Here is a 70812-nt window from a genome sequence, read left to right on the forward strand (position 1 = left end):
TCAGAGTCCCAGCTGTGGAAATCAGCTAGCCCCATTCCCACCTAACTATGCCACCTGTTTGTCTGCCACCTCTGTTCTGTCCCCCAGTCAACAGCAGGTAGTCTCCTTGGTTGCAGGGGCTGTGGCTTTATGAGCTGTGGAACCTTCCTTTGTGAGGCATTCCATATCTGCTGTGTACACGAAGAGGTTCCTCCATGGTTTAATGTGTCAGCACTGAGCAAGAAGTGTCTGACTTTTACAGCTCAACCTGATGAGAGAGGTGAGAAGTCAGAAGTAGACAATGGCCACGGGAATTGGGGTTTCACCCCATAGGTCCCTGGGCCAGGGCCTCACAGGTGGAGACTCAGCCCATCGGAGACCCCAGTTATCATGTGACCTGTTTGATTTCTTGGAGCTGGCAGGGTCTTTGTCTGATGAACCTCTCCATGGGGCATACAATGAGATGCCAAGATTGGGAAAGCTCCTCCTGAGAAATGAGGGTACTGATGGGAGATCATGAGTGGAATGGGTAGATAACAGCAGTGTTGGACAGTTCAAAGAGAATTATGGGAGGCACCTAAGGCTAGATATCAGGACAGAATTCATGGCTGTGAGTAGCACATGCAGGAAGCTCTGGGAAAGGTTGGCTGTGGCTGTGTTAGTAGTCATGGCAGAGTCCCACAATGAAACCTACGATGAAGGTGGGGAGTATAGAAGCAAGAGACCTCAATCAAAATAGTCAAAGATGCTAGAAGCTCCCAGCACCACTGATTCTTGAATCTGAAATCAGAGCTCACTAGTGACTTTACAGCTCACAGCTTACCAGAGTCACAGACAACCCTTAGTCCTCAAATTTTGAGAGGACCAATTATGCTCTTATGAAATGAGTGAATGAAGGGACTCCAGTCCAGATGATGGGGTGTGACTTTGAGGGAGGCAAGCTGCAGTATTGACAAGTATCACAGGCAAAATATGGACAGATGACTGACAGAGGATGGGCTTGGTATGGGCATGCCAGGTAGCAAGAGGAGGAGGAGTCTGGAGGTCCTAAGAACTGTGTGATGCACACATTTGATGTGGGGAGTACTGTCCTGTGTGTGTTGAGCAGTATGTTCTGTATGGTGTGTAGCTTTGTGTGGTATGTATGGTGCAAGAGTGTGTTCTCACACAGCGACAATACCAGAGCTGAACTTTGGGCCTGTTAGGAATGTGAGGACTCACCTTGTTGGGTTCACTGCCAGGGCCCTTTCCTGTGAATCAGTCTACTGTGCTTTTCTCTTTGTCCCAGGCCCCTCTCTAATGCTGGCCCTTCACAGCAGCACTTTTAAGAGGGAGTGTCCTGGGTGGTAAGATCCTAGGGAAATGGATGAATTTGGGTTCTTATGTAGGATGGCCTCTTTATGTATTTTCTGGTATTTGTCACTTGAACATTCAGGACAGAATTGTGTCAAGGAGAAATGTGGTACTTAAGTAGATCTGGCCCAACCAGGGGTCTTTTCATGGGTAGCTGTATCCACAGAGGTGGGATAGCTATACCTAGCCTTGTGGCCACTATTTGAGGGGTTGCAAACCTACCTGTCATGATAGGAACCTCCTGCCAAGCCTAGTCAGCCATACCAACCTGCCATATAGATATTAGCTTTTGGCCCAGGTCCTGGTGACCCCCCTGACAATGTCAAGCAGTATCGTAGGCCACTCATTCTATGCCCAGCGACAGACAGCTTTGTGCCCTTTCTATCTCTCAGATGAACATCTGTGGTATGAACCGGAACCGGGTCCTCCCAGAAGCCCAAGCCAATAATGTGAAGAAGATCCTACCACGCCCTTTGTCCAGGGTGAATGGCTGGTCACCACCCCTCCACTCCTTCCAGGCAATATCCTGGACCACCTGTCTGGCCATGTCCATTGCCACCTTTGGGATCTTCATCCCCTTTCTACCAACTAGCTGGAAACATGCTGCCTATTTTGTATCCTTTGTGCTAGTGGGGTGGGGCCCTGGGCTGCCTGTCTCTTGGAGGTGGAGGGGTTTCTGAATGTCTTCAAGAGAACTGGCCCTGAACCCCATCATGCCTTTGCAATGGGCTCTGTCTCTGCCTAGTGGCCCTGAAGTTAGTCCCGTGACTGCACATTGCCTGATAGAAGGTGATCTTGCTACTGTGAAGGTAGAATCTGCTAGATTCCAGGTGACAGTAGCAGTCCTGGAGGTGGTGACCCAAGGAAAGGGAAGTACCAGTCACAGATTCCAATCACATTATCTTTCTTACAGGGCACAGACAGATCCCTCTCTGTTGACTGACACAGTAGCTAGACCAATAAGGAAGGACTTCAGAAGCACATGTTTGGCTGCCTCCAACTGGCATCCTGCCAATGTGCTTGTTCGGCACTACAGAGCCTAGACCTAAGGAGTGGCCAGGCCTTTAGAGATGATTCCACAGGACCATGGGGAGACATGCCCATGTGGTATGGTGTATATCAGGGTGGGTACCTGGGATCTAACATTACACTTAGCATCTGATTAGAGAAACCAGGTCTTTAGGCATGGATCCACATTAGAGCCAGTGCCAAGTTGCTGCAAAGTGGGCCTGGGCCCAGAAAATTACATCCATAAGCCCAGGGTGAGCCCATTTTAGTGAGAACGTAACCTGGCCATAGGCTCTATGAGGCACATTGCTTTGTCTGACATTCTGCAGGTCCTGGAGTTGAGAGAACCAGACATAGGTTAGGAAGGAGGAGGTACAACACACAGGATCAAGCGACTGTTAAAAGAGCAGGGGCCCATACTGTGATTTCTTGGGGGCTGCTTTGTTGAGACTGGGTATGGTAGTGTCTCACAGTCACCCACTTCAGCAGTCAGGGCTGACCAGTTTTCCATTTTTCACATGCATATTCAGGGGATCATCTTTAAAAACCTCAGATGTCATAAACTATTACCTGTAAATGCTGTGGTTTATATTGGAGCCTGGCTTTTATGCTCATAACCACTATGCTACCATCTTCCTGGAAAAGCGCACAGCAAACTCCATCACTCAGTTTCCCAAAATCCCTATTGCCAGCATCCCAATTTTCTTTAATTTTGCAACAAATGCCAGGGATTGAACCCAGAGCACTCGCTGTACCACAGCTTGTGGTTGCAGCACCCTGAAACTTCCCATAGTGTGGCACCTCTAGGCCTTTGGTTGAAGACCATGGGTAGAATATGTCCTAGTTTAGCTGTGGCTGATTCTTTTCATCTCAGTGGTAGAGACTCATTTGTGGGAAGGCTTTTGATAGTGAATTCAATGTAACAGGAAAACAGCTATTCAGGCTTTCTGTTTCAGCTTATGCTCATTCTAGTAAGTTGTATTTTTCATGAAATTTGAATATTTCTTCTAAAATGTCAAATTTCTTGAATAAATAAAGTTATTCATAATATTTCCTATGCTTTTTTTATTTCATCTCTGAAGGATACGGATTTTTTTATTTGGATAGGATTTTCTGTGTAGCCCCGTCAGGCGGTGAACTTGTTATCCTCCAGACTCAGCCTCTCAGCTGTTAGAATTAGAGGTGTACCCACACCACTACACCTGGCTTCAGGCCATATAGAACATATCTTCTTTGTCTCCCTCCCTCCCTCCCTCCCTCTCTCCCTCCCTCCCTCCCTCCCTTCCTCCTTCCCTCCCTTCCTCCCCTCCCTTCTTCCCTCCCTCTCTTTTTACCTGAAATTGGATCTCCCATGCAGCCCAAGCTCACTGTGATCTCCCACTCTCCCTGCCTCAGCCTCTCAAATGTTGGGACTGCGGGTGTTCGTCACTACCCTGACTTTCTTGTAAATAATCACCTTTATAATTTATTACTTTTCTCTTACTGTTGGCCTCTTTCAAATTATAATTTTTCAGCTTTTATTTTTTTTTATTCCTGCTTTCAACTAACTTCAAGATTTCTGTGATGGTCTTTTTCTACCACCTTTTAGTGGAAATGCAGGTCATTGGCTGCCTCCCCAGAAATTTGAGTTCAAACTCTGGGTCTTGTAAATGCCTTTTGCTACTGTGCTTCCCCCGAAAGGTTGGACCCTGTGCTGTCCAGTTTACAAGCTAGAGTCATTTTGGAAGAGGGAAGCTTAATTGAGAAAATGCCTCCATAGTATTGGCCCATAGACAAGTCTGTGGGTCATTTTCTTGATTGATAATTGATATGGGAGAGCCCAGATCACTGTATTCAGCACTTCCCCTGGGCCAGGTGGACCTGGATGGCATAAGACAGCAAGCTGAGCAAGCCATAGTAAGACAGTGAGTACTGTCTTCTTACGTGGCTTCTGCTTCAGTTCCTTCTTCCAGGTTCCTGTCCTGTTCGAGTTCCTGCCCTGACTTCCCTCAGTGATGGACTGTTACCTGGAAGTATACAATGAAATAAACCCTTTGTTCCCCAAGTTGCTTTTGGTCATGATGTCTTTATCACAGCAATAGAAATCATAACTAAGACAGGCCCTATTTCCTGCACTCCTGGAGTAGGCCAACACTAGCTGACCATGCAGTCTTGCTAGTGACTGAAGACTTATTTTTAGGGAGAAACTAATGCTGTCATTGGCAGGCACACTGTGAGCACACACACATCCTGGCAACATGCACCCCTGGGACACACATCATGGGCATATATACTTTTGGTACTTAAATTTCAGGTACATTCACCCTGAGCATATGTACATCCCAGTACACACATCATGGGCACACATGCATCCTGGGTGCATGCATATATGTGAGCACACACACGCTTCTCACATATAAGAATCCTACATACACATATCTCAGGCACACATACTTCCTGGGAAGACTTCTTCTATCCTGAACACACATCCTGGGTTCACATATGCTAGACACATATGCACATATACCAGATACACATACCCTGGTCATATGTGCACCCCAAACACAGTTGCATCCTTGGGAGAACCCCACCCTCAGCAATGCACCCACCCTGAATATGCACACATCCAGGGCACATACATCCCAGACATGTGGATCCTGGACACACTTTTACTCAGTCCATCTTGCAACGTGAGGTCCTGTTTGGGGGAGATAGAATGAGGATGGCCTGTAGGTATCAACTACAAGTATGGTGAATAGCTTCAGATCCCTGTCTGCCTTATGCCCTGGATCCAAAGAGGCATCAGCACCCTCTTCTAAGAGGAGCCTTTGCTAAATCCCATGTTCTATGTTCTATCCAGTTATCAGGATAGGGTGGGCATCTGAGCTATGCAAGACTAAACCATGTAGAAGTTCAAGTATCCGTGAGGGAGGGGCCAGGAAGATATAGCTGCCTGAGTCATGCTCTTCAAACACATAGCACTCCCAACAGTCTTGTTCTCTTCTTCTCAACAGGGTGACAAGTGCCAACTCTTAAGTTACCTAGTATGTATCCCACAACTCCTCTGTACCCTCCTTGGTCCTCCAGAATCTACAGACCTTGTTGTTGGCCTAATGAGCCTCCATTGTGTCCTGAAACCCAGACCCTCTGTCCTCCAATAGCATCTGCCTTGTGTAGTCTCCTCTTACTAAAAGCCTCCTAATACCCCAGGTCTGCAGAGTGGAAAAGCAATGCTAGTGTCCTGTGTACTCTTCAGTGTAGCCTGTGGGCCTCCTGAGCCCCAGACCATGATGAGGGTTAAGAAATGATACTGAAATTATCAGTTCCATAGCTTAATCCCCTGCTTCTGTCCATGCAATGCCAGACAGGGCAGCCTCACTAGATGTTGTTAGCATGAGTTAAAAAACAGGCATCAATTCAGCAATGTCTAATGTCTCCTAAATGTCCTTTATAAGGGTCTTTAAACCCAGAATCTAGTCAGCTCCGGGTCTTGAACATGAGGGTATAGCCTCTGTCTCTTTAGTGGAGGATGGCAGCTGCCAGTCTGAGCTTGGCTGAGCATTTCTGAGACGTCAGGTAACCTGTGGACTGTCAGGTTGACAAGTGTTGGCACAACACACTGTCATTAGGGTGTAGTACCTGTGGGGGCATAGCTACAGTCAGTGCTAAATCTCTAGATCTGCCACTGAACTTGCCCACCTATGACCTATAAAGAAGGGATTTCCTTCCTACTCTCTACCTTCCTTCTTGCTTCCTTTGTTTTGTATTTCTCCATCAGTTTTGTGGAATAATGTGTGTGAGACCTATGGTTGTCTTAACAGAGCTACTCAAGGTGTCTTAGGTGAGAGATGAGGTTTTTCTCTTAGTTCTGGGGTAGCAGTCTAAAATGAAAGTGACACAGGGCTACAGTCCCCTGAAAGGCACTGGAGAGTAGTACTAGGTCACTTTGTCCTTGGCCTGGGGATGCAGTCTTCTCCCTGTGTTCACCCATCTTCTGTCCCAGCAATTCAATCTGTTGTGTTTCCTGTGAAAATGTTTAGTAGTCTCTCTCTCTCTCTCTCTCTCTCTCTCTCTCTCTCTCTCTCTCTGTGTGTGTGTGTGTGTGTATGTGTGCATGTGTGTGCCTGTATGCATGTGTGCATGTATGTGTGTGTGTGTGTGTGTGTGTGTGTTGCTTGCACCATAGCATGTTTGTGTGCACATGTGTGCATGTGTGTGATGCTTACAGTGTAGCATGTGTGTGCATGCATGTTTGTTGCTTGCACCATAGCGTGTGTGTGTGTGTGTGTGTGTGTGTGTGTGAGAGAGAGAGAGAGAGAGAGAGAGAGAGAGAGAGAGAGAGAGAGAGAGAGAGAGGAGAGAGGTACGGTAGCATGTGTGTGGAATTCAGAGGACAATTTTCAGGTCGGTTCTCTCCTTCTACCACAGGACCCAGATTGTCAGGCTGACAATGAAAACTCTTTCAACCACTGAACCACTTTGTCAGTCTATAGTTCCCATTTTCATAAGGTCTGTGATCACAATGATCTGATTGTTCCCATTGGCCTCATTTACCTGATGTGTGATAACTCTATTTTGCAAGGGAGGTGTGCCAATTTTGGTGTCAGGACATGAATATGTTTAGGAGACATGTACTGCCTTATAATCACTGCTTTCATTCTTATTTTTATTCCTAACATGGCCATGTTTGGCCCTGCATCTTGTCAGGTGGTTCTGTGTTTACTGCAGAGGGCCTGAGCTTTACATGCTCTCTGCCCTATTCCCGCACACCCAAATGCCAGACCTTCATTCCTTCCCAGAGCCCTATGCCCACTTGGTAGCTCAGTCCCCAGCAAGTGTCCAGAAAGACTGCAACCCCAGCCGCTTACTTGGCTTTTCAGGTTAGGCTGTTATCTCTGGAATCCTTTTGCTAGTCTGTCCCCAGCCTAGCTGCACTGGCATTATGCTCAAACCAGCAGCACTTAGTGCTAGTTTATAGCCACTAGGGGGCGCCAGCATCATTTGGCACCTGCTAGACACCATGAGGGGCTGGGACATGAGGGTCTGGGTTAGGAGAAGAGGGAAGGGCTTTATGTGGAGGGGACCTGAGGGAACTAGAGGCAGAGAAAAGCCTGAAGATCCTTCTTGTGGTGCAGAAGAGAAAGAGGCCACCATTCTGGTGGCCCATGAGGATCCTGCCACCAGGGGAACTCCCACCTTGCAGACAAGAGAACAGATACACAGCTTAGACAACAATGCCCACTGTGCAGCACCAATTTTTAACCACAGCAATCTCTTTTAGAGTCCTGGGTTTGGAAGAAATGTGAACTAGGAGAGGGGGCACCAAGCAAGGTGTTTTAGGCTGCTGTTGTAGCTCAGCCACGGAATTTGCCCCAGAGGAATCATGAGCCCAGACAGTACCAGAATGCTGGCTTCTCCTGGGCCTCCCCTCTTCCTGCGGAAACAGGACAAGGGAGAGGTCACTAGTTCGAGGAGACTGAGGAGGGTGGTGTCCTGAGCTGGCGCCCTTCCTTTGTTTGTTTACTAAACACAGATTGTTGCTAGGGAATGTTCCAGCCAGCTGTGGTTCTCATAGGCTCCCACATGGAAACTTCCAGAGGGAGTTGGAGGGAGGCCTCCATGGACGATGCCTCACCCTGCTTCTTTCACATTTAGCTATCCACTGAGACAAGGCTTATTATGTGAAGGCAGGGCAGATCATGAAGTTTTTCTTCTGGGCTCCCCCTTGGGAATGTCACCTCGGTGTGTGGTAGGGAGTGGCCAGCCAGGTCATTTGGGACAAAATATAGTACAGCAAAGTCACCAGCATGATTCTTATGGGTGACAGGGATATCCTTGAATGGTACAAAATTTGCTGGCAAAGTGCTACTAGACAAGCTTTGCACAGGAAAACGTGATAAAGATGTGCCGTAACTTAGCCTTTATAGGAGAGCTCCATGTCCTAGAGGGACAGGTGACCTTGTGTCTAACTTCTGAGTCCCCATGGGACCAGAGTCTTTCTGTGCCATGTTGGTGCTTCTAGGGTGGTCTCTTGGCATTCCACATGAAGACTGGGTACTGGCTGTCCTTAAGGGTCTGTGTGAGCAGGTTCAGGTTTAAAGGAACCTGGCTCAGTTGCACCCTGAGAACATAGCTTCCCTATGATCAGCCTGTGTCCCAGGAGTCTCCAACAGTGGGACTCATATGTGTGTGAACAGAGTATGAATACTGGTGGTTTAGAAAATATGTGAGGGTATCACAAGTTGTGGTCACGGAGGGCCTGGGCAGTTTTCCTCAGCCTTATCTCATTTGGACTTCCTCTTGGACTTCCTACCTAGGCTTCCTACCTACTGGTTTCCTTTAGAACAGGTCTGCTTTAGTGTTACAGGGAAAGAGACAGTACTCAAGCCGTGTGAGACTTTCTGTGTCTTCAGCCCTCACCCGTCAACATCCCAGGCTCTGAACATGCTCTCCACTACCCATCATCATGAGGGCAGCCCATCAGCCCTCAACTCAACCTCAAAGGGTGGGAGTAGCTGCTGGACCATGCTCAACAGCTGTGAGTGACCTTGTGCCAAGCCCCACTGGCCTATACTATAGCTGCAATCTGTTCTGCAATAGACCAGGTGGTACTATCTGGGGTCAGAGTGGCTGTAGGAAGGGCTTTGGGTGTCTGTCATGCCTCCCTGACATGGCATATTTGAGTCCACTTGGGCTCATATGGCACTTTTCCATCGCCACGCATACTGCCTAGCCACTTCTGCCACACATTCACCCAGCCCTGTACCAGCTCCTACTCTGGTCCTCCTGGAATATAGCTTTTTGTCTTCCTCACAGTTACTTCTCTGTCTCTTGAACCTGCTTTTCAGTCCTGTGCCCATGCCTAGAATTCCGGGCACTGGCCAGCTCATGCTGGAGGATGGGGTGAGGAAGACAGGATCTGCACCAAGTTGTATCAATATCTGGGCCTCTTACAGGCTTGTCCTACATCACTGATTTTTTTTGGAACCCTTGTTAGGGCTCCCTTATGCCTATGCTGTCTATGCTTTTGGTCTTTGCCTTGCCTGGACACAATGGAGCCTGACTGCTGGCAGAAACTTAGGCTGTGGTGCATGGGACCCTCTTGGATCCCTCTAGAGATGCTGTAAATACTGACCCACCAAGCCAGAAGACAGAGCAAGAGAGGATAGTCCTTATGATCATTATCTCCTTTTGTATATTATGATAGAGACAGGAGGAGGGGTGGAAGGGACAAAGACCTTCTTCTCAAGGTCATATAGGCTTAGATGGACAAAGTCCAAAGGTGCCTGAGAGTCTGGTGGCCCCAAAAGTTCTAACTCAGGCTGAGGTTGGGGGGGTACTCTCCAACTGCTGCCTAGTCTTCCCGTCTCTGGTGAATATAGCTTTCTTTTGTGTTGTGGCCCACAGTTACTCTACTGGCAATGTGATCCACATATCCTGCATGAGCTGGCATGTCCTGGTCCCACTCATAGCCTAGGCCTTTCCTACGTATGAAACACCCACCACCAGGTGAACTACTTTGAGTCTCTGAAGCCGTCATCCCAAGGTAGAGACGGCTCGCTTTCATACCTATTCCTTTTACTTTGCCGCATGAGGTATTTCAGGGCTTGTTCACACTGTGGTCAGTAGTGGGGCTGCTTGGCTGGGTCTCTGAAGTGTCTATCTCTATGGGATTGGTGCTCAGGTGCTGCAGACAGCAGTGACTTGTTAGGAGCTCCAGGGTCTTTCCTTGGTCTCTGACACTATATCTGTCCCCCTGGGAGATACCTTACATCATGTCAGCCAGGCCCAGGGCCGTGTGTTCCTTGACAGCCCAGGTGATGGGTGGGTTGTCCATCTTCCACCTCATCGTGCACTTGATCACAACTACCATCGATCCAGCCGACACCAATGTCCGACTCAAAAAGGACTATTCGGAGCCTGTGCCGATCTTCGACCGGTCCAAACATGCGCATGTGATCCAGAACCAGTATTGCCACCTGTGTGAGGTTACTGTGTGAGTGGGGGTATCTGCTGAGCAGTGGGTCAGGGGCACTTTTAGGAGTCTGGGTGTAGAGTACTGCTGACCCATGGTACCACAGTAGGCCAGATGAGCCTGCTATTATTGGGCACTGGCCCTTTGTGGCACTCCATGGAGGGTTCAGTCATGTGCTCACAGCCTCCCAGGAGGCCACACTTATATCGCCCTACCCTTTAGGCTGACAGTTCTGCCTTCTGGTTCCCAATACCTCTCTCCCTCAGTATGAAGTCTGAGGCCCTGCTGTGCCATTTTCATGTCCTCTTGTATACACATGCCCTTTTTGGTGGTGGTGGTGATTGGGCAGGGGCAAGTGTACCACTTCCTTGTGATTTTTCTAATAAAACTTGCATCCCCAACTGGGAAGGAGGGTAGGCAGTTCCAGCTGATACATGATGGGGTCCAAGGTCTCCAGGACTTGAGGAGGGCAGCACACTGACTTAGCTATTGGAAGGCTCTGTGGGTACTCAGTGAGATCCCAGCCTTCAACTCCTAGATTTTTCAGGCTCCCATCTAGCAAACAAGTCTACCTATGGGGAAGTCCAGAATCCGTCTTCCAAAAACAATGCCCATGGGCACAAACTCATCTCTTTTCCCAAGATAGCCTTGTCTTTCCTACAGACTTCCAGTACCCTATTGCCTTCAAATGGAGGCCCCACCTTCCTTTTCATGGTAGACATTCAGTCCCCATGGTGCATTTGGGGTCATCAGGGTGTTTCTCCCAATTTCTTTCCCAGGAGCAAGAAAGCCAAACATTGCAGCTCCTGCAACAAATGTGTCTCTGGTTTCGACCACCACTGCAAATGGCTGAACAACTGCGTGGGCAGCAGAAACTACCGGTGAGGCACTCTCAGGGTCAAGGCTGTGACCTGGGGGGAAGGATCCATGGCCTGGAATTCATAGGAATAGATGGCAGGTGACAAAGTGGAGGGGGCCATCCAGGCTGGGAACAGCATGGGTAAAGGGTGACCTTTGGGCCATGTCTCTGTTTTCAACTATGGCAGAGCTTAGCTAGTTAGTGCCCATGTGCTGCTGGCTCTGATATGTGTTGATGGAGCTGCTCCTGAACATGTGGAACAAGCTCACACTAACAAAGCCCATAATCAGAGAGCTCACCATAAACAGTAAGTCACAGTCTGGCTGAGCCTTCTAAACTTCCTGCTTCAGGACTATCTACCTTTTCAACCATGGCCGCCATGGCCACCAACCCAAGAGCAGTGGATAGACTCTTGAGCACAGGAATGAGTGTCTAGATCACCCTAAGGCAAATCCCTGGTCATGAGTGCAGAATCCAGAGAGCTATTGGGCACCAGGACAGGGTGTAGGACAGCAGTGCTCAAACTTCCTTAATATAGTAACCCCCAACCATAAAATCATTTTCGTTGCTACTTCATAACTGTGATTATGCTACAGTTACGAATCGTAATGTAAATCTTTTTAGAGATGGAGGTTTGCCAAAGAGGTCTCTTCCCATAGGTCGAGAGTCACTGGCCTCGGCTGTCCATCAGCTCCGTGAGTCCTGAAGATGAACAGGAGGATATAGTAGCTTCTTACACCCAACCCCATGCCTTGCTCTGCTCTGACAATACACTGGGCTGTGAGTCTCTGCCATCCATCCAGGGAGGTGCCTGGGGGAATAGGTGTAGGTTTTGCTTCTTCCTGATTGAGCTTTTGAGCTTGAAAAATGCAGCCACTGTCACTAGGCATCCCAGTGTAGCCTGTTAGTTATGTGCCCCCCATTCTCACTAGCTAGCTCTGATCCTTAGCACCTTCACTTCCTGTCCCCTCATTCTCCAGGGCCCAAGAAATCATGAGAGGGAGGCAATGGCTTCTCAAAAAATTCAAAATTTATTTTTATTCCATGTATATGGATATATTGCCTGCATGTATGTGTGGGGCACCTCTTGGCCTCAGAGGCCAAAAGAGGGCATCACATCTGCCTGGAACTTGGAGTTACAGATAGTAACCATGTGGGTGCTGAGAATTGAACCCTGGTCCTCTGGAAGAGCAGTCAATGCTCCTAACCACCAAACCATCTCTCTAGCCCTGCAATAGCATTTTGATATCATTTGGCACCTGAGTTGAACAGAAACCCTGAAAGAGAGCCCCATGTCTCATAGTCATAATAAACAGGAAGACAAATGGACCTTTCAGAATAGGGTGCAATAAAGTCTGGAGGAGGTCAGCCCAGTGCATGGGAAGGCAGTGAAGGAAGGAGTGAGTGAGGAAGAGGAGAGGGAGGGGAAGGAGGAGGAAGAAAGAAAGAAAGAAAGAAAGAAAGAAAGAAAGAAAGAAAGGAGCAGGAGGAAGAAGAATAAATGAAGAGGAGGAGAAGGAGGAGGAGTAGGAGGAGGTGGTGGAGGAGAAGAAGGAAGAAGAAGAAGAAGAAGAAGAAGAAGAAGAAGAAGAAGAAGAAGAAGAAGAAGAAGAAGAAGAAGGAAGAGGAAGATAAGGTTGTGTGATTCCTGTATGGCCATGATTAGAACATGCTTGCTGGACGAGATTCTGTCTGCCTAGGTTATAGTTTGCCATCTTGAGGGCTAACTTTTCCCATTAGGTGGTAATGATATTCTTGTCCAGACTGCAGGATGGAGGGATATGAGGGCCGGGGTAGAAGGCTGTAGGGAATGTGGAGCACGATCAATACAATCAGGAGGCAACATTTGTCTAGGGTATGTGAAGGACATGGTAGAAAGAACACAAGAAGGAAGAGTAGGGAAGACACCAGTATAATTGTCGTTCTCTGTTTCCATAAGGTCACTCACACCAGACCTGTGTGTTGATCTCATGTGCTTGGCTGGGTGTTAGTCTGTCCTGACGTTCCACTCTCTTGTCTCTGAGCAGGATCCCATTCCTCTCATGCAGGTTCTTCTTCTCCTCTGTGGCCTCAGCTGTAGTTACCCTGCTTGGCATGATGGTTATCTTGTTGTACATCTTCATCCAGTACTTTGTCAACCCCGAAGAGCTTCGCACAGACCCCAAGTATAAAGGTACCCTTCTGGCGCTTAGGGACTGTTTCTACCTGGTTCTCATGTGCTGAGTGTTAGGCTTCCCGGCCTCACCCTCCATGTTTACTCACTCTACAGCTGATCTGAGCTCCTTTGAGACCTAACATCCAGGGATTAGAGTGAGGTATATACCCTGTCCCTTCCTTCTTGAGCACCTAGACAATGAACCCTTTAGCTGTGCTGAGTGGAGAAGGTGGGAGGCTATCTTTTAGGACACAACTATTTGTGGAGAAGAACAGCAGAAAGTGAGGCTATTATGTTGAGCCACAGACTCTGAGGGGAAGCTCAGAGATTCTATGATTAAATAGGTCCAGAAGCACAAACCAATGGCACAAATGTCTGAAACAAGAGGGAAAGGGGTTGGGCTAAACATGGCCTCCAAAGTGTTCAAGTCCTGACCCAGAGTTAAGGTGGTATGTTATTTGGAAAAGGGTCTTTGTGGATATGGTTAGGAATTCTGAGGTAAGGAGCCCATCGTAAGCCCCTCGTGTGCCCCAATCCAATGCCAATGTCCTCAGGAGAAACAAGAGGAAATGCCAACTTGCAAAGGACCTATGGAAGTAGGAGTCAGAGGCTGAGCAATATGACTACAAGAGCAGGAGGGCCTGACACTCAGAGCAGGAAGAAGATTGAAGGGTCGTTTCCTGGAACCCTTGGATACTCTGAATTCAGGCTTGTGGCTTACAGATATGACAGGATTACTGTATTGTCTAAGTGCCACTAGCTTATGGCCATTTTTCACCACAGCCCTGTAACAATAACTCTTTCCACCAGCCACCTGGGTTCTGCTGCCATGTTAGGGCCCCCAAATAACACACAGAGATTAATATTAGCTTCTGCATTCCCTGTAACCACTTAGGATTTCTTGGTACTCCAGAGCACTCTCTGGAAGCCACCACAATGGCCTCTTCATTAGTAATGTTACCTCTCCTAAATAATTGTCATGCTGACCAAGAAAAAGAAAAGCAAAGAAAGGGAAGAGGGATATTCAGAGTGGTGGTGATGTGGCTGGGGCCATTGACCGTGACATCAGATGTGGGAAGTGGATCACATCTCTCCTTGGAGCAGACTTGTGGTTCTTTGAGTATGGGTGGAGGTCACTTCTTGACTTGCCATTCCAGAACCCTGCAGAGTCCATGGCCTGAGCTCAGAATCTCATGGACTGGAGTTTACACCATCACTGAGATGGTCCATGGATCCCTACATCCACACGGCAGCATGTAACATTTCCTTTTCTGATAGGACACATAGGAGTCCGTTCTAGAAAGTGCCAAGCACCTTTCTAGAATGCGATGCGGATCAAGATGCTTGGGCTTGGAGTCCAGGCCTCTAGTGTTCTGTCACACAGCTTAGGAAACCCCTTATCCATGGTCTTGATTTTGAGGGCCATGGTGGACAGTGCTCAAGAAATGCACCAAGAAAGAGGGCTCTATACTCTAGTATTCAGGAACTTGAATGCATGAAGCGGGGATCATAGAGTCAGCCACAGCCAGTGAGCCCATGGGACCCACAGCAGAACAGGGCAAATACAGGGCAAAAGCACATCCCTTGGCTGGCGGTCCTCACTCACCCAAGCAAGCTCTGTCCCTCTACTTACCTGACTACAGGTGCTGCAGTTTGGGTGGGTGCTAGATGGGCATGTGTCTCTGTCTTCATAGGGATCAGCTCTAAGAACATATGGCTGCTGTTCCTCCCACTGTGGCCTGTGCCTGTGAAGACTCCCGTGGTCGTTTCCATCGCGGTGGTGGTATTCCTGCTAGCCATCGCCAGCTTCGTGCTGCTCGGGCACCTGCTCGTCTTCCACTTCTACCTGAGTATGTACCCACTCTTACCACTTCAATTCCCTTGTCTCGAGGCAGACGGTGCCTTGGGAGAAATGAATTCATAGAAAAAGGACAAACTGCAGGAAGGAGATACCAGCAGAAGGTCGGTGAGTCCAGCAAGGAACTGAGCTCATGTTTGAAAACCTGCAGAAAGTACAGGAGAGACTAAAATATACAGAGACAAAGGGATATGACTGCTATGCAAGAATAGGATATTAGGACCAGGAGGATTTAGGAAAGTACCAAGTAGAAATTATAACAATGAAACTTAAGCCCAAGGGACTGGTTTTCCTCATCTGAATAGAGCCAAAGAGGAGATCTATATCCACAAATATGTGTCAGACACCTGGTAATGTTATTAAGATCCTCTGCCTAAGAAAGTGTTTCGGTCGAGTTAGAACCACCTCTTTCCCCAGTGCACATGGTTTGTGCTGTGGGGAACTGGCCATGAAACTTCTCTGGTCTCTGGTAGTGGGAGGCCTGGCTGGAGGGCAGCAGGACAACTCCTGCTGTGCTGGTTTCTTGTAACTTGAATACCCAAACCTCAAGGATGGTACAGACCCTGCCTGTGGCTGTGAGGACAGTGTCTGGCTGAGTGCTGACCTCCTTCCATAGAAAGATCCCGTATATGACCAGTGGTTCTTACCAGCAGCATCACCCTGAACCTAAAGAACATGCTCCGTCACCTGTGAGTGTATTTATTAGCACACATCCCTGACTTCAGCATTGTGATTACTTGAAACTTAGATCATCCTTCTCCCCTTCCTCCTCCTCCTGCCCCTCCACCTCCTCTTCTTCCTCCTCCTAATTAAGTGAAGACCCATGAATTAAATCTTGTTGGGTGCAACCTACATTTTTTTAGATTTTTGTTAGGAATGACCTGATTCGTTTCTATTTACTTGTGTTTAGATATATTTGTAGAGTGGGATAGAACCAAGTCTAAAACCTATGTCAGCTGAACCTATATATTCACAGAACACCGTATGCTGTTTTATCAGTAACAAGGCTGGGAGGACACCTCACATTCCTTGTGACTGAAACCCTCAGAATGATGCATTTTGGGGTTACCTTTAAAACTCCCCCATGCTTTTGTAAGTAGGGATTTATAAAAAACATTACTTTCTAAGCTTATTGGGAAAATTTTTCTCGTGTCTAAATGCTTTCAGATGTATTAGCAATACCATCTTTCTTAGCACCTGACCTCATGTAGAAATCATTTCCCTCTTTATCTAGTTTTCTCTCTCTCTCCCTCTCTCCTTCTCCCTCCCTCCCTCTCTCTCTCTCTCTCTCTCTCTGAGTTAGATCCAACAACTGGTGTCATGCCCAATGCTTCCTGTAGAACCTACACCATAGGCCTGAAGATTACTGCCCAGTTCCTGGGTCCATACTGCCCAGGAACACAAATTTGGTGTTAGTCACTTTCTCTTTCCACTTCATAGTAAGTACTTTGTGAGGGGCAATTGCTTCTACCAATGTGGAGCTGGGGGAGGGGGGCAATTCTGCATCTGTGGATGAGGTTTGGAGGCACCTATGTTCTGGTAGAGAGGGGGACAATGGCAGTGAGGGACATTGTGTGAGTGGAACTTTACTGAGACATACTTTGTGGGCATTGGACTGCAGTGAACTTGCAGTGAGGTCTGAGTGTGCTGAGTCCAGAATAGTGAGCACAACAGGCTTCATTCCACAAAAGGCCCCAGGAAGGGGCTGTGTCCCCTGGAATATGCCAGACACAATGATCTGCTTTGTCCCACTCTGCCATGTATGAGACACTCAGCAGCAACAAGGACCCAGGAGCTGTCAGCTGTTCCTGTCTATACTCTTATATGAAACTCTTTAAGATTAGGTTCTGGGACTGCACAGTCTTTGCCCATGCATGAAGCTACCACAACTGAAGCTTCAGAGCTTAAAACTGGCACCAGTCTTACTCCTTCATCCAACACCTCCGGAAGGCCAGACAGTCTGGTGCATTCACGGTTGCTCATTAAGGCGGAAGCACAGCCTAAGGACATGATGACAGTCACATCCCGAGTCTTAGTGAATCTCAAAGATTCTCCCAGAACTTTTGGGGGCCCTAGATACTGCATGCTTCACTGGTGTCAGGAGTATTGTGTCATTGACATTCATAGACCCAAATCCCACAGAAGAGCCACATGTTTCCTGAGGAGTGCTGGTTCCAAGATTTAGCCAGGATTTTGGCTTCCAGTTCTCTCATCTTCTACCACCATGCCTGCCCTCTGAAACAAGCTTCATGGACAAAGACACATCATAGAAGCTTTTGTCAGGACCAGAAAGAGTGAGGAGGTCCCACATGACCCAAGACAGGCAGACACTTGCAGTGATGCCCTGTAACTTACTGTCTATAATATTGTTACCTGGCTCTGTGAACATAGACCCCAGACTGAAAACTGCAGAAACCAAGGGCTCCATGCTGGCAAAACTCACAAATGGAGATACAGAGAGCCCTGACTGAATCTCTAAGGCCTGGGCACTGGGCCTACATATGCTGAGAGGAAGGCCTGGTGCACAGACAGGAACTTCTGCTATGGCGTCCCTGACTTGACTTCCAGGATAACTTAGGTTGCAAGGTGACTTCTCTAACCTGGAATTCCTCCACTTTTTTTTTTTTTTAATTTTGAAACATCATTGGCTGGCGTGGAACTCACTGAGATCTGCCTGCCTCTGTCTCCAGAATGCTGTGATTAAAGGTGTGCACCACCACATCTGTCTTCTTGACAGATGTAAGAGATGTAAGAGATTGGCCACCTACTAGCTTTTGGCCCCAAGATGCTTGATGCTGGAAATGACTTGTTCACAGTACTCGGGGTCAACCCAACCTCCCAGGAAAGGGCTGCTGTGCTGGTATACCAGCAAGGGGAAGGTGACAGAGGCCAAGAGAACATTGCTCAGGCCTCATGCTGTGAAGTGATGCTCAGGTGCCTTCAGTGAGAGGCTTTTTTTTCTCTCTCTCTTTTTGCTCTCATCTCTCCTCTCCAGAAATGCAGCCAAGGTGTGTGGTGGTCAAGGTAATTCCATTGGTCAGCAGCTCTGGAGCCAACCAAAGGCCTATGAATTGTCTGGAAATATATGTTTGGAGGGGTGGCCACAGATCTATACTTCTGTTCCTGTAGCTGCTGATATGGCTTGGCTTTTTGCCCATGGTGAGCCACAGTATGCCTGCACTGTTCCTTATATGGTGGGTGGGGGATTCATAGAGAGCCAGGGTACTGTATTTCCCAAAGAATGGTATGCTTCCTTTTGTAACCTTTGAGAGAAGGTGGTACTGAGAGGGGCCTGACAGGGCCATGAGCATATTTCCAGTTGAGGGCATCCTCAGTGGGCCAGGGACATGCACAGAATTGGTACTTAAATTACTCTGCTTCAAAAATTTCCGGGTGTACTGTGTGTGATACCACATTGGCTGCACCACACCCTGGAGAACAAATCAGAGGCAGCCAGCCACTGAGAGCTGCTGCCACTACTGTTACTTATGGCACTCAGATTGTACTGAGATGGCTGGAAGCAGAACTAAGTAGAACCAGCGGCAGCTGGAGTTATACTAAGGATAGTAGGGCTATTCGCTGTGAAGAGACTGGAAAGTGTTCTTCTGAGATGGGAGAACTGAAGTCAGGCTGAACATGGGGCGTTTAGACATCAAATATTCCCAGGACTTGTTGGCTATTGTTATATATTAGTAAGACTGCCCCAAACTGCAGCTCTCAGTCATCACTGTAGGGCCAGGGTAAACAGCTCAGCTGGGTCTTCTGTTCAGGACATTTACACTGGGCTTCAGTGGTCACCGTGCCACTGTAAGATTCTTCTTCTGAGCTCCCTGCAAGGCGACTGACAGATGTAGCTCCTCCAAGTCACTGACATGCCACCTTGCTCTGATCCTCCCTGGTTGGACTGTAAAGTGCCTCACAGCAGTGACTGGCTTTATGGAAGGAGCAGGATGGCAGAGTACCCTGGCCACGGATGAGGCTCACTGAGAGCTCAGTCTGTAGATCTAGCCCACACTCAAGGACTGTATCTCAAAGTATATGCACCCATGTGGACTACCCTCTATGAGGCACCACTTTGAATGTGGGCTGGAGATTCAAGGGCCTAATGCCCAGCAAGTGTGGGAAACTGAAGCCTGCAATGTAGGGATGAGGGGGTGTGTGGTCATGCTGGGGGAGGAATAATGTATTGAACCCAGGAGAGGAAGGGCAGGATCCATACACTGCCAGAACTAGCTGTTGGTTCCTGGTCACTCTAAAGGACACACAGGGACATTGCTTAGCTTTGGATGTGCTCATCAGCTGACTTGAATGGCATTAACATAAACCGTGGAAAGAAGAAATGCTTTAATTAGAATGTAAGCAAGTGCAGGACCACAGGCTTACTCTGACTTACCTATGACTACTAATTCTTACTTAGCTATGTGCTAGAAGCTCATGAGACTGAATCACAGTTGGGTGGGCTAGGGAGATTCATCACTCCAACAACATAAAGCCAAATTCTTTAGGACCTCTGGGGATGAGGCAGCCCATCCCATCTGCTACTTGAGCTACAGATAAGGCCATTGGGTGGCCCCTCAGCTCCTCAGAAATGTTTCCAAAGTACCTGCTCACATGTGTTGGTTTTGAAAAGTTAGATCCTTCCCTAGAAACATGGGTCTAGAAGAGGCACTAACAGCTCTTTTCTCAAAAACACATCTGGTCTTCTTGCAACAACCCAAATTGCTTCCACTAGGTGTGGTTCCCAAAGTCTCAGCCTGGGCGGGGGTTGCTTGCCATGCCTCACATTTGTTGGTAGTCCTGTGTTCTCTGAGGCAGAGCACCTAGGGTGGCTGCACGGGGTAGTGATAAACAGGCATAGGTTGGGTAGGCATCCAGCAGGGTCAGCTCAGGGATCCAGTACTCTTATCAGAAGTACTTCTGTTGCCCCTATGTAGTTACCCCTCTGAAGATGAAGGCTTCCAGAACCCTGGAACAGAGTAGTCTTTCCTGAGTCTGGCCTCTGGGAGCCATCCCAAGAGGATCTGGAGTAGTCTGTCCTGATGCCAAAAACTGGGGACCCATGAGAGGTGCCACAGTCCAGCTCCTCTGGGATACCCCACCTCTGTGCTTAATTAGAGGCTTTAATTTGGGCAACAGGGAACAGTCAGGTCCTGTCACTCATAAAATGTGCAGAGCATAGCTTGTCTGGTCTGACATACCTGTTCCTCCTCCTGGTCTTGGGACATGAAAGGCAGTCACTCCCATGAAAGGTGGCCTGTGCATTGTATATGGGGTGCTATGTGACATTGTGCATGGCTGTTGGATGACCCTGTCCTTTCCTGCCTGCCCCTCCCCCCTTGCAGTTGCCAAGAACCTGAGCACATTTGACTATATGATGAAGACCCGATTCCAGAAGAATTCACATTCAGCAGAAAAAAAGGATCCATCTGTACGGAAAAAGGGGACCAGTTCCCAGGTGTGCTTGTCCTTCTGTGTCATACTCATGGGAGGGCTGAGCCCAGTGTGCAGATGTACCCTATACATCCCAGCTTTGCACTGAGTTTCATGGCTGCTACTGTCCTAAGACCCATTGGAAGTCTGTCGTGTGTAGAGTGTCTGCGTACGTATGGTACTTAGTGTGTATGTCTGCATAGTGTGTAATGTGTATGTGCATATGTGCTCACGTATGGTATGTGTTTCTATGTGCTATGCAATGTATGTAGTGCATGCCGTAAGTGTAGTTTGGGTTGTGTCAATGTATGATTTGGCATCTATGTATGACATATAATGTATATATGTTAAGTGTGTAATGTGTACTGCATGTGTATGGTGTGTGATGTGTCTTTGTGCTGTGTGATGTTTTTGTGTAGTGTGTTTATGTGGCATATGGAGCATTAGGTGGTATGTCAATATGTTGTATGTGGTATGTGATACATCTGTGTGGTATGTGGTATGTCTTTGTATATCAGTTGTGTTTGGGTGGTAAATGGTATGTGTGGGGTGTATGGTGTGTGAGATGTTGGTATATTTGTCTGCTGTGTCTATGTGGCATGTAGTGTGTTGCGTATTGCGTGTGAGGTGTTGGTATGTTTGTGTGATGTGTCCATGTGGTGTCTAGTGTCTGGTGTGGTGTGACTGTGTGGTGTGTGAAGTGTACTATGCGTTTGTGTGGTGTGTCTGTGTGGTGCAGTATCTCTGTCTCAACCACACTCCTGGCCAGGCTTCATCCTCAGGAGTAGTTAGCCAACATAAACCAGTCTACATTTCTTTCTTTCATATTGTGTGCATGTTCTTTTGATTTTTGTTTTTGTTTTGTTTTTTTTTAAGAGAGAGAAAGAACATGAAGTTGAAGGGAATCTGGGAGAAGTTGGAGGAGAGGAAAGAGTTTGATCAAAATATATTGCATGAAATTCTCAATAAAAACAAAAGGAGGAGGAGGAAGAAAGCAGTTGCACACAAACTCAGATCACAGAGGAGTGAGTAACCCACTGAGTGACACCAGGATTAACTTGATACTAAAGCCAGAAAATATCAGCACAAGAGAAGACTATAGTGAGCCAAAGATATTCAGTAAATGCAAGCAAAATGCATAAAACGTTATCAAACCAACACATATAGGCTTGCACACATAGGATTGTTTGTACACCAAGTGATGTGATTTGTTTAACATCTGTAAATCAATTATTGTAATAAAATAATAATAGAATAAGGGTTAAGAATGTTTTAGTTTGTTTGTTTGTTTGTTTTTGAGACAGGGTTTCTCTGTGGCTTTGGAGCCTGTACTAGAACTAGCTCTTGTAGACCAGACTGGTCTCAAACTCACAGAGATCCTCCTACCTCTGCCTCCAGAATGCTGGGACTAAAGGTGTGTGCCACCATCACCTGGCTAGGGTTAAGAACCTTTTAATCATATCAACCCATACAGAAAATAAATGTGGACTCTGTTAAAACCCTACTTTCGGTTAAAACAAATACCCACAACCCAAGAATAAAATGAAAACTATGAAGAGCTCATTAGTCTGCCGCTTATATGGTGAAAAAGTGACCTCCCCGTGCCCCTCCCTCACCTAAGAACAGGTGAGGGCATCCACTCTCACCACCTTTGATATCATACTAAAGCCAGTGCAATGATAGCTTAAGGCATACAGTGAACCACAGGAAACTGTTTATAGGCAACATAATCCTTAAAAATGTGCAAACTAGTAGCTTAACAGCTTTATAACAGCCTTATACCAGATGAATGCAGTAAGGGCCCAAAATGGCACCTTTCATTTCTGACGAGCTTGTGTTGAACAAAGATAACAAGGCTAACTGGGGAGAAGTGCTGGCCCTGAACCGAAAACAACCAAGACTGAAAATCATTTTGAGTTTTTCTTTATCCCTGCAGAAAATCCAAAGCCAACTATAGGTCTATGTTTGAGAGGCAATTATGACATTTCTAGAGAAAACAAATCTCTGTCACCTTGAACTCAGCAATCGCCACCAATGCAACAATGAAATCAATGTCTAGATAAATGACACAATGAGAATTTATGAAATGTAAAATTTTCTTTTCAAAAATTGTCATTAAGAAAATAAAATTCGGGGAGCTGAAGAAATGGCTCAGAGGTCAAGAGCACTGACTGCTCTTTCAGAGGTCCTGAGTTCAATTCCCAGCAACCACATGGTGACTCACAACCATCCGTAATGAGATCTGGTGCCCTCTTCTGGCGTGCAGGCACACGTGGAGGCAGAACATTGTATACATAATAAATGAATAAATCTTTTTAAAAAAGAAAAAGAAAAGAAAAGAAAATGCAAGCCATTGCTAAGCCGTTTCTAAACCACACACTTGTACTAAAAATGCTAAAATCTTTCTAATGAAATGGCCCTAGGTTTGACCAAATCCTTTGCTAAGGAGAGCACAGATGGCGAGGAAGCCTATGGAAAATGGTAGACATCATTTAATAAGACCAAGATACCCACATACCCACTGGCTAACCCCCACCAAAATATCTGTCAGTACCGATGTCAGTGACAGGGCGGAGGGACCAGAAAGCTCATCCCAAGGAGCAGAGGTGAAATGGGAAAGAATATAAACTCACCAGTGGTAAAAACAGTAAGTGGCACTCAGAAAGCTGCATAAATGTTACCACCTGGTTAGCTGTCAGTCCCTTGCCTGCCTAGCCATGGAGAAAGGAAAACATGTGCACATAAAAATGGTTCTGAGGAAGTGTGCTGCCTGAGGAAGGGAACTGTCCTCGTGATGACCTTCCCAGGTGCTGTCTGTCAAAACTGAAGACAGACTCTCATGAGTAGCAGGCAGGACGCCCGTCATAAGTAGCTTCTCGTCTCACTTGTACATTTTCATTTGCTCTACAGGAAAAGAGTAACAACTCGAGCTGGTCTCAGACCTCACCGAGGTGAGTGGTAGCTTCCTGGTGGTGTCTTATCTGAAAAATGGCTATGGCGTCTTCACTCCAAAGGGCTTTAGAGAGTAGTTCATTTGTGGTGTGATATTTTAAATGAAGGGATGGCATAATGTAAAGTATGGTTGTTTCACGTTGCTTACTGACATTGATAGTGGTTTATGTTGTTGTACACACTGGGAAATTTCCTTCACAGCTGTACTAATGCATGAGCAAGGCTGCTTCTTTGGGTGCATGAGAGCTCAAGTGCCTGTGCCTGTGTGTGCACATATGTATGGAGGCCAAAGATTGATGTCTCCCTTGGTTGCTTTCCGTTTTACTTTTTGAGACCCAGTTTCTCTGTTTCCATATTTGTCGCTCTATTTCCTCCAGGCCCACACCACCAGGTGCTCTCTGACTTAGCTAGATTGGCAGGCCAATGAACTCTAGGATCTGCTCCCCCAGTGCTGCAATGACAGCAGCCTTTCACTTGGGTGCTAGGGATGAAGTTCATACCCTCATGCTTGCAGGACAAGAGCTTTACCCACTAAGCTGTTTCCCCAGCTTATTTTCTACATCCATGGATAGCCATGCAGGCAGATGTGTCCCTATCAGTCCCCAACAGTGTTTGGCTTAGATGATAAGATCCCGAGAGTCAGAGCTTGTCATTCAATTCAATCTTGAGTCAACGAGATGTTGAGTAAGAATGCTCCCTAGTGACAGCTCTGCCTGAGAGCAAGGCACATGCCACCAGAACCAATTGACCCTAACACAGAGAGGAGACACACATTTTATAGTGTTCTGTGTCCTCATGAAAAAACTTTTTGTATAGCCAAGAAAAACTGTAATTGAGACATGGTTATGCACACTAACTGAATGTTCCACCTTGGTTTTCTGTTGTGCTTTCCTCATCACACTATAGGCACAAATGCATGTGTATTTTGAGGAGTTACCATACAAAGTATTTTCAGGTTTGTGGATGTTGCATTTTTACTCTCTCACCTCATCTCCAGGGTCTATTAATACACATTAAAGCAAAAATAATTAGGCATTCACTTGAGCCTCCTCAGACAGACACACATATGCATACCCCTACCCAGCCATCAGTCATGGTCCCCCAGCCAGAATGCTGCAGGTGACCATGTCTGGTGAGCAGGCTAGAAGCAGCTACTCTGGGTCCTGCCCAGGACATCCTTAGATCTGCTTCTCTAGCTGTTTCCCTGATGGCCAAGCCTCAGGGGACTCTGTCATGAGCACAGGAAGCTATTCTTCTGAGGGAAAAGCCACAGGCCTCTCCATGGAAGGTACCAAGAGGTAGCAGGCCAGAAGTAGGGATAAAATAGGAGATGGAAGAGAGAATCTCCACTCATGTCTGGTGGAGAGAGGATTCATTCTTCATGAGCCTCTGAGAAATATATACTCCCTTTTCTTGAGGAAAAGCTGGTGTTTGTTCAGAGAGGACAAACTAGTCAGCCTATTCCTCCCTGCAGCTCAGGGTCAGAGGTACTTCAGGTCTCAAAACATAGCTGAAGATTTACACTTCATATATGAAAATACTGAGAGTTGCTTTAGTTTTTTGCCCCATCTTTTGGTCAGTGAGGACAACTTATTCTGAAAAAATCATTTTCTTTTAAATAACTATTTGGACTAAATTGGCTTTCTTAGAAACTTGATTGGCAATACTATTGTGTAACCAAATCAGTGTGAATGTTGGCTTGAAATGCTGTCCAATCTTAACTTTTAAGCAGACTTCCAGATCTCTCTCTCTGTGTCTGTCTGTCTGTCTGTCTGTCTGTCTGTCTGTCTGTCTGTCTGTCTGTCTCTGTCTCTGTCCATCCTGTTCCCCTCCTCTTCCTGAAAGGCTGGCAAAACCTAACTGTGGCCATGACTATAACTCCACTCCAAACCCAAAAGCACTTTATTTTGTTTCTGATTACCAAGTAGATACACATTATAGAAAACTTTGGAAATTACATACTTTTCTAAGTAAAACTAGTCCCCCCACTCAAGTCTCCTGCCCACCAGGGGATACAAAAAGGTCTTCCTTTTGAGTTCTTTTTCATCAGATATTCAATCCTCCATTAAATAAAAATGTAATCATTCCTTTCACTCTTGGGGCCTACTTTTTAAACTCCACATATTTTCAACATTGTGAAAAGAAGAAGATCCATGTTTTTTTTGTGGATATAAATATCTTCATCTTTGGGGTGAGTACATGCCTCAGATATTATTTTTACTTTATAGTATTCTTTTCCAGCATGATGATGAATTAGTCTTGTACTAGAAAGATCAGTGTGTGTACATGTGACAGAACACAGGGCAGAGTCACAACTCTCAAAATGTAATGGTCAATATAATATTACCCGCCCTTTAGTGCCACATCCAGCACAGCTTGGGGACTTGGACCTGACTAGGATGATGAAGTAATGAAGAAAATACAAAAACAGGCAGGTACACAGACAGAAAGTCAGCATCAGGTGGTCTGGGCTCTCCTGGAGAAACCACAGCACCCCAGAAGCTCAGCATGTTTATTTCATAGAGTTGAACAAAAAGGTGGAGTTATTGCATACAGCTAGTTAGGGAGAGAGGGTTATTATATGCAGATAATAAAGGAATCAGAGTTTATGATACACAGTTGGATCAAGGGGACAGGTTTAGCTAATCTCAGTAGGCACAGCCTCTTCAAGGGACAGTGTTCAGGCCATAAACATCTGGGAGGGAGAAAGCTATAGTAGACATATTCTGCACACACTGTCAACATTTGCACTCAGTCTCCACAGGAACACTTTGACATGCCTCTGACCTTCACCCCAGGGAGGAGGCTTTGCCGCTCCTCCATTGGTCTGAGGTTCTGGGGTTCTTGATATGATTGGCTTGTGTCAACACACACATTCACCCAGGACTTGACACATCCATGGCTTTCTTGAGTCTCCATACTTTCAGATACAGAAACTGTTTCTATGACAACCTAACAGTGTGGATGTTGATAATAAACAGACACTGGTATGCTTTGGCATATCACAGCCCAAGTTCCAGAGAGCATGGTTATTGTCATAGTCCTTCATGGCACTGCACCAGTCACAAGCACAAGTATAAGTGCCCATGAGATATAGGAATCAATTATAGCTACTGGTTAGTGGAGTATTCTGGCCCCAACTTCACAGAGAACTTTTTCTAATGGTCAGGAGGCCATTCATGTACTGGGAATATCTCCTCTGGCATCTGTATCTGTTATGAAATATTCCATGAAATAGATGGATAGAGTTGGAAAGCAAACAGGAACCAAGACTGAGATTTCACATAGGAAGAATGTTCTTGTTTGACTTTGAGGGAGTTCCGGTCAGCTGCCGCCTTCCATGTGGTATGAATTGGTTTTCTCGTGCTGCAGAAGACATTAGCACACACTCATTGTCTCCACACAGAGCTGGGCTTTCCAGTGTCTCGCAGGCAGCATTGCCTCTTATTGGTCAGAATGACCCAGAGGGGTTGAGGGAAGAGCCTGGCTAAGTACAGTCAGGAAGCTTCTGGAATTTACTTTTCCTGAGATTCCTACTTTCACCCTCAACACTGCTGGCAGCATGCTAGCACTGTCATTCTCATATGTGGAGTCTTTGCATTCTTCTGCCTTCCTATGCTCCCTGGAAACTCCAGATCAGCCTCCTACATTAGCTTGCTGGGTCTGCTACAAGAAACTCCCATGAGTCGGAGATGCTGGGGGTACATGGTGTGACCTTTTACCAATTTTCCAAGACTGATGAAATAGAGGTCTAACACAGGGCCCAAGCAGTATAAGGATGCACCTTTCTGCGTATACCACTGGCTAGAAGTGAGGGTTCATCACACTAGAATCCAATCCTGGTTTCCCATTGTGTAGTACACATGGCTATGGCCCCAAGAAGCTGGTATGAGATTCTTCAGCCTCAATTATGGGGTCTCCCCCAAGATGATGTGTTTGTCTTTCCTCCTCAGAGTGGAGCCCCAGAAATTCCTGCTGTCTTCTCTTTCGCAGCAATCAGATGTGTGTTTCATAGCTCCAGCTCCAAAGATTACTCCACAGTAAAGGTGAGTATAGAGTGCTGACTGGGCCTCCAGGACACAGGCCTACATCACCTGTAGGTCCACAGCTCCCCCCAACCCGAAGAGAGCAATGCATTGAACTCCTGCAAGTTTTACAGCTGTGGAATGGAACTCGGGTAGGAACAAAAGTAAGAAACAGAAGGAAAATGTAGGGAAGTTCTCAACCATAAGGTGTCTGGAGGACAAGAGGAAGTAGGGGTAGAAATGAAGTAAAAAAAAAAAAACTACTAAAACTAAAGCAACATTTGTACATGTTAGTGAGACATACTGGAGGCTACAATTGTAACATACACCTAGAAATAAGATTTACAGTTAAGTGGTGAAGACAGATGGTTCAGTGGCCAACAATGTTCCCTGATGTGATGGTACAACTTAGAAGTTTTTGGTTTTGATATGTACAACATTAATATTACAAACCATGCTTCTAATTTGGAATTTTGATTTTTTTCCTGGGCTAGTGACAAGTATGAGCCTCTCTCAGGATGGCAGCCTCAAGCCATCAGCCCAAGATAATGAGGAGACGCCTGTCCCCTGTGGTACACGATGTTGCTGAGCTGTGATCTTCAGTAGAGCATGTGTATTATGTATATTTTGGACTTAAGATATCTTCAGTTTATGATGAGTTCCTCAGAATGCAAACCCCATTGCCATTCAAGAATCATCTATTTAGAAGAATGTTAGCAATAATAGAATCTAGGTGTTAAGTACATATGAATTTTCACTTTCAAATTTTCTAGATGTTTGAAAATTTTCACAATAAAATGTTGAGATATGACTTGGTATAAATAAATATGGCAAGAGTTCATGTGTCATTTGTGTTATGTTGTGTACAATGTGGTATATGGTGTGTAATGTATGTGCGGTTATTTTGTGTGATGTGTGGTGTGTGGTACCTATAGTGTCACTGTATCTGCATAGTGTGTGGAGAGTTGTGAGTCTGTGTGGTGTGTCTGGAGTTTGATAAGTGATGTCTGCTGTGTGATATATGTGCTGTGTGTGTCTACCAGCGATTGTTAATTCCTGTTATTTTTTGGTTTTGGTTGTGGTGATGGTAGTATGTGTGTGTTTGCCTTCTTCAGGTTTTGCTGTTGTGAGGTTATCTTTTGGCTGTGTTTGTGTGGATATAACTGAGTTCCCTGGGTTGGAATTTTCCTTCTAGTACTTTCTGTAGTGCTGAATTTATGGATAGGTATTGTTTGAATCTGGTTTTGTCATTAGGGCACTTTTAATGACCACATCACAGAGACTTTGTATCAGATGGAAACAGAACGAGTTGGTGTATTTTTCTTCCTTTTCCACTTCCTGAAAGAGGTTGCATAAAGTATATTACTTAAAATTTTGTTTTTGTTTAATTCACAAACCATTAAGCCAGAATTTTCATTGGGTGAAAAATTCAAATCAGCAATTTGGTTTCCTATTATAGACAATGAAATTTTCTGTGTCTTATTGGACCCGCAATAATAATTTGTGTTCATTGACCGAGTTAGAAAGCATACAGTTAACTTGGAAAAATTTAGAAGTAGATAAAGATTTATGGGGCTGGATCCATTAACATCACTGTGCCCATCTCAGCATGTTGCTGCCAGGCACTGGACACTCATGTTTTAAAGCAGAGGAAAATTTGTCCCACACATCAGGTGGAGTGAAAACTATGAGTTCTTGGGTCTTTCTCCAAGCAGGTAGGTCTCATCACCACAATGGGAGTTTCTTTCAGATAATTTATCAGGATTATAGTGCCATGTTTTGTTGATTCCCATGGGAGTCCTTACCCCATCTGACTGGAGACGGAGGAGGAGTGAGTGGTGGGGAGAAATGGGGGGAGATAGCGGAAGGAGAAGCTGTGGTTGATATTTAAAATAAATTTAAAAAAATGAAAAAGCAAAACAAAAAGTAACCTAAGTCAATATTTTTAATGAAAACCGGCTTCAGTGAATGCTATAAAGACAAATTCCTGAGAATGTGGAAAACCTTTCTCCAAAAGTCACCCCTGCAAGTTTTACTGAATCCACACAAAGGAGACCCTGTGCATGTGTGATGGGCATGGAGGCTCTCACCTGAGTGAACATTATGGGCAGTGTTGTGAGTGGAGAGGGTTATGTATTTCATACTGCACTCCTTTCCTTGCACTCCTCAGCCACCCTATATTGTGGTCAATATCACTTACCCAAGCTTTGTCAGGGTGTTGTAGACACAATGTCACCATCACTTCCAGGCCACCCTCCACAAACATCCATTCACCTCAGCCCCCCTGTTTCTCATATCCAGTGGGAGGAAAGTTCAGATGGCTCAGGATGGCCCAGGAGTCATTGATAGAGGAAGGTCACTGTGACTTAAGACAGAAGGAACTTAGCTTTCCATCTTTAACCATTTGTGTTTTCCATAAATGGAAGCATCAGTGCTATTTCCAATGAATAGAAGTACTAGCGCTGTTGAAAAAATGAACAAAATAGGAGTATCTTGAGTCTGGTACCGTAAATATAGTATGATATTCCACAACTGATTAAGGTTTATTCCAGAAATATAGAATTGTCTTAAGATACTAAAAAACCAATTATGAGGCATGGGGATTATTGTTTTCAAGATCAGCTTGGGCTTTCTCTAGAGAAAAAGGGTGACTACAAAGGGGGGAGTTATGATAGTCAGAATTACACGTACGACCCTGACACAGAACAAGATCAAGAAAAGCTATTTTAAAATTATAACAAGATACCATCTCGCACCCAGGGTGATTACATATTTAAAAAAATATAAAAACCAGAAAAATATCAAATATTAGTGGCAATTGGAATTCTTGTGTCCTTGACTTGCACTCAGAATCATTTTGGCCACTATAAATTCCCATATGCAATTTAGGATCAACCTCTCAGGTTCACCTTTAAAAGCCTAAAGAGAATTCAATTGCGATTGTGGGAGATCTACAATTTTAACAATATTTTGTGTTCTAACCCATGAACCGTAAATAGATGTCTCATTTCTCTGAGCAATTATTTTTTAAATTATATACAAATTTTATGCCAGTTTTGTTAAATTCATTGTTTACTTTTGTTCTATTTTTGTTTGTTTGTTTTGTTTTTTGAGACAGGGTTTCTCTGGAGCCTGTCCTGGAACTAACAAGGCTGGTCTCGAACTCACAGAGATCTGCCTGCCTCTGTCTGCCAAGTGCTGGGATTAAAGGCATGTACTACTGCCTGGCTAAATTCATTGTTTTCAATGGTATGATGAGCTGAATAATTTTGTAATAATATATTGTTTTTTTACTTAACATATGCAAATATAAATTGAGTTCTGTATACTATTTCATCTATAACCTTGGTTTATTATTTTTATAATGCTTTTATACATTTTGGATCATGTTGACTGGGATAAAGGATAATGATATTTTTTAATCTGTCTTCAGTTTGTGTATGTGCTGCTGAAGCGAGCACTGTCTTCAGTTTGTATTGTAGTGGGAATGTACAGAGGAAAAAACTGTGTCATGGACTGTATCCAGCCTCAGCTGTTCAGATGGTTCTGCAGTGCTATTTGAGAAGGGAGATAGAGGATATTTGTAGCTGACTGCTGCTACAGTGTTGGAATTTATTCATGAGCATGCACTAGAGACATAATTTTTATGAGCATGTAGACGTCATGTAACATGCAGATGAAACAGCATGTGTAGGCAACTTTGGGCATCTGAGCACAGGCGTGTGGGCAGGACCCACACTATGAGCTGGTCTCTAGTAGCTGTCATAGTACAGACTTCCTTTCTTACCTGGTGTCTGGGTCCAGGTCAGGGCTTTACTTCCTACCATAATGCATTTATATTCATTCTCTTTCATATTCGCTCGATGTGTCTTTGTCTCTGGGTGTGTGTGTGTGTGTGTGTGTGTGTGTGTGTGTGTGTGTGTGTGTGTGTGTATTTAGGCCAGAGGGCAACTTCAGAACAGTCCACCTTGCTTTTCTTCTGAAACCCTGTATCTCCCATGTGATCGCCCAGGTCTCCTCTTTTCCTTGTGAAAAGCTGATATAACTCTGGCCTCACATGAATGGTCTTTCCTTCCTGAAAATCTATTTTATTGCTCATCCCATCCAGTGTATTCATCACTTGTACACAGTTTCACCTCTAGAAATTTGATTGGATTGCTGTATTTCCCAAACAGGAGGAAATAGTTAAGATACTTTTAAAATGCTCTTATGCTTGTCTAGGACTGACAAATTGGCTTTGTATCTTAATTATGGGTCAAATTTTCTTTCTGTTTTGCCTAATATTTCTGGTTAGATGCCAGAATATGTGAAGCTTACCTTTTCTTGGAGTTAATTATTTCTATATTTTGTATTATTATTCTGTGATATAATTGTTTAAAAAGTTCAGTGTTTTTGTGCCTTGCTATTAAGTTTTGGATAAGACCAGAGTGGAGCTCATTCAGGGGTGACTGCCCCTCTGTGAAATCACACACTTGTGAAGTTCAGTTTTAGTGGCCATGAGTATTGAGCCCCCTGACTTGTCAGGTAGGGGTCTGTCCCAGCCCTGCTCTCTCTGACATGCTCTCTCCTTCAGGATTAGATGCTTTTCCCTTTGAGTGATCTGTGCTCGACTGAATACATTCCCTCTCCCAGGTCTCATGGCTTTCCCAACTTGGAGATCAATGCCCAGGGTTCTCCACTCTACTCCACATTTGGGAAGCTATTAAAACTGGGCGTTCATCTTTCAGAGACCATAGTCCTTCGCTGTCTTGCTTTCAGACATCTGTTCTGTGTTATTTCATAGGGAGAGAGACCCTCATCTTGCTGGGAGGCCCTTTGTGACTTTAATAAAGACTACATGTCTTTATATTGCTCATGAGGAAAACATAGCTCAGACACACTCAGGCTCCTTCTGTTATTGGGTGGGCTGTGAACTACACACTTCATACATCAGGGGCCCCCTGTACACAGGAAGATGGGTGATATTTTGTCAGGATGTAGTAGATGTCCACTGCTTGGGGTAGAGTACAAAGATATCATTCTCTGCATCACTGCTATGGGCTTAGAAGGAAAGGTGGAGCTGGATAACAGGGCTCCTCCTACAGGAATGGAGACTTCCTGGCCACAACAGGTTACTGTAGCTCCACTTGGATTTCATCTTCCATTAGGGCCAAACTCCCATTGTTGAGCAGTATGACTGGAATCCCAGGACAAAGGCTGCATAGGCAAATTTCAGTGTGTGCTCTCGGGAAGAAGGAAGCTCTTAAAAACTCTTTTGTGGCAGGATGGATGTCTACAGCCAGTCTGAGCCACATTTTGTCTTCATTGGTTTCTTTCATGGCTACAAATGCAATTCACACAAGCTGAGTTATCTCTTGTGGAGGGGGACACTATGCTCAGCCTTGAGGCTCTATGGTCAAGAATGATTTTAGCCAAAAGAAGCAAAACTTTGGGTTCTTAAAACTGGAAACATTTTAATACTAAATTTGTAGAGTTATAGCTGAAAAATAAAATGTGATAATTTAATTAGTAGAATGTATGAATGTTTTATATATGTGATAAATACAGAAATGTAACTTTGTCATGGAGAAGTTCAGTGAGAACCCCTGACCAAGTAAGAAGGGCTTTTTGGCCTGGCTCAAATGCCTCGCAGTGGAAAGGACCACTTGCCCAGCTCTGTGCTCTCTGTGGGCCAAACTGCCTCCAATGTGCTTTTTCTCTGTCTCAGATTGGATTTCTGGGGGTCAAAGTCAACCAGAGTATTACTGTGGCTAGTAAGGGGGAACAGTCAGCAGAACCCCAGGCTTGGAGAAGCTCACCTGTTAAGCTGGGCTATGTTGCATTTCAGTGACAACCTGACCCTGCCTGTGACTCTAGAAGACAAGCGCTCTGCATGGAGCAGTGCTGGAATAGAAATTAAGTGGAGGCTCAAAGCAGATCCTTGTTTAAGGGTCTCTAAATTTGACCCCATATGGGTAGAAAGATGTAAGTAGTACACAGGGAGAACACTTTGCCATCTTCAGGCCTGCTTACTCACAAGGCACATGAGCTTCTGGCAGTGGCCAACCCTGTACGGGCTTGAGGACACTACCAGGATCATATTGAGCAGAGAGGTGGTAGGGCCCCAAGGTTAGGACCACCTCTCTTCCTTTGGAATTTAACCTCAATTCAGGCCCCAGAACTATGAGACCCCTGGTCTCAGTCTAGCTGCCAGGCCTTGTTCGTATTTGACAGCCACAGAGGGGCTGAAATTTGCTCATGGCCCATTGTCAGGGAGGGCCATAGGCAAGGGCTCCTAGCATGGTCAGCAGTGGTGTGAAAAGCAAGTGGCCACATCTGTCCATGATGCTTTGAAATATGCCATGCTTTCTCCAATGGTAAGAGCATCCCCACAGTCCCTCATCCTCAGAACAGTCTCTGCTCCCCACAGCCCAGCTACCCTTATCACTTTCCTGGAACCATCTTGGGTTCAGGCCTGTGCACATGCCTGTGTGCACTTGCAAAGCAGGACCCAACTCCATGGCCGGCAAGGCTCTAACCCACCCAGAGGCAGATTTGCCTTTAGCAGATAGGTTTTTTTGGTTGCTGAGCCTGGGCTCCCTTCCACCTATGTCACCAGCCTGCCTAGTCTCCATAATGATGGCAAGGACAAGGGAGCTACATATATAGGGCCTACCAGACCTCACCTGTCTGCTCACATCTACAAAGAGATGTGATTTGGCTTGGGGAGACATAGCTCCAGGTTAGGGCTGCCAGCAGCAGCGGGTGACTTCATGTGCCTACCTCAGGACTTTAGAGAGACACAAAGGCTTGTCAACAAAGGCTCCTGCCAGGCAGTAACAAATCTCTGGAGCTGTTTGCTTAGAGACCCTGAGGCACTAGTTGCTCTTGCTCTCCCACAGTGGGCTGCGTTTATTTCCAAACCTACCAGGACTACACTTAGTAAGATCTTGCAGTAGGCAAGAGGTGTGACCCTGATAGAGACTCCTGTAGCTGGTTCCTTGGACATGGACTGCGGAGGCCCTCCCTGGAGGAGACAGGAACACCTGTGCAATCCAGCTGGAAACCTGTCAGTGCCCCAGTCTCCTCTGATACATCCTCCTGACCTTATCTGGAACTCAGCATAGCTCCCATTCCCCCAGTCATTGTCCTCAGACTTTGGAGGTTACTAATGATCATTTGTTCCCTCTCTGAACTCTTGGCCAGGCTACTTCGCTGGTCTGGGTATCGGCCCTAAGCCTGGGTCACAAAGAAGACAGCTGGACCTCACCTTGGTCTGCAGCATTTGCATCTCTGGGAGCCTGAACCTGCACATAGTGGTCTGCTTAGGTACTCTGATACTGCAGGGGTCATGTGGACACACACTTGTTACTGGATTTAGGGTCCACTAGGATAATGTAGGACAAAGTTTCATCTGAAGATACAGACATTAATTTCATATACAGACACCCTCATGCACTTTGTTGTGGTCCTGGAGATCCAGGTAGGAAGAAGCCTTTTCCATTGCACTACACCCCCAGACTGAGACCCTATTTACACATAGGTCACATTTTGAGGTTCCAAATGTAGTGAATTTGGGGGTCCATCATCATCCCAGCAGGGGTGTTTTGCTGGGTCACTATGAGGGATGCTTACGGATTTGGTACAGGTCCCCTGTACAGGTTGTCTGCAGGTAAGATATTGAGGTTTAAGCAGCTGCCATTCTGTAGGAGGGTCAGGTCAGAAGACACTATCCGAACCCTCCAGCCTATCAATCAAGTTGACATCTTGGACCATGGCTGTTAACAGCAGGTCCTCCAGAACTTTATGATATTGATACAAAATCTGCAGAGGGCCTGGGTTTGGTTCCCAGCACCCACATTGAGCATTTCACAACTACCTGTAACTCCAGCTCTAAGGCTCCTAACATACCCATCTGGTCTATGAGGGCTTGTGTGTGGAGTACATGACCAGAAGGCATATACACATGCAATAAATAAAAATAAAATTAAAAAGTAGTCACCTTTTGAAAATATGCTAGTAGGAACATAAGCATGAATGCCAGTTTTCAGTACTTTGCTTACATTTTGATTTCCAGGGGATGACAGGGCTTGGGGGCTTTGTGGGACATAAGACAAGTGGTCAAGCTAGGACCCCATAAAGAAGAGCTGAGTGACAGAAGAGGGCCTGGGTCTGGCTCACCATTCCTCACACCCCACAGTTCTGTACTCATGTGACTTCTATAGTGGGAATTTGCAGGAGGGCAAGAATTAGAAGTGACTTGTAGTCATTTTTGAGTAGCTGAAGATAGCAGGGAGTCTGAGGGATTTGAGGGTCAGAGACCACCACGGGAGGAGTAAATTGCTCCAAGTGCCCAGGTGGGTTCTCGTTTTGAAGTTTCAGAGCAAGGTTTCCTCGAGTGTGAGTTAATTTGTCAGACACTCCCCACCGCTCCCCACCCCCTCAACTCCCCTTGGGGTTGACTTCACTAGAGTCTCAGTTGAAGTCAGAGGTTGAGCCCTGACAGGACCGGGAAAACTACGGAGTATATTGCACCAACGCCTCTGCCTCCAGTCCCCCATAATCTTCTACAGAGCCACCTTCTACTGAGGCAGTGCGGCCATGACCTCACCACAGAGTCAGCGGGGTAGAGATCCGTGGCAAGCATCCCTAGAAGGAAGGAAAATCAGCAGAGACTCTCAGGATCTTTCTCATACAGGTAACCGGAGCGGCCAGCATCTCATCACACGCAACAAGCTCTCTGCGCAAGCAGGAATCAGCAAACCGACTATGCTCAGTGTAAGCTGCGACTTCGCCACCAGCCTCAGCTTCCCCTCTTGTGACTGGCCGCAAGCCCGGCGCCCCAGGACCAGGTGTGCCCCACTGGCTCTTTCCCAACCACCGCCCGGTTCCCACGCTCCACAGACGACCGCGCCCTGGGTCGAGCTGCATCCATAGGCCAGCGGTGCCTGCGGCAGCCTTGTAAGGCAGTAGCGGCCTCCGGTCTCGGTGAGCCGCGCTCGGGTGGGGAGGAGCCTCAGTGCGCGCCTAGGCGGGGCAGGAGGCGGGGGGGGCATGTGGGCGGGGCTGGAGGGCGGGGCCCGGGCGGGCGGCTTGGAGAGCTCTGCGCCCCCGGGCGCAAGTCTAGTCGCGGAGGCGCGCAGCGGACGCATCTTGGAGGTAAGCTAGCGCTGGGCGCTGTCCGTGGTCCGAGGCGCGGCTCCAGGGCCATAGGCTCGGGGAGCCTCCCGTCGGTGAGGCTGGCCACCTGCCACTCTGCGGCGGCTCTATCAGCTCCCACTGATGGAGCAGTGGTTCCTCAGAGACCTCGGGGCAGTGGTGTCAAGAATGGGTTTGCGTGTACACTGAGCCAAGCGCATTGCGTCGCCACTTAATACGGTGGACCGAAAGCACCCCACGGTTCCCCACCAGACCCAGGTGCTAGGCCTCGCCGGGCCTTGGGTGGCTGCCCGTGGAACCTGGTGGGAAACGGTGTAAAAGAGAAGCCACTGCCCGGAGCCGCGCATAAGGGAGCAGGAGCTGCCCTGGCGTTCACGGGTCTCGAATCCTGAGCCCGCGTTGCGTCCTGCAGGTGACAGAGCCTGTTGGCTCCCCCACCCTTCTGCGAGCCTGCATCTCGCACTGGAGATGGCGAGGGTTCTATCAGGGTCGCATCTTGAACGCCCCTGTTTGCGCGCGGGAGAGGGAGGATCCGACCCCTACTAGGCGGTTTCGGTTATGTAAACGAGGCCTTGAACGAGGTGAGGAAGACGAATAATGAATGCCCTTTGTGGCGCGGCGTTGGACAGGCTCTGCTGTCTTGGGGATCGGACCTGTGCGTGTCCTGGGGCTTATGATGGCGTTCGGCCCAGCGCCCATTTGCGTATCTGGCCTCTCTTGGCCGCGTAGGTGGCCCGCATAGGCGGCGTGAGCTCTCCAGGAGCAATGGGGTGGGAAGAGGCGGGGGGGGGGCAGGGGAGTAGCTTGATTAGCTTTCAGCTGGGTTCTCTGGCTGCGGGCTGCTGTTTCTGCTCGCGTGCCAGCCCCTCTCCCATCACGTGACCCTCGAGGACTGGCGAGGGGGAGGGGCACAATCTGAGCTTAGTGTCTCTAAAGGACTCCTCTATTCAGAAAAGCTCGTGATTGCCACAGGGACCCACCATTAGAAAAGGTGCCCTAATTCAAGTGGCGTATTGAAAAATCTTTGTCTTTGTCGATGGCGAAGTGAGAGTAACACGCGCAGCGGCACGTTTTCCTCCTGGTGCTCCTGGGATCCACCTTCTCCATTCTTTGAGGTTGGGGAATATAGCAATTTTAACCATCACCTAAGGTTTTGAAAGTTTTTTTTTATATATAAGCATTAGAAAATTTCATTTAGGAAAATTGAAACCACCCATGAGGGGTGAAGGTTTTTCTGGAGATTTCTGGGCCCCCAAAACAGCCCTGCTGGGTTCCACAGAGTATGAAAACTAGCTTCCTCAGCAGAGCCTGCTGTCCTATTTATAGTGCACAACTGAAGGAGGAGCCTGTAGGAGGTGTGATTTCAGTTCTGCCAGGAAAGGGGACCTTGCAGTCTTGTCCAGCCCTTCCCCCTTGCTCAGCAAGGCTGTGCTCAGAGACCCCATTTGGGAGAATGGGGCTTCCCACTTCCCACTGAAGAGATGGTGTTGGCCCAGCCCCTATCACCCTCATAGTGTCTCCTATTGCTGGTTCAACCTGGTAAGACCAGCTTCCTCATACAGAAGGGTTACAGTGTTTGAACCTTAGCATCCTCTATTTACGTCCAGGGCTTCCTCCCTTGTCCACAGCATCCCACTACCCACAACACCTTCCAATCAAAGCAACCTCACCCATGGCAGCCACCACCCATGGCCCCATCCATGACCCCCCAGGAATCTCCTTATGGCATCTTTCACCAATAACATCACTCACTCAGGACATTCATCACTTAGGGCAGCCCCACCAAGGACCCCAGCATCATTCCATGGCACGTCAAATCTGTGCCCCATCTTAACCTCTGCAGCACTTGTGAAGCCTCCTCTTGATGTCCTATGCCAGTCCCAGGAACGGCCCTGCTGGGGTCTCAGAGGATATGGTTTCTGTGACCTGAAACCTGCACTTGCGTGCTCCACAGATGGCTGACTGTTATCAGGGTAAAGTCCATGGACAGAATGCCACTTCCTGATGAAGAATGAAGCCTTCTTGGGTCCATGGTCTCTCTTAACTGTACAGTGATGTAACTCACTGTAAGTTGTGTTCAATGTCTAGATACCCAAATATAAGGCTTTCTTTGGTCCTTCAGGCAAACGTGAGGAGAATTGGTCATGAATCGTGTCCCAGACCCAACTCCCACCTGCCAGATGGCTGGCTCAAGTTCCCTCCCATAGGGACCCTGCTTCAGTACTGTAATTTCAATTTCCTCCTGGCAGCCATTCCCATTGCCCTTTGTCCTGTGGTAGAAAGTGTGGAAGTAGAAGGGTCTTACTAATTTCACCTCATGAACTTATATCCCTAAACAATGGTTTAGCTCTTGTGTTTTTTCTTGATGTTGTTTTGCTGTTCTGTTTGTTTGTTTGTTTTTGTTTTTTGAGACAAGGTTTCTCTGTGTAGTTTTGGAGCCTGTCCTGGAACTCGCTCTGTAGACCAGGCTAGCCTCGAACTCACAGAGATCTACCTGTCTCTGCCTCCCGAGTGCTGGGATTAAAGGCATGTGCCACTAATGCTTGGGAAAATACTTTTAAATGAAAAAGTTGTAAGCAACAACAAAAAAAGAATACTGCATCGGACTCTCCTACAAACTGAAAGTCTGAAGAACTGAAGTTGTTGGGCCTCAGACTATGTATGTGCACCTTCAGATTTAGTGAGCTGGGTGGGGGTGCTGCTGTATAGAGTGTCCCACCAGCTTCCCCCGTATGGTGCTTCTGTGATCCACATCCCACCAATTGCCTAGGTCAGTCTTAAATGCCCCCTCCTTGCAAGGTGTGTCTGGTATCTGGCTTGGGGTTCTATCTGCACTTTGCTGATTACACTAATGAAGCTTGGCATTTCTTGTGTTCTCTGGCTCTCCCCTGGGCTGTCTTGTTCTGTTGAGTAATCTCCTTTTTCTTATTGACTATAGGGGCTTTTTGTATGTATTGGACAAGTCAGTGTTTGTTGTATAGAAAAAGAATCTTTCCTCATTTGATCTTTGCCCTTTTAGTCTCTTAATACTCTTTGATAAGCAGAAGTCTTTAATTCTAGTCTGGTGCTTTTCCTTTTGGGAGTGGGTACTGTATGTCCTGTGGCAAATCTTCCATACCCAAGAGTATTTGGCTCTGGGCCATACTAGATGGGCACAGGGGCTCCTCAACTTGTTTGTGCACCTCCTATTTTCTGCCCCAGCAATAACAATTGAAGGCGACATGGGTGTCACAGAAGACAGTGCCATAGGAAGTTCCATGCAAAACTCAGCCTACTGGGACTGACTTCCCAGGGCCTCTTGTTCTAGCCCCATCTGACCCTCTGACGCCCCCCGCATGGCTTTGCCTTCTTGGGGCCTCTGCTTAAGTTGCTCTGTCTCAGAATCCTGCTTCCTCTTCTGGTCAGAGTTTAGAAGCTGTGTGATGACAATGACACACTGGGTGACTTAACATGACATAACCCCATTCTCCTACAGTTCTGGAAGCCAGAAGCTCAACGTATCAGGTAAGATGTGCTCCACCCTGGCTCTGGCCGGTCCTTCCTGCCCCTTAGCTTCAGGTTACTTGGGCATTACTGGCCTTATGCCTTGACACTCTAACAGTCTAGAAGTCTTCTTGTAACTCTCTCTCAAGTCTACTTAAGCTGCCCCTATGAAATACCAAGGTTGGGAACCTATACAGAGCTCAAATGTGTTTTTCATAGTTTTGAGGGCTGAAGTACAGAATTTAGGCACTGTAGGGCCACAGTTTGATAAGGGTGGCTGCTTGCCATGTAGTGCCTTCTTGGAGCACACTCCAGAGGACAGGTCGAGTCCTATGTCATCACATGGTAAAAGGCCTCAGCCAGTTCCTTACAGCCCTCTTGGGAGGTCTTACTCCACTCATAAGAGCCCAGGACTGATTTAATCCCTTCCCCTAGCGGTCCCATACTTTTGGAGGGATGCATGCAGACATAGCACTGTCTGGTGGGAGGCGGAATTGGTATACAATTAACCTTCCAACTGTGGATAATCTAGGTTTGACTTCATGTCGAGATCCTATTTCCAAACCAGGTTCCATGCAGAGATCCTGTTATAAAGGTGCAGATCCTTGTTTTGAGGGGCTACTGGGTCAGCCCCTGTTAGGTAGCTGCCTGGCCCCAGGTCAGCTGCACCTGCTTACAAAGTCTTCACTGGCCCCTCTCACTATCCAAGGACAATGCTGAGATGTGAGGCATGCAATTTGGGAATGCTTATGTACATTTGGTGATCATGAAGCCGTGTTGATGCTGAGTTAGGAACCAGTGGTTTACAGGTTCAGCAGCATCCCTAGGACCTGCCACATGGAGCCTCTAACAGGAGCACGATGGCAGATCCTGGCATGTCACTCTGAGATAGGCACTCGAGGGAGTGTCCATGTAGCATCTAAGCTGTAACTTGGTCCCAGAACATGGACCCACAATAAGCACACCGATTGATATTGGGGAAACCTGGTCTCTGGCTGGACAGCGGGACAACCTTACGGAGTCACTGAACACTCTGGAATGTCTCATGGCTTTTCTACATGTTCAATCTTAGGCTTCCACTTAGTGATAGGGGTTTGTTACATTCATTATTTTTAGAAGATATTTCTGTGACCCTCCACAACCAAGAATGGTGGCTATTCTCATTCTCTTTTTCTAGAACTATAAGCCACAAGTTCAAATGGTCACTCCTGAAAGTGGCCGTATCCTTGTATTTCCTACTGAGGGGCAGTCAGGGCAACATTGTGAGCAAGGCCTGACATGTGAATTCCAGGAAGGTAGGGACACTGGGTAGCTGTGTAGAGCAGCCAGTGGCTTTGGGGAGTTCTGGGCCCATTTCTGTTGCCTTAGATATCGAATACAAAGCAGGATGTAGGTGGCTGGAGGGGTCTAGGACTTTCTTCAGTTTCCTACCTTCCTTGGTTTCCCAGTCTTCTTGCCCAGGATTCCCATCTCCTAACTTAAGTATGGAGTTTTCTGGAGCATGTAGTTCTGCTCTGCCTACAGCCAAGCTCAGACGGGCATGGATACTGGGCTCCCCTTTCCCTACAATGCCCAGGAGAATTGTGTTCTGTTTGACCTAGAAACAGTGAAAAGCCCAGGGTTTGGTTCTCAGATCACCCTGTAGATCATCCTGGTCTTCGGACCCCAATAGTGACTGAGACTGAGTCCCATCCTGGTCAACCCTAGTCTTACTCTGGTCTGTAGGCTTCTGAATGCACTGTGTAGATGTGGCATGGGTGACAAGACTGGGTTTCCTGATAGATTTGAGCTTCTGGTATTGCCTGTGTGTGCCTGCAGGATACACACATTTAGAAAATGCCCACTTTGTGTGAGTTCACTTTGCAAGGGGTGGCGGTCCCCATTGAGATAAGAGGCCATTCACATGGAGTATCCTGATGAGGAGCAGGGTGTGTGGTTGTATTATCAATGAAACAAACAATTATCAAAGGATGTGTTGTGTGTAAGTACACTCTAAAGTACAGAGCTTGTACATGGCAGGCTGCCTGTGTCCCATCCTCAAATGAGCACTCTCTATGTCTGGTCGGATGTGTCTAGATCCCACACAGTCAGCCTCACCCTGTTTTTACATGGGGTCCCACAGGACTCAAACCTTGGTGGGATGTAGTGTGGAGGAAGTGAGCATCCAAGTGGATGCTGTCCATTTCGTCTCCTCATCTTAGACAGACTTCTCTCTCTGTCTCTTGAATTTCAGGGCCCAGTCTTGCTAGTTGGCTGTCCCTGGGCTCACTTTCACTGATGAGGCCTGCGGAGCTGAGAATCACTTGGCTGGTAGTCAGGGACTGAGTGGCATGTGTCTTATTCGTGGACACTTGTCACATTCACAGATGCCTTCTCTGCTCGCAGGCACCTTGTCCTGGTTGTAGGCATCTGGTTGTAGTAATAGATTCCTTTCCCTGCTTACAGACAACTTACCAACTCCCTCATTTCCATTTCTCCTGTAACGGGGCTGTGCCCCAAGGTATGAATCTTGGTGACAAAGTCTCTCCTTTGTCACCTTTAGGTTTTTTCTTGTTTTGATGATGGAGGTATATGTGTGTGTGTGTGTGTGTGTGTGTGTGTGTGTGTGTGTGTGTGTGTGTGTGTTTGTATCTGTGTGTCTGTGGGCATCCAGAAAACAACCTCACTGTCATTTCTCAGAACTCACTAATTAGGCTCGGCTTGCTGGCTATTGCTCTGTCTCCATCTCCCTAATGTATAGGGGTATTATAAGTACAAACCACCATGATTATTTGCTTGGTTTGGTTTGGTTTTTGAGACAGGGTTTCTCTATGTAGCTTTGTAGACCAGGAGGCCTCGAACTCACAGAGATCCTGCTGCTTCTACTTCCCTAGTGCTGGGATTAAAGGCGTGTGCCATTGGAACATAGTTGATTTTTTTTTTAAAGCATGGGTTCTAGGAATCAAATTCATTTCCTCTTTCCCAAACCTACTGCTATATTTTTTCTTTAAAAAAAATTGGTTTGTTTTATTTTATTTTGTTAAGAATTTGCTTCAGTATTTTTCATTCTGAAAAATGGGGTCCAATTGATTTCCTATGGGCTTGGTTGGGAACAACTCAATCCTTTGGAGTTGGAAAGGAAGATTTGGGGCATATAGGATGCAAGAAAACCTGCCTGAGCTAAAGGGGTCTTCAGCGTTTGCAGAAAACCCAGTCTCTGGCATCTGCCCATGTTCCCTCCCACTGAAGATCTGTAATTCTACCTGTAGCTGGCCTCTCTTGCCCTCCTCAGGCCTGGTCTGAAGATGCAAATCTGGTAACATAGTCTGTCCCCACACTCAGTGCTGCTGTGGATACATTACCATCTCCTGTCCTCCTGACCCCCCCAGGGAACATAAGCAGTCATTGCTGGGTCACCAGCTGGCGCCATTCCCCTCCTCCACCACACCTGCTTTCTTGGCTCCCAGGGCAATCACCGCTGAAGGAGGCTGGTCCAGTAAGGGCCACATGCTGTGCTGATAGGATGAAGTTTGGGATACATTCCTTCTGGCTGAGAAACGATGAATTATAGGCTATCAGGAAAGGGTTATAAGGCATATCCTGGGGTTACAATGCATATCAAGGATCCTTCCTTGAGGTGTAGAACTCACACCTTGGAAGTGCAGAGTATACTCTAGAGATTGTCCCTTTATCACCACAATTGATGGATCAGGTACCATCTAAATGGGCCTTACTTCCCTGATGGAAATTGTAGCGGCATGGTGGGACACACCAAGGTTTCTATAAAGTGTCCCTCAGATGCAACTAGGAGGCCAGGGCCTTTGAATGGAGGTGGGAAGAGGCTGCAGCTGGCTATCCTACAACTCTGGAGGAGTGAAGGGGAGAATTAGGCCTGTAGGTACCTCCATACTCCAGGATACCTTGGGTGCAGCCTCAATTCTCTTTAGATTCAGTGTTTTCTCACTGCTGCCATTGGGAGCTAATGGAGCAGTTCACACTAGAAATGACAGCCTGTGGATAAGAGCCCTCTGCCCTCAAAGCCTACTCCTGGGTATGCTTTGGTAGTCATAGAACAAGTAATAGTTTAGTGGCCTTTGTGCAGCCACTGTTATTTTTATTTTAAAAACCTTTTATGATATGCTGTGCAGGTTATATATGTTCAGGGTAAAACAAAGATGGAAGTAGAGTCTGGACTGCAGTCCCCATGATGCACCCTGAGCATCACCCAGGGAAGGGTCTCAACCCTCCCATTTCGGCCTACCCTTTGTATAAGTGTGTTGCTGGTGCCCTTCAGTGGTTGCTAAGTACGTCTCATACTGGGCTGATCCTGCTGAGAAATCTTGGCACTAGAGCTTTAAAATAGTGTGTCCATGCTGTCAGCTACTCGGTGAAGCCATAGATGTCAGCTGCTCTGCCACAGGGTCCAAAAAAGCTCCAGGCTGACTTATTCCAAGGCTGAGTTTAGACGGGCTCTGCTTTCCAGACTGGCAGCAACTTGGATGTTACTTCAGCCTCTGATTGATTGTTCTGTGCAGATGCCTTTCAGCCTGCACTGCTGCCCTGACTCCTGAGTGATGATCACTCATCTTCCTAGACTGTCACAGCAACTAATAAGTTCTCTGAGCTCCCTCTGCTATCCCCGATCCCCCGGATGTGGGACTGTGAGTGAGGGCCATCCTCTACCCCTGTGCTTCTGATTCCTTCCCATGAGGACCATCTCCACCCTGGTTCCTGTTCACGATGTTTGGGGCCAATGTGCTGTAGAAACCTGGATGGAACACAGCTGGCACCTGTCTAAGATGAGGAGTGGCCATATCAGTGTGAGACATATGCCCTCACTCCTAATGTGCCATTACCCGGCTGCTGTTTTGCTCACAGTTCTTTGGCTTGGTTTGAATTTGTTGCTTGCCAGGATCTGACCTGCCTTTTTGTCCTGCAGTACTCAGAAGGGCAGAGCCCCTCTCATGTTTCTGTATCCTGTGCAGGTCCAGGGAAGAAGCGCAGATAATCTACCAGGTGCATAGAGTTGGTTCACCAACTCTATGAGTCATGTCTTGTGGGGTTGCAGGAACTCCTAAGCTTCACACTCTGATAGAGCTTCCCATTTAACCTTGCTGTCCTCATCTTCCCTGTTTTAGCCCCCCAAGAAGCTCCATTTTGGGGTGAATTGGAGTGCCTTAAGAAGAGTCTCTCATTAAAAAGGCTGAATTTTTTCTGTTATACTTTGATTACCATTTTCAAAGGGGCTGAGCAAGAAGGGGACCTGGACCTATGAATGAATGTCATCTGTGCTATTCTGTCTGTTCACGGAACTCATACCATCATGAGTTCAGGAGGGGCCACATTTCTCATCTCTTAGTGGTGAAGATATGCCTTGGTCACATTGATGCTGGGATCTCCAGTTTGGATGGGGTCTGCACATTTTAGTTTTGCCACTGACCCTCTATGGAGTTCTTCTCCTTGCATGGAGCTGTTAAGCTCTCAGAAATATTCTAACTGGGAGCTAGCTCATCATCCCTACTCCATGAGCTGGAAATGGCATGTGCCCACCCTTGCTGGAACAACAATGGCCATGATGGAACAACATCTGCATATCTTTGTGCTCCCTAGTCTTGCTGGGAGGTGATACCCCCTCCTAGGTCTTCTTAGCCCTCAGAAGGGCTGCCTGTCTTGGTAGTCAGCAACCCACAAAAACCAAATACTATGGCTATGCTTCAGGGTTGCTTCCCTATGAGTTCCCTCCTCTAAGCCCAAGGGCCAACCACATGTTTTAGGATCCCAGGTAGGGCAGGCCTTATTGTGTGTCTCCAGGGTCACTTACCACCCCTGGGTATAGCTCAGCCTCTTTCAGAAGGCTCAGATCTGAGGGAGAGTAAGCATGGTATGACTGGCCTGGATCTTAAGGATGACATCATTTTATAGACCCCAAACATCCTTTCAGGCAATCACTCACACAGCAAGTGAGGCCCAGGGAGGAGGAAAAGCAGCTGGTGGGGTCAACGTAGAACCCACTGTTGCTGAGTCAGACCCTGTCTCCTTTGCCCAGAGCCTGCATCTGTCAGCCTGGCAAGATCAGTGCCAGGCCCAACAGCTGGACCTATAGTGTCCGCTGGGCAGTCAGCTCAGAGGTGTCCCAGCCCCCAGAGAGGGTGCTCTTCAGCTCTTGACATATCTTGTTGCCTGGTACCACATACTACAGCTAGAACTAGGGACACAGATGGACTGTGAGGAGCAGAATGACCTCTTTCTTCTTCTTCTTCTTCTTCTTCTTCTTCCCTAGCAACATGGCTGACAGCAAGGCCAAACCTGCCAAAGCTGCCAACAAGACACCACCCAAGTCCCCAGGAGAACCAGCCAAGGACAAGGCTGCTAAGAGGTTGTCACTGGAGTCAGAGGGTGCCAATGAGGGGGCAGCTGCAGCCCCTGAGCTCAGTGCCCTGGAGGAGGCCTTCCGGCGGTTCGCAGTTCATGGAGACACCAGGGCAACAGGGAAGGAGATGCATGGCAAGAACTGGTCGAAACTGTGCAAGGACTGCCACGTGATCGATGGGAAGAATGTGACTGTCACTGATGTGGACATTGTCTTCAGCAAGATCAAGTAAGTTTCATGCAGGCTTAGGTAGCACAGCTTGTATCAGTAGCTGTGAGGGTCTGTGAAGTATCTTGCTTGCAGATTCTTGATGCTTGAAGCTAAGAAGTGGGCACAGAACCTGTAGTGTCTGAGACAGTCTGGGGAGTACATTGGCCCTAAGTGCCTTGGAACTCCTTGGCCATGTCCTGAGCCTCAGTCTGTCTGGCCTTGGATGTAGTCAGGGTGGGGGTGGGGTTCTGGCCTTGAGAAGACTTAGTTAACTCTAACCAACCACAGGTTAGTGAGTTGTTCACTAGACATGATCGGGTTCTACTCAGGTGAACAGAGACCCAGCCACTATGGGCTGAGTCCATGAGTTCAGTGTGGGGGCCATACCAGTTTAACCTTGTTTCTGGGATAGGACAGTTTCACATGACAGCCTCTTCCAGCTCCTTGTCCATCTCTGTTTATTTTGCACTTGAGAAATGCTCACATATGCAGCCAAATTGATACGGAACAAACAAACAGACAAACAAACAAAAAACCCAGCCATTCATCCACTGTGTTGTCAAACATCTGTGTGCTGTCAGGTCCTGTGGTTGATCTCTGTGGGTGCTACTAGCTGAACATTACTTCCTCCTCTGGCTTTGGGTGGGAGGTGTGGTCTTCATAACGGTGGTTGCTGATCACCATTTTTCCTGTGGACTTGTTGGGCAGGAAGGCTTCCCTGCCCCCAGGGTTGTGCACTGGTGCTTGGAGGAATCTTTGAGTAACAGGCAAAAAGTTAGAGGTGGCCTGGCAGATGGCTCCTGAGAGCTCCAACAAGTATCTCATGCTGGGAATCTAGGCATTCCTGGCAAGGTGAACGGATTTAACATGTGTCCCAATGGGAAGAGGTGAAGTGAGCCAGAACCCAGATACAGGGAACCATGACCAGGGGATTTGGGATGTTGACATCTTTCTGTTCCAGATGAAGCCAGCTATAGCTTCCTCCAGATCCTGGTTGAGAGAGATGAAGGAAGTCTGAGCCAGAATTTTCAAGGTCTCAGCCCTTAGGAAGGGGCTCTGGGGAGATCACTGAGCCAGAGTCTAGCTATCTCCACCCATTCCAAAGCTGATATCAACCTTGCTGTGCACTGAGAGTCTGAGGTTCTGCCAAGGAAGAAAATCTTAATTCCATGCTCCCTGGTGAACTTCCCATTGTGCAAAGTACAAGAGACTGTGTCTGGAGTATCCTAGGTTTGAATGGTTGTACTAGAAAGGCCGAGAAATGTATCCCAAAGGGGCTCTGCATCCTGACCCTCTCCAGGCCCCACTGACCTCAGGGGACTCTGAAGAGAAGTCTGAGCTGGTCCATTCTGCTTGCATTGTCTCCTTGTGCCTTCCAACCCCAATGAGAAACTGGAGAAGAGACTCTCCACGAAGTCTCAACCTCTGAAGGCAGATGCTGTGTGTACCTAAGTTACCCCAGCCCCTCTTTCCCATCCATCTCAGACCCTGTTCCCAGTTGTCTCAGATCTACCCACCTTGGCCTGAAGTTCAATTATTGTGGGTTAGGATGTGAGGAAAAATTATGGTCAGTGGCCCAGATGTGATCACTTTTCCCTGACACCCACTGCAACCGCTCTCATCTCTACTCTGGCCGGGTTCCATTGTGATAAAACCAGCACCAGTTCCTCCCAAGCCAACCAGGGAGGCACTTGGCCAGGGATCCTATGTACTTCTAGACTGTGGTCTTTGGGTTTCTTAACACTTTTTTTCTCCACAGCTTTTTCTGTGTGCAATGCTGTTGGATAACACTGGCCTCTCTGTGACACCCCAACAGAGGAGAGTCTATAAACACCATGTATTCATTATATTGCTTTTATAGGAAGGACCCAAGATGGGGTCAAGAGATGGCTCTTTCCCCTGAGTCCCTAAATGGGACAGCATAGTAATTGGAGATAGGAAGCCATGAGAAGTTTACAAAGTAAGGACACAGGCATATGCATGCCCCAAGATGTCTATTAGCATGAAGGACCTCCATACTGCTGCTGCTCCTCCATAGATGACTGGGATATCTTGATACTTTTAGTCCCTGAGACCTTCTAAATTACACCAAAGTGACTGCCCCTGAGTTTGGGTACTGCCACCACCACAGGCCTTGTCTGTGGGAGCTTTCCCAGGCTTGGTAGAGCTCACTGTGCTGGTCACATGGCCTACCTCAGCGGTCACCTGCAGGGAAATGTGTAGCCTCCTCAGAGAAACTGGCCTTATGGGTTCCACTGGACTGTTCCAGGCAGGGACAGGCAGGTGGATCCTGGTAGGTTGGCCAACTATGAATGAGGGGCATTGACCCAGGCTGTAAAAATGATCAGCACTAGAGGTTCTGATATAGCCAAATCTCTCATCTAGATGCCAAGCACTTGTGTTAGGTCCCGCAACACCCGAGACCTAGAAAAACTAGGTGAGCTATGTCTAGCATCTGCATACAGTTAAAGCTGATTGTTTTATGGAGCCCACCACCATGTCTAAACTGGCAAATGTACTTGGTCAGCTCCTTACCTTATCTCTCCCCATGTTCCTTCTCCACAGCAGGTGGCCTTTACAGACCCAACCCTGAGATTATCAGAGTCCCTGGAAGCTATTCCTACACTGAGAGCACATAGGGTGTCTTTAAGGCAAAGGCAGTGAGCTCATGGTGCTCTTCTCCATAGACATGTCTCCTATGACGCCGTGTCCTCAGTAAATCCAGTGTTCAAGATAATCAAAAACGAATCCAAGAACATGGGGACCCAGAGACTTGTGTCTATGGGGAAGCTTCTAGAAGGGATTCTTGGAAGGCAGGAAGAAGTGGCCTGCCCAGAGGTTAATCAACTTCTCCAGTTTCTTCTGAAGGAGGCTGCCTTCCAGCTTTGTGCTTTTATATGGACACCCCACCTCATGTAGAATTGTGTTTTTACAGCCTCCCAGTGGGTGGTACTATGTGGTTATAGGTCTTTTGGATGATGTGGGCCACAAAGGACTGAGAACTCCTAACTCCACATGTCCTTCCTGCCATGTGGGTGGAGGTGGGGGGCTCTAGACCCACACGAGTAAGCCATGTGAAGGGAATGCTTATTCCCTGAATGCATAACTTCAGACGCTCAGACTCCAGGACAGGGTCATTCTTCACTGTAGACTCTGGGCTACCTGGGAACCTTGCAGGGTTCCTGCCGTGCAAGCCCAGAGAAGGCTCAAGGCTATGATACTCTAGGCAGACTATAAGATCTATAAGTGCTGTATTCTAATGCCCGCTGTGCTTGCTGACACTGGATACACGCTGGGACGGGTGTTTAGCTGGGTGGCTGTTTAGCTGGGTGGCTGGAGAAGCCCAGGTGAGGATCCTGCACTAAGCAGAGGTCCAGAAACCCTGACATTTCTTTTGCCTTCACACGTGGATCCTTGAGACCCCAGAGGTCTCCATTCCCTCACCTCTACCATCTTTGAATTCTCCTTCCCTCTCAGAGCCCAGACTCCATTGGGGTTTCTTATGACCTATGTCCCACTTGGAACATCTCTGTTCTTGAGGACGATCCCCACCTCACAGGCATGTGTGGACAGAAGAGTCAGGCTCACGTTGTCTTAAAGTGTAGGGGGACAGTGTCCCGAGTACCAGGGTGGTGGTAGAATATTGCGAGGGGTCCACAAGGACTGGGGAACTCTGGGACTGAGATTTCCAGGAAAACTGTGGCTGTGGTGGCACTGTTTGTATTATGAGAGCTGGGTGTTTGTGGTCCCTTGAGGGACAGCCATGGCAGCTGCAGAGGCCTTTGCCTCCTATGGGAATTTGGGGCCTGGGAGGAAATTGCTTAGGTACCTTCAGGAAGTTGCTGACTCTGACAGGACTTGAGAGAAAAGAAGTTCAACTATTTCTGTTTTGGGGCAGGTTGCCATGGCTCTGCAGGCGTGGCGCCAGCTGGGGTATCTGCAGCCTTTGTTTAGGTCCTTGTCACCATGGCAGCGCTTGTTTGTTTTGATGTTACTATGTGTTAAATTTTAAACAAATTTCTTGAAGCTCTATACCAACTTTTATTGTGGACTACTGTTAATCTAGACTCTCCATCCTGCAAAAGGCTCAGCATGGCCAGGCTCCATATAGTTAATGGAGACCTCACACTGAAGCAAGGCCAGTGGGTGCAGCTTGAGAGACACCTGGAGGCCCTAGGGATCGTATCTATGTGTAACTGTCTATAATGGGTCTATGTGCCTGAGTGTCTGGTTTGTACCTGCAAATGCTTGTGAAAGAAGAGGTGTAGGAGCCTCGGGGTTGGGCCGGGCTTACCTACTGCCTCTTTATTTTGACCACCATCCTACTAGATAGGAGGCCCAGAAATCTTTGGCCTTTCTGAGCCTGGATTGTTTGTGTGTTGGGTACCCTCCAGAGTAAATGCACGGATTCCTGCCAACACTGTGCAGAGTCAGAAAGTAACTTGGCTGGGGTGTCAGGGCTGGGTGTCCATTATGTCTGGATACAGGTCAGAAGGAACCAAGGCCAGTCCCTACATGTAGAGAGCAGGGTCTAGATTTGTCTAGCTTGAGGATTTGTCAGCCACTGCTGAGTATATGAGCTGCTTGGTGTTCCTTACATGCCACAACTAGTCAGTGAGGCTCAGCATAGCAGCCACCTGGGCTAATGTAGCCCATTCCTCCTAGTAACAGGCCCCAGGTCTGGAGAGAGTCCTGGCAGGAGTTTTGGGAACCCTCTGGAAGGACAGGGTTCTGTGTGTACCCACCCAAACATCACAGAAATCCAGAGGTAAAGCAACTTGGACACATGAGGACCCTTGGAGGCAACCTCTGTTCCTGACTGTGGGACCCACCCAGTTCCATTCACCTATGGCACACATGTCCCTGGAGTTCCTCCTTCGGGCTTGACTTCCTTAGTCTTGGGTAAGACTAACAGTCACATGCTCCAGGGAAAACTGGCCTGACCCTGCAGGCCTTGAATGGAGCAAGCAAGATCCAGCATGCATCCTAGACTTCAGGTGTCCCAGTATCTGAAGCCTTGCTGCTAATCTTACTTCTGCATGGCCCTCTAGTGGCTACATATGGCAGTGCAGCGGAACCCCTCAGACCCTGCAGAGAAATCTCAGGGTTCTGACCTCTGTTGGAGGATAGACAAGACACGTAGAGGTTTTTTTTTGCCTGATAGTCATTGAGCTAATGGTTCCCATGGCTTTGTGGTCAAGGCTTCATCTGCTCTGGTGAGTCTGCAGTAACCAGGTAAGGATCAGGCCATTGGGCTCTCCCTGCTCCTCAGCTCTTCCACCTTGCCTTGGGAAGTTGGCTAGCCAATGCATGAAGGACATGCAGGAGAATGAATATCCATAACTTGTCTGAACACTTGCAGGGACATCTCTCCTCATGGCTTAGCCCTACTCAATCCAGGCCAAAGCCTTGAGGAGGTGGGGGTGGGCCGACGTGGTTCTCATTTGGGATCACCTGGAGAACTTTATCCCACAACCTCCAGCTCCTTGGAAAACACTAAGTGACAAGTGAAAAGATAGTTTGAGACAATTTGTTCCCAATAGAGGGAAATAGCAATGCCGTAGGTCACAAATGTCCACTCTAGGCAAGCTGGTGACTGCCTGTAAACAGACATCTGGAATGTGCCCAGACCAGGGCTATAACAGTGTTGCTGCATGACCTCTGATTTCCTGAAACAGGCTGATGGGCATCCAGGCCCCTCTGGGCAGAGAGCACATAGCCTACTCCCAGGAGACTTCTTGAGTCCAGTGACCTGCTGAGGGTACAGAGAACTGACAGGGCTAGACTTTCAACAGTGTCAGCATTGTCTTCCATAGAGAGTGCAGGGTGGGGCCGTGAGGTAGATGGGTAGTCAGTGGGCATGGGAGACACCTGAGAAAGGAACAAGAGGATGGCATCTGAAGAGAATGACGAGATTTCTGCACCTCTGTTGAATACATCTAAAGAGCCAGAGACATTGATAGCAACTTGAGGCCCATGGCAGCTGAGGCTGCTCTGCGGTTCACCAGGCACAGGTCAGCTCTGTATTTCTACGGAAAGACTGCAGGAGGGCTTTCTATGAGAAAGTATTCCTGCAGGGCAGGATCCTGGACTAGAGGTTCTCACTGCCTGGGGGGTGAGGGGGATCCCTTCCAGGTCCTTTGCTGCTTTCAGACCACCACATGTATGGGGAGGGAGTATCTTTCCACCCTCGAACCTTCTCGGTCTGAATGGTATCTAGCTGGTGGTTACTTCAGAAGCAACAGCTTCTGTCAATGCCAGGAACTGAGAAGCCCAGGCCTCCCTGTCTTGTCCCGAATGCCCCAGTCTTTCATCACTTACGAGTTTCATTACTTATTACTCAAGCCTTGACAGGGACCTCTTCACAAAGGTGATGAATGGGCCGGACTAGGGGATCTGTGAAAGCCCAAAGGTGAGGTGGGGAGTGGTAGTTTTGTGGTATTGGCCATAAAGGAGTAGACCTTCCTCAGAGGGCTCTGTTGCCTGATGCTAGGTCCTGACCCGCCTATCCAGGTACCAGGGTTCCCAAGGGACTGAGAAGGTGCACTGCACATATGGGGACATGGCCTGGGAAGCAATCCCAGGCTCTTGAAATATATTTGAGCAGAGACCCACTTGTAGGCCAGCTTTGGACAGCTTGGGAACCAAAGACAGGGAAGGCCAAGCCCTAGGAAGAGCCCTCAGTCCTGGGATGTCTAGATATAGGCTCACTGTGTAGGAGAGCCCTGCAGTTTTCACATTTGTGAGGAAGAAATGGGCATTGTTTTCCCAGAGCTAGTTGGGGATTCTGCTTCAAGAAGTGCCTGGGTCTCCTGGGAAATTCCCTGTGAACTAGGAACCAAGGCAGGGACCCCTCTCCCCAACAATACAGATTTATGGGGACATAGGCCAGAAAGGTTTTCTTGGTACCAGTAGAACAAACATCCAGTTCTATCTGAATGTGGCCTGTGATGGCTGAGTCCCTCCAGTTACCCCATCCCCCAGTGACTCATGCTGGTGGTGCCTGGTGCCGAGGCAGCCCAGAAAGGGCTGTGTGCCCCAGCAGTTGGTTGCCAGGCTGGTCATTAGGCCTGGCATCCTCATGTCAGCCCAGGAAGGGTTGGGAGTAGGAGACAAGAGCGCTTTTGACTTCTCAGGACAAACAGAGCAGCCCTGAGGGGCCTTAGAGCAACACACCCCCAAGGTCCTAGTAGAGAGGGAAAAGCTGTCATCTCCAGGCACCATTGGACTGTGAAGCCAAGCTGCTCAACTGCCCTGAATCTCCCAGTATGTCAAAGGTAGCTGGTAAGTACTGGGGCTGAGAGCACTGAAGGACTAGAACCCACCCTCTAAGACACAAGGCTTCTACTGAGATTCCATTACCTGCACCACAGGCAGTTCTACAAAGTTCTAGGATCCGCAGTGTCACTGTGGGACTCTAGCTCCTGTGTTGTGTCCTCGATCCAAGTGTAATGCCTCCGTGGCTTCCCCAGTCTCCTGAGAAGTAGGTGCAGTCTACAACATGGGGTTCCGTGCATTTCTCAAAGGGTAATTGGCTCAGCTCTCCCATTTGTTTGTAGAATGCCCCATGTGTTCAGGACTAGTGTAGTGTGAGACTCTTGTAGGCACCAGTAAAAACTCAGGGTGTGTGGAACAGTAGTATTTTCACATCTGGTTCCTCAGCCCAGCCACTAAGGGTCCACTTTGTGACTGTGTTGTCACTGGTGTAGCCTCACACTGCTGTCCACAGAATGCTTTATTGGGCCACTGCTAAAGGACATTTGGGTGCTTCTCAAGTTTGAATGACTGAAGAAAATCTGTACAATATTCACAAATGGGTTTAACATGAGCTTAAATCTTCATTTCTCCTGAAAGACTGGCTCAATGTCATTCCTCCTTAGCCTGCAGCGGTCAATTTCCCCCATTACCTCTGCTGTTCTCATGGGTGACTTGTCATGTGAGCTGTTTTCCCATCAGTGGGTTTTCTTTGGGGAGGTATCTGGTCCAAATACTTGGCCCATTTGAAATTTTCTTTTTTTTTCTTTAAAAAAATTATTTTGGCTTTTCAAGACAGGGTTTCCCTGTGTAGCTTTTGGAGCCTGTCCTGGAACTAGCACTTGTAGACCAGGCTGGTCTCGAACTCATAGAGATCCACCTGCCTCTGCCTCCCAAGTGCTGGGATTAAAGGCGTGCACCACCCCTGCCCGGCTGAAATTTTCTTGTTAAGTTGCATATTTCAGATACAAGCTCCTTTTCAAGTTAGTGTGTTCCAAGCATTTTTTTTTCAGCTCTGTGGTATTTATCTTCAGTGTCATTTGAAAGGACATGGATTTTAATATTCTGAAGTCCAGTTTGCCTGTTTTCTATTATTGAACATGATGATTTGGCATCATTTCTAAGAAAACCTTGCCCACCCTAAGGTCACCCAGGTTATCTAGATATGCTTGAGAAGGTTGACTCTGGAGTCCTGCTGTGGATCCTAGTTGGTTTATTTTGCAGAGGTAGCAGTTGTTCTAGTAATTTCTTGAAATAGTCCTTTCTCCTTGAGCTTGTTCAAGTTAGTCACCTGTGTGGGCTCCAGATACACTGATCTGTATGTCTGTCTCATACTGTCTCCTTCATGAGGCTTTGAAAGGTGTCTTAGACTAGTGTGGTCTCAGGCCTTCAACCTTTTTGTTTTCATAAACTCATCCTGGCTGCTCTGGAACCTATGCTGACGGACAGTCATAGAAGCCCCACTGGGATTTTGTCAGTCAACTGTTTGAAAGTCCTGAACTCGTAGCACTGCAGCTGGGGTCAGTGGCATGCCTGGCCATAAGAGGTAGCTTATCTCAGGCCATTGGACTAAAATGCCCCAGCAACATGCAGGACTTCACACTATGTCAAAACATCGAAAACTTCACTAATTTGAATTAGTTGGGGGTGAATGCCAAGTTGAAAATGGTTTAAAGTAAAATTACTATAAATAACTTCATAACTTTTTATGAAGGGAGGATTTTGTGAAATGACAGGGAATCTAGGATGCTCCCCCGTGGCAGGGTGCACATGGTGGGTGAGCATTGCAACTTCACGCCATCCTGCTGACCAGGCTGCTTGGCACTGTGCACTCATAGGACTCTGAGCAGGACAGGTGTTACAGCTCCTCCTAATCTTGCCTACTGTGATGACCATAGCCTTAGGCTCCTCCTGGGCCACTTCTAACCCTGGTTTAGGCCTGGGTTCCCTCCTGCTCCTTGACTGGCTAGGGTGTCCCCTGAAAAGATAAGAGGATCTTCTCTCCTGGTTTTCCCTCTGCCCTTGCACCCAGGAGAGACCACACTGCCGCTTGTGGAACAGACAGAAAAGTCCTGACACTCTGTAGTTCTTAAAGAATATGCTTCCTTCATTCTTTCCAGTCTGTTGGCAGTGGCTGGTGACTTTTGGCCATGGCCAGTGGGGATCACTGCAGAATGCAGGAAGGGATGGTATACATGTGGGGTTGGTCCTGGAGGACTGCATACTACCTGAGGACTCAAAAAGTTTGTCACCCACAGAGGGAAGTCCTGCAGGACCATCACTTTTGAGCAATTCCAGGAGGCGCTGGAGGAGCTGGCCAAGAAGCGGTTCAAGGATAAGAGCAGCGAGGAGGCTGTGCGTGAGGTGCACCGGCTCATTGAGGGACGATCACCAGTCATCTCTGGTGTCACGGTGAGGGGATGAAGCACTGGTGGGACTTAGTACTCTTGCTTGCATCTGCCCTTGGGGAGACCATGGCCCGGTAGACTTGTTAGCCCTATAAGTCTGGGGCTAACCTGGAGCCAGGAGAGGTAATCCCTTGTCTGAACATGTGGCCTTCACAGCCCTTGCTAGCTCCTCCTACAACCCCTGCCACCTCCCACTGAAATGCTGCGTAGATAGAGACAATTCTTACCCAGCTCCCTCACTTGCTTGGCTTGTGATAACACCCTCTTCTGTTCTCTTGCAGAAAGCTGTGTCCTCGCCTACGGTGTCACGGCTCACAGACACAACCAAGTTCACAGGCTCTCACAAAGAGCGCTTTGACCAATCAGGAAAGGGCAAGGGCAAAGCTGGCCGTGTGGACCTGGTGGATGAGTCAGGCTATGTGCCTGGCTACAAGCATGCAGGCACCTATGACCAGAAGGTGCAGGGGGGCAAGTAGCCTTACAGGCCAAAGCTCTGGACACTGCGGGTGCCAGGCACAGGACTTACACCCATTGCACTTCATTACATTCCTATGTTCAGCTGGGCAGAACTCAGAATGCACCTCCACTAGGCAATGGTGGGGGCAATGCCCAGGCCTCCTCCTGCTGGGTGCTTTGACACTTCTCTCTCAGACCCCACATTTGGCCCATGATTCATGTCCTTTCCTAACATACCTGCCCTGTCCACAGCTGGGAAATGGACTGCTATTTCCAAACGGTCTCTCCTAGGATCATACTACACTGGCCACTTGATCTGCAGGCAAAAAGGGGGTGTTTTGAGCATTGGTAGGTATAAGGATGAGCAGAGCAGACATTAGAACTCACACTGACCTTATCCAGGCCCTACTAGGGCAGTAGGAGCTAAGGAACTAACCAACTGCATAAAGTCATCCTGAATAGGCCCCTTCATCCTTCCTAACCACAGGACATGACTGAGGCTACCTGGTTGTTGTGCCATTGTGTGTGGAACAGCTCACATCAGTACACATGCACACACACACACACACACACACACACACACACACACACACATGCACGCACACACACATGCACGCTCATCAACCAAGTCTGTACTGAGTGGCCAAGAGACAATGGAAGGCCCCTGGTGACCAGGGGAGTGACTTGGAGCATGAAGCTGGAAGTTTTTTCAGTGCTGTTCTAAGAAATGACAAGACTATGTGCTTGGTCTCAAGAGTGGTCCAGGAAGATCCAGAACATGAAGCTGCCTTGACTTTCTCCTTGTCCTGACCCATCACCAGGTTTGGACACACATGATGCTGAAACATTTGGTCCAGAACAGACCTGGGCAGTTGTTCCACCAGTGTGAGATTGGAGCTTTTGCCAGGGAAAGTTATGTTGTGCTTTGCTCAAAAGTATGTGTCTTCAGCTCTATGAAGTCACCTCTGGGTTCAATTTTCCTAACTTTTCTCTTGAGTACAAGTTCAGGGCACTGGACGCTAGAACTAGACCCCCAACCCCCAAACTCTTGCAGCATCTACTAGGGTTTCTTTTTCTGCCACAGGAGAACACATGACTCAGTTCATCCATGTGTGAAGATGCCACTTAGGCAGGCCCAAAGGCATGTGCCACCATCATTACAGCCCCATAGCAATTGTTACTTTGCGTTAACACAGCCCTACCCTTGCATGCAACTTGCTGGATGGACTATGTGTTCATTTTCTAGAAAGAACCCATAGTGATCTCAGGACATGGCTCCAAGAACGGGTGGTTGGGACATCACATGGCTTGGCACAGCACAAGTAGACAGCAAAGCTGCCTCCCTCACTGCCGTGGCACACAGTCGCATTATCCGTGCCTCTAGGGCCCAGAGAGCATGTCTTCACTGCAGCTTGAGGGAAGACTGCCTACTAGCCTGAGAGGAAAAGCAGGACCTCAATACCAGACCTTCTACCTCTGAAGGTCCAAGGTTATGAAGTCCCTCAACACAGCCACAACTGGAGGATGGGGATAGTCTAGTAGTCAGCTTCTTCCCCAGGTTGTGGGAGTCTGCAGTACCTGGCATTAAAAACCAAGTACTGGAGCCTTGGTTCTGAAATCTGACCTTGCTGGTCTGGGGAAACAAAAGGACACTGACACTTCTCACACCCTCCTTCAGAACCCCTAGTCCCCATGTGTCTCTTGGCCTGATGCTATTCTTGTCTACTGCCTATTAACAGCCCAGTTGCCACCATCACAGCTGAGTGAAATGGAACACACACAAATCCATCAGGAGGTGACTGCATATGGGCCAGGGCTGAGTGACAGGCTAGGGTGGTCTGAGGATGGTCTGAGGATCCTGGACACAGTGTCCCTTTCAAACAGTTGAGATGCCAGACTGATGTCCAGATGAAGATCCAAGCCAAGATCGAGGGTAGGCTGCCTAGCAGCACCTAGGAAACAATGCCACGTCATGGGGCCACCTAGCCTCATGGAGAAGCTTCGTCATAAACTGACTGCCTCGCCCGTGTGCTGGGGATTGAACAGAACAGCGCAGAGAGGCACACACACATAGGTTCTGGGCAGCCGAGGACCAGAACTATCTCAGCCCTCACAGGGGAAATCCTCAGCAGAAGATAAGAACTTCAGAGAGCGTCTGGTCCAGAGTCCTGGGCAGTTGTTCCACTGGTATGAGATGGGAGCTTTTGCTCTAACACAACTTGGGCTCTGTATGCCACTGCCTTGCTGGTCCTCACTCTCCTAGCACAGGACCTAGGCTCCTGAGGGACAGTCCTAGGCCCTCCCATGTAGTCCTTTGGCAGCACCCAGAATTAAGCCAGACAAGTGGTCTTCATTGTGTCCCTTCTTAATCCCAGTTTCCTCACACAGCACCTTTCTTTAGTCAGTGTTAAGTTTAACTTTGAAAATACACCCTCCCTCTAGATGATGCGTCATACGCCATCTAGCAAGGAAAGGGTGGTAGCGATTAGATCACGAAGACTTAGTGTCTCCATACTGTCAGTTGAAGTGTCTATGGAATTCATTGTGGCATCTGTGTACCCTCTCAACACAGAAACTGACTGGACTCCAACTCTGCTGCACAAAACAGATGTGCATTCCTTCAGTTTCTGATGTGAACACAGAGGCAGAGTGTTTGTCTCTGTTGCATGTTTTATGCGATGCCAATTAGCTTTTACTAATCATGGACAAATAGAATTCAGTATCTATCTGTGAGCAACAACAACAAAAACCTGCATAGCATGCAAACTGAGACCCAGGACCATGTGCTATTAGGTGACAGACACACAAGAGATGGGGACAGGTTCTCTCAGGAGATGACAACCAAGAGATGACATTTTTTTTTTTTTTTTTTTTTTCTGGAGGGGACACCCAGGAGACAGAGACATACTCAGTTGTCAGCTGACACAGGAGACAAAAAAGATACATTCTTATCAGAGGAAGACACTCAGGAGACAAAGACAGGTTTTGTTAAGGTGTGACAGCAAGAAAATAAGAGGTTCTGTCAGGGGTAACACTCAGGGACATGGGTTGGAGTGACAGAGACATTCTGTTGCAGGTGACACTCAGGGTATGTTCTGTCAGAGAGATACTTGGACATGTTGAGTGTGACACTCAGGAACATGCTCTGTGTGTGTGTGTGGGGGGGGTTATACAGGGACATATTCTGTTGGAGGTGATATTCAGGAGAAAGGTATAGGTTGCAGGGAGAACAATGCAGATGGTATTTTAAGTGTCAGGGAAGGAAGGTAGGCAGGTAGGAGAGTGTTTGAGAACACTGACTCTAGTAGAATATTTATTTCTATTTATGCTATAAGATAAGCAGCTAGTTAGTGGGAATGCTTTACCAAAATCAAAGTTCAAATTACGTGTTTAAATATTGTGGAAAGATATATATTTATACTGGAGTATTTTTACACCTTTCAGTATCCTATCTTACATAGGGGCATAGGGACATTACGACAGATGGAGACAGTTTTGAAATGGGCTACATAGCAGCTTCTGCCACGTTCCTGCAGTCTCTTCCAGGGAGATGACAGGTACCTGCCCTGAGCCAAGACACAACCTTCCCACTCCAGGAGGCCCTGGCTGCTTCAGTTCCTGTTTTAATGAATAGTTTTACGGGCACACAGCTGTACCCATGTGTTTACATACTGCTCTGTAGCTGCTTTGGCATTAGAACTGGCTGGGAGGATTGAGACAAATGCCACGGCACAGACACCTATGGTATTTGCCACCTGTCCCCTATCAGGGAAAACTAAAACTGCCTGTCTGCCTGGCTCTCTCTTTCTGCAGACTTGTATACTACCTGGCTACAGCATGGGCACATGGGAAAGCCCTACCAACACCTTTTACATATGGCAAGGGTGACAATTTAGCTGTACTGTGAAGACATCAATAGACAGAATATCCTTCCAACACTGAGCCAAACTGCTCTTCTTCACCAACATACTACTGACCATTCTGAACTTTATAGTTCAGGGGTGTGGCCATCTTGGGACGCTTAAATTATCTCTTCCTTTAGACTTCTTAAACTAAACCAAGCCAAACAACAAAGGAAGCCTGTACAACTTAAACTTGAAAGGAATAATATGCTACTACTACTAGTTTGTACTAAGTTTTTTTTTTTTTTCAAGAAAGGGAGTTAAGTTTATATATATATATATATGTGATATATATTTTTACACTATTTTATTAATGTTAGGGAATATGGAGTATATCACTTTATCAGTGTGATGGATAATGTTGATGTCATGGGTGTTCTGACTCAGAAAGGCACTTATGCTGACATCTGAACCACACTTGCTCAGAATGTCTGTCAGGTCAGGGTGGCCCTCCTGTCCCTCCTGTAGAGTGTAAGGCATCTAGTCACCTGTTGGACATATCATCATGGCCTGGCTCATACTGCTTTAGTGAAACAGCTTGTGTCTATCAACATTTTGTTCATTGTGTTTGCTGTTATTAACATTGTGTGTCAAGTTGGTAAAGTGATGAATAAAGGTGTTAAATTGTGGATTTCTATTTTTCTCAAAGTCTCTGCTGTCTATACTAGCTGTCACAGGGCCAGCAGGGCCTTGATACTTGGATACTAACATAGAGGTGCCTACAGTCTTTCCTGCATCAAAGCTCACTGGTAGAGAGCCTCACATTACTCTCACCCGAGGGGCTTTCTGCTTCCTAGTTTAGGCAGGACTGCAAGGGTACATAGACCAGCCATATGTCAGATTCAAGGTCAGGTCTGGCTTTGGTACAGCCCTTAGATGAGGTCCAAACTTAAGATGATTATCCATAAACTGCATCACAAACAACCAGCTCTCCAAAGGCAGGCACATCATCAAGCTGATGAGTAAAATTCAGGTCAACCTCAAATACTAGTCCAAGGAGGTTGCGGCTCTGGGGGTGGGGGGGGTTTCTTAGAAATGTAATAATTTGCGACCAATAGACGACAACAACAACAACAACAACAAAATTCTAAATGCAGAAAGTGATCACAAGGAAATGTTTCTGACATAAAGTAAAACAGCAAATAAGCAGTCAGGTAGCTTCAGACTAGTAGTAGCTATGCAAGTATTTTGTGAAACTAAACATACTTCATCAAGAAACTTGGGAACAATCACACACAAACCCAAAGGTGAATAGTGAGGCTAGTGTTCACAGGCTTTTGTGTGACCAGCTTTCTGATTAGCTGGTAGAGATGTTGAAAAGATACAATCTAAAAGGCTAGGAGCAGTGGTGCACACCTTTAATCCCAGCACTCTGAAGGTAGAGGCAAGAGTATCTCTGTGAGTTCAAGATCAGCCTGGTCTTCATGGTGAGCTCCATGCCAGCCAAGGCTACATAGTAAGGACCATGTCTCAAAACAGAATGGAACAAAACAAAACAAAAAAAATCAAAAAAACCAGCGATCAACTAAACAAAAACAAGTTAACAATACTGGAGCCAGAAAAAAAAAAAAAAACCAAAAAAAAAAAACCCCACATGAACAAATATACAAAATGAAATGGCAGATAGAACCAAAGGAAAGAAATACAAAGCAGGAAAACTGATGAAACAAACCCAAATACATTTGTAATTGTGGAAAATGTGCAATGCCATGAGTGACATCAAGGGGAAGGACAGACAGAAAGCTGGTTCAGCCTATACACAGCTGAGAATGTAAACGACAGCCAACAGAATGAATGCTCTAGAGTCTACCCATCAGTGACTCACTGAGATGGGAACACCAGGCCTCCTTGTTCACTGGCTTGATGAGCATGACTGTAGTGTGGAAGCTGAGGTAGAGCGAATGGCCAGAGGCTATCTTTTTACCCTGACAGTGAGGCCTTCCTATTTAAAAGCTCAATGTCACAACATGTCTACACATTGTAACCAAGGCAATACATATTAATTCACAGACACACAGGACTCACAAAACCTCAAGCAGAAATAGACAGCTGACTATACAACTCTTGACTTGGGGTTAGGAGCTATAGAACACAGCAGAAAGCCCCCAAAGCCTCAAAGTTGAGGCTTGAAACTCACTCACTGCTCTGAACACAAAATCCACCTGGGCCAATGCAGAGCTTAGGCAGGGGAATTTTTCTGACCTTGTGAGGCAGAGACCAAGATCCATCAGGGCAACTACCGAAGTGGCTCAGCAGCTGGCTCTTCCTCTGTCTGATCCTGCTAGGACACACCTCAGTTCCTCATACACTGTTGCCTCTAACTATTAGTAACGTGGCCCAAAAATAACTCAGGAGAGGCTGGGCTGTTGGTGAGAACAGGCTCTGCCACATATTAAAACAATCATACTGAATTGGTATAAAAACTCTACCCACAAAGAAAGTTCCAGGCATAAGTGACTTCACCAGCAAGCTCTACCAAATGTCAGGGATGAAAAATTATAACTGTATTCTCTTTAAAGAAAAATGGGATTAAAGGCGGGCACCACCAATGCTCGGTAGAAAGTTTCAGATATTCAATCCTTTCTTAGGTTGTGTTCATGCTTCCCTCAGCTCCTTCAGCATCTTCACGATAGCTTCTCTAGACAATTCCAAGCAGTCTCCAGAGTGACCGTGTTTAGCAGCACCAACACTAGTGCCTAAGAGCATCTGTCTGCACACACTTCACTCTAGAAGGACTATCTTCTGGTGGACTGAATTTGCCTCTTCTATTGAGCACTTTTCACATATTCAGCTGGGTTTTGCACGGTGAGTATCTAAGTCTGCCCCTGGTTTTTGGCTGAATAGCCTGCTTATTTGCAGGAGTTACTGCAAGCAAGGGTGTAGCAGCGAGTGGGAGATTTTTTTTTTTTTTACCATAACATGTTAACATCGTACAAAGTCTTAAAATGTTTTCCACATTTATAAATGTTATTTTTTATTAAACTTGGAACTATTTCTTTCTGCTTACTTACTTTGTATAGCTTGTTTTATAGAAGAATTCAGTGAGAAAGTCAGTTACAATTTATAAAGAGCCACATAAAAGGTTTGATTTTTAAACATAACAATATATTCTTTAAATAAGGACTGCTTATCACTTGAAAACTTATTTTAATTATACAAAACTTTCACAAATTGGGAAGAAAAAAATACTATAGAAACTTTACAACAGGATGTGTATTGGCAAAGTAAGTGTTCCAAATATGGCAAAGACCCAGGGTCAACTTTGTCAATTTAGGACACATAAGCAAGCTGAACTTCAGACCATCAACACATTTTGAGGATCTTAAGGTAATTACAGTCTCACCAGGATATTCAGATAGATACATGCCCAGGTGCAACTCTGGAGCTATGACTGATAGAGGACACATCTCAGTAGGAGCTAACAGGACTGGCGGCCACCAAGCCGGGAGCTGCGGCGTGGGAGCAGGGCAGCAGTCTTCTTAAACTCCTGGAAGCTCCAGTGCATCTGCTCTACCTCAGCTCTATGTTGTGACCGTGTGCGGCTCAACTCCTGCAGGAGATGTTCATTGGTGCTGACCAGGGAACTATAAGATAAAAGGAGAACAACTTCTGAGTCCCTCCCACTACCCAGCCTGCTGTTGTGCCCCAAGTGCCACAGCTTAGCTCAAAATCCACCAGCACGAAGGCACCTCTGACCCTTGTTCTGGCCAGGTTTTCCTAACTGCAGCAGTGCCAAGGCCACCACCACTTGTTCATGGCTCCATTATCTTCCACTTCTTACCGGCTTCTGTGCCTGTATATGACTTTTCCATACCATACACGGGGTGCAACCCGATCCCTTGGCTTCAGCAAGTCTCCTAAAGGCACTGCTGGTCATTGTGAGCTGAGCTTGGGAACAAGCTGACACACCACAGTTCTACGACAAGACAATGATAACCTTTATGGCTAATAAAACTATATTCTGACTTTAGAAAGACCCAATATTATAATGTTTCTAATTCCTAGTCATACATGGCTAGTTGTGATACGGCAACAGTACAGTGCAGAGCTAGATCCAGAAGTGCTAGTGCATTTTGCACAATGTCGCAGTACTGCTCAGTTCCCCAAGGTGGCCATAGTGAATAGCATCACAAGTTTAGATAAAGCAAGGCAATGCTAACCTCTGCCACTTTTGAAGACAGTCACCCCATTGAATAATCTACTAAGCAGGTGCTGGCCCTGTTTGTTTAAATCACAGAAACGGCTGCTGAATAACACCAGCTTGCACACAAGTGGACCAAAGCCTGACTCCACTGTCTTCAGAGTTCTGCACCTTCCTCTGCCCATATCTGAGCCAGGTGCTGACAGCTCAACCACCAATGTCACTGGAATCACCACAGATGACCCGTTGAATTCCAAGAGTGTACTGTTTTGCCTGCTATTGTTTTTAACCCTAAATTAGTACTTCAGATTCCTTCCTTCCATTGCTCCCTACTGAGTCTTGGCTCAGTCTTCTCTGCCAAAAGCCTTTCCCTCTAACTATTGTAACCCAGGCCTGTGATGGGTCTATAGCTGGCCTGTAACGACTTAAAGGGAGAGCCTCTCTCCATAAAAGTATGTGGTCACCTAGTAAGAAAACAATGAGGAGGGTTAAAAGGGAGAAAGGAAGGAAGAGTGAAAACAAAGACTACATGCCAGCCCTCCCTATTGAAGGCCCCAGGAATAGGGCTGCTCTGATACCTGTTCTCACTCAGGCACCTGCCTCCTTCCCAGAAGAAACTTCCTCAATAAAGTGAGGGTCTGCCTTGCCCAACCCAACATTCCTAGTCTCCCTTTGACTACCCACACAGCCAAGAAGTAGAAATATAATTTCCATTTTTCTAAGTGAACAGCCATGGACTGAAGTGGAAGGGAAAATACATATCATAGGAACCATGATCTGGGGAGAACACTGTATCATACCTCATTATCTCTCAGACTTCCTAGTCTACACCTCCTGGTTCATATCTACCTCAGTGTGCTCACCTTAGGGTCCATACCTCAGGCTGTGTACTTTCTTGTCTATACCTCAGAGTACACTCCTTGCAGTCACCATCGTCTCAGCTTTTACCAAGGAGAATATTCATTGATGTTCAAAGTTAACATGGCAATGCTCTTGGGTCCTGAACACCAACTCCTGAGAGACATTGCTAGCTGTTTCTCGGTACCGCACACCCTGTGCCTCAGCAACCCCTGGTGGCCCACTCAGACATGGACCTGTGGCTCTCTTGCAGCATCTGTGTGAGCTCCTGGATCTTGTCATAGTGCTCCAAGTGCTGCTTCAACTCCATAACTTCCCCTGAGAGCTGTTTCATACTTGCCTGAAGTCCTGAGGGAGGAAGAGAGGAAATAGTAGCATTGTGTAGAGATGTTCATTCACATATTTTGACCATTCTGGTTTCAATTAGAGCCAGAAAAAGAACACCAGAGACTTAAAGATGTGGGTAAAGAGTGTCAAGGCAACACCTGTCTCCCTCTATGGGAATTAATACCCCTCTACCTACACCTGATACCCTAAAGCTGGTATCCATGAGGAGTCACATCCCTATGTGGAAGCAGAAGGTGATGACAGACATAGACCTGGCACCAGCAGGAGCCTCCTCCACTGGATCTGCCTGCAGAGTCTCCTTCTTCAGGAAGCAAACTGCACCCATGAGGGAGCCTGTGGTTGAGCGAGAAGCATTATGAAGTCTGTGGTGACCACATATATGATGTACCCACTGATTCCTTCCTACCAGTGCCAGAGCAGGTGTTCTCTTTCAATCTATGTGACTCTTATTTATTTCTGAGATTCCCTTGAAACAAGAGCAATGTGTGCTCAACAGTCTGCCCGCCTGAAACACAGATGACCACTCCAGGCATTAGAACTTGACTCTCCATAAAATGGAAAAACAAAACACCCCAGAAAGTGAAGAAAAATAAAAATTATCTGGACCTGAGAGAAACAGTCACCACAAACAACCAATCAAGACACCTGCTTTCTCAGGAAGCAGAAGATTCAAGATCCAGATGGTGGTAGAAACAGCCCAAGAAGTTACCTCCACATACTGCTCCAGACCAACTGCTACAGGCAGCCATTAACAATTGGAATGAGTCTCCAGACCCACTCAGGCAGTATTTACTGACTCCAACTCCTGACATAAAGTGACTTAGAACTATGTCTACCATATGCATGCATGGCACTCCAATTTTAACAAGTAAACTGTGCACTTACCCGTGATCTGCAAAGTTAATGCAGCTGAAGTGTCTGAATTTTTTGCTTCTTTTTTCACGCTTAACAGAAGAGATTTTAAGTTACTATTCTCTTCCAAAGATTTGTCTAAATGTTGTCTCAATGTGTCCTAGAGGCACAGAAAATAAATGTAGACAAGTCAAATTCAGTCAATATATTTAATGAATGGAATAAAATTCTGGACAATCACCATAGACTCAAGTTTCCCTTTTCATAGTATAATTCTGAATCACAACCCAAAGCAAAAATCATTCTCCCACCAGTAAGCTACCCTAACTCCCCAATGGAAGGGGAGAAACACGAGGAGAGGGGAGATGTGGTATGCACCAGAAGAATTCAGGTGCAATACTAGAAGAGCAATGACTGGCAGCTGGTGGGTCCTCTCTCTCCATGAGGATCCCACTGTCACAGGCAGCCCCAGGGCCTCTATACTGTTCAGTATTATTGGCATCCTTCTTATGGGAACTCCATTATGAGCTGGCTTCTCAGCCTACAAGTGTGGGGAATTCCATCAATTATACACAAGAAGGAACTGAGGCCTGGTCTCTTCACAAGCAGGGAAAGTGCTGAACACAAGCTGGGGTGTTAAGACTGAAACATAAGACAGAGACCAAAGCTACCATCAGAGCCATTAACGGCAGCTGTTGCAGAGGTGCTGCAAGTCACAGGCTTCTTGATAGGAGCCATGAAAGCTGTCTGTGAAGTCAGGGCTCCCACAGATCTGTACTCATCTGCCTGAAGCTCGGGTACCAGAGGCATACCCATAAAGGTCGAGCTCTGGACAGGACCCCATGCCTTCCACCAGGGGTTGGAAGAGAGGAGTGAGAACTAGCACCGTACCAAGACCCAAGCCCAGTTCGCAGGAAACCAATGAGCTATTATGTTTGTGGCAAGCCTACCCTCACCACGAGTGCATGCCCACCAGGCATGATGCCTCTCCTTAAAGGGCTGACTGCCAGACCCAAAACCATTTCTCTCTGCTGCAGCTTTAAATCTTCCTTTCATAGCACTTGCCCACACAGGCTCTTCCTTCTGGCACTAGCTCTCAGTGGTGGGGTTGTGCTGGCTCCTACCTCTTAATCATACTCCAGGCTGTGATGGGCACAGGCAGCAGGGGACTGAACACGCCCAAGATGGGCAGGTACATTTGCTTTGGAAACTGTATGCAGGATACCAGGTTAGGGGCAGAGTCTCTGATTCCAGATGTCACAGGAAGCTCCACAAAGGCTAATGTCTCTACCCTGAGAAGCTTACTAGGACTCTCGTATGGTGGCTCTTGTTGGTTCCTTACATGCACTTGCCCAGCTGTCCCAGGAGGTGGTTATTACCATATGCATTCCTGATCTACTTGCTGGGCTACTCCTCCTTCTCCAAGGGGCAGGGCATGGCTCAGCTCACTCAAACAGACAAGGAACTTTACCCTGTTCCTGTCTTGGCACTTAAGGCTGCTCTTCAGCACAGATACTTCTGTGTATTACTTCCATACTGCAGCAGGGCAATGCTGACCTCTGGACTGTCTTTCTGGGTGCTGCTGTTCCAGATACATCAGGGTTGATTCATAACTCACAGTGTCCACCTTAACAGGTACTACTGGTTGTTTTCTTGTAAGACTATACTGTGTCCCGTGGGGCTAACAATCCCACATAGACAATACTCTGCATAGCACTGCAGTCCAGGCACACTGGGCTCGGCCCTCTCCAGATGCAAGAGCTTTGTGAACATGCAGGAGAGCTATAGTGCTTTCAATACCAGAGACCATCTGTGTCAGTTAACTTTTGTTTTCTCTAAAATGAGATTTTGAGTGTCATCTCTTATGTAGATCTTCCTCAAAACAAGATATTATTTGCCAGGCAACTTTAAACGTTCCCCCCAGAAATACTGTGGTGTATTTATCTACTTTACAAATGAGGTGACTAATAAGCCAGGCAGCTGCTGCAGGAACCCACTGACCTAGAGTGTACATGGTCTCTAGATGCTCACTTGACAGTAGGGGAACCAATATACATTGGCAGAGGGGACAGACTGGTATCCTCTTTTTGGTATCACAAAGACTCCTTCAGCCCATACAAAGGCCCATCTTCTGTGAGGGAGCCTGGAAGAAGATTCTGACCTACTGGGCTTTCACATCGGAGTGTCGCTTCTTGGCAACTGATTTGTGCTTAGTTAATCTCAGTCAATCTCAGAAGTTGGCCACAGCATGTTGGTCCATGGCTCATTTTGAGGTTATGTACTAGAAAGCCACAGAGCTAAGCAGAAGGTTAGTACTTGCTCTGGTGGGTGCACTGGTAGGTGGCTCTGTGGTTCAACCATTCTGCCTTTGATAGAACTATCAGCATAAACTTAAAAAAAATGAGGGCACCCCGAAACTTTAAACATAATGTAACCCCATAACGATCAATTTAAAGGCCAGGATCATATTTGCATGGTTCTTTCTGGGTAACACCTGGTGTTAGTCCTGTAAACTCAGACACAACCTTCAAATGCTGCCTGGTTGGTGCAGAATAGAGCAAAGACCACAGATGACCCAGCTAACTGGAACCTTATGTAGCAGGACCAAGAAGCCTATGCCAGGGACAGAACGAGTCTGGTTCATTTCTTCTTCCCCCATCTCTTCCATCCAGACTCTGAGAAGACAGCACCATGCAGAATTTTGGCAACACCATCATAGGTTCACTGTTTTCTGGGATCTGGGTGTGAAACAGTCAGGTGGAGCCCTGGAGGCAACAACTGCTAATAGGGGAAACTGCTTGGTTCTGGAGCAGCAAGAAAGAGCCCAACTGTGGCTGCAGAGCAGAATAGTCAGTAATGCCCTTGTTCTGAGGGGCCAGACCTGTCTTCCCCTTATCCCGTGAACAAATACAAACAGCAAAGAGCACAGCTCACCAGCTCCCTCCTTGAACTGTTGAGTTCTGCTGTCACCTTGCTCACTGTAGCAGCATACTGCTGCTGCTGCTCAGCAAGGCGGCTCTGCAGAGACTTATTTTCAAGAGACAGGTAATTAATGTCTTCCTTTTCAAGTGCTGAACTGTCTGGAGATGCTGTGAACTCTTGAAGAGATGACAAAACATGCCTGGCCTGAGCTAGAAGACAAAAGGAAATACAGTTACCAAATCATAGATAAAGGATGGAATATAAAACAACAACAAAAAATGCTTACTACATAGTGACCTGAAAGCAGAGCACAGGAAAAAAAAATGACACTGGTACCTTGAAATCACCTTGCTTGCTTCTCTATGAGAATAATGGCGATGGCTTTTAATTTACAGAAAAGGCAACCCTCTAGAGAAGGCTGAAAATACAAGTTAGCCACATCAGGAAGATGCGGTGAATGCATGGTAGCTTGGCCTGAAAACTCCAAGGTGGCAACAGCATTACACTACCATGGACCACTTCTGCTGCAGCAAGACACTGGCCCTGATTAAAGAATAGATGTACAGTCACCAGGATCCATTACTGCAGTTCCCAGGGTTTCTGATCCAGGAATAACTAAAAGGGTCACAACCCCCGAGGGGAGTGGTCAGACACTGTTGGTTACTGTAAGTCAACCTGACACAAGCTCAAGTCACCTGACAGAACCTCAATTAAGAAAATGCCCTATAAACAGGGCTATAGGCAAGCCTGTAGGGCATTTTCTTAATTAGTGATTAATGGGGGCCCAGGCCATGGGGGGGCACTCCTGGGATGGTGGTCCTGGTTCTGTAAGAAAGCGGACCAAGCAAGTCATGAGGAGCAGGGCAATAAGCAGCACCCCTCCATGGCCTCTGCATCAGCTCTTCTCTCCAGGTTCCT

General features: G+C 47.1%; 3 protein-coding genes across 13 annotated transcripts in view; 2 read left to right on the forward strand and 1 right to left on the reverse strand.

The window, feature by feature from the left end:
* The first annotated feature begins 1682 nt into the window (after positions 1–1682).
* Zdhhc11b (zinc finger DHHC-type containing 11B) lies at positions 1683–27592 on the forward strand. The gene is made up of 8 exons (XM_027400025.2): positions 1683–1961; positions 10137–10315; positions 11074–11175; positions 13202–13326; positions 15003–15158; positions 20509–20621; positions 23507–23547; positions 27502–27592. The coding sequence occupies exons 1-8, from the start codon at positions 1683–1685 to the stop codon at positions 27590–27592; spliced, it is 1086 nt and encodes a 361-aa protein (XP_027255826.1).
* An 18865-nt stretch (positions 27593–46457) lies between these two features.
* Tppp (tubulin polymerization promoting protein) lies at positions 46458–56915 on the forward strand. Its single transcript, XM_035439167.1, has 3 exons — positions 46458–46771; positions 56266–56419; positions 56697–56915. The coding sequence occupies exons 1-3, from the start codon at positions 46458–46460 to the stop codon at positions 56889–56891; spliced, it is 663 nt and encodes a 220-aa protein (XP_035295058.1). The 3' UTR covers positions 56892–56915.
* A 6985-nt stretch (positions 56916–63900) lies between these two features.
* Positions 63901–70812, reverse strand: part of Cep72 (centrosomal protein 72) — a 23507-nt gene continuing 16595 nt past the window's right edge. For 6 of the 11 annotated variants that reach the window (XM_027400157.2, XM_027400159.2, XM_027400161.2 and 3 more), the window contains 4 exons: positions 69907–70103; positions 67006–67132; positions 66009–66120; positions 63901–64357 (listed from right to left, as the gene is read on the reverse strand). In XM_027400157.2, coding sequence (XP_027255958.1) covers positions 64192–64357; positions 66009–66120; positions 67006–67132; positions 69907–70103 — 602 coding nt within the window. In that variant the 3' untranslated portion in view covers positions 63901–64191. Of the gene's footprint in view, positions 64358–64554; positions 66121–66295; positions 66454–67005; positions 67133–69906; positions 70104–70812 lie in introns of those variants that run through there. The other 5 variants (XM_027400160.2, XR_004768597.1, XR_003482158.2 and 2 more) reach the window with 5 other exon arrangements.

This window comes from Cricetulus griseus, chromosome 2, assembly GCF_003668045.3.
Source record: "Cricetulus griseus strain 17A/GY chromosome 2, alternate assembly CriGri-PICRH-1.0, whole genome shotgun sequence".
Classification (NCBI taxonomy): Eukaryota; Metazoa; Chordata; class Mammalia; order Rodentia; family Cricetidae; genus Cricetulus; species Cricetulus griseus.

Bases quoted from the DNA above. Each gene is read 5' to 3' on its own strand.
- Tppp (XM_035439167.1), top strand. From the start codon at position 46,458: ATGGCTGACAGCAAGGCCAAACCTGCCAAAGCTGCCAACAAGACACCA. The intron at 46,772-56,265 runs GTAAGTTTCATG...TGTCACCCACAG, and splicing joins ATTGTCTTCAGCAAGATCAA to AGGGAAGTCCTGCAGGACCA. The intron at 56,420-56,696 runs GTGAGGGGATGA...GTTCTCTTGCAG, and splicing joins CAGTCATCTCTGGTGTCACG to AAAGCTGTGTCCTCGCCTAC.
- Zdhhc11b (XM_027400025.2), top strand. From the start codon at position 1,683: ATGCCCAGCGACAGACAGCTTTGTGCCCTTTCTATCTCTCAGATGAAC. The intron at 10,316-11,073 runs GTGAGTGGGGGT...TTTCTTTCCCAG, and splicing joins CACCTGTGTGAGGTTACTGT to GAGCAAGAAAGCCAAACATT. The intron at 15,159-20,508 runs GTATGTACCCAC...CCCCCCTTGCAG, and splicing joins CGTCTTCCACTTCTACCTGA to TTGCCAAGAACCTGAGCACA.